Below are 72089 nucleotides of genomic sequence, written 5' to 3'. Positions count from 1 at the left end.
ATGCATTTTATTTGAGCAGTACAATTAATGTGTCTGCATGCATATTAATATACGCCAATAGGCTGGCTTGGCCTTTCAGGATACAGCATATTCCCATAATATTCTAACTATATACAATATAGGCCACCAATGACATTCCAAAATCACCTGAAAGAAAAGCTCAAAAGTCTCCTGAGGTCAAACTGAGAAGCAGGATGGGGCATCACAGGACACAAGCGGTGGAATCGACCTTAACACGAGCAAAATTGCAAACATAATACGCAGTATTTATTATTTTAATCATTTATTTATTTACTTTATTTTTTTGTATTCATGTTTGTATTTGTTTGTTTGTTTGTTGGTTTTTGTATTTATTAACAGGAGCGTGCTCATTAATTGTGCAACAGGTGTAGACAGAATGGGAACCACCACAATGAAAATAAGACTATCACGGAAAACACATTATGTTTGTGACCTTATTTAAACCCTCTGAATGTCCAATTCATGGAACATTAAAGATTGGATTATATAATGCCCCAAACGTGTTATTTGTGTAGTCTCCCATTATTATTATTATATGTTTCATCTGTAGGAAAAAGTCCTACACTACAACAACGTTTTTTATTTATGTTGTAGCCCGTATAGCCTACTAGCCCTATAAAGTTGTCATCCGTAACTCGTAATGGGCCTTCGGTTTCCCTTTTACTAAGGCAGGCTAAAAGCCTCGCAAATCCCATTTCACAACCTTTTGATGTTTGTGTCAATTTGAACAAGACATGTGAGCAAATGGACAACCGCTCCGCCGCTGGTCTCCCAGGAAGAGAAGCGGGGCGGCGCAGGTACGGGGCAGTCAGAACTGGCTTGTGTTTGGGACCATTATTTGGAGTAACAACCATTAAGGGGCCTTGATACTGTGCAACGCAGCAGGGTTCTCGACATCCGCGCTGGAAACGGCACGGCTCGGGTCCGCCGCTTATCAGGCTGTCAATAAAACGAGATGGGATACGGCGGCTGTGACCAGGTGCTCCCTTTCCCCTTCCCACACAGACACGCTCTTCAGAACCCGATCAGGCGGAAACGCAAATCTGTCCAGCCGGTTTTCCCTCTACCGTCACCACGCATCCAACAACTCTCTCTCTCTCTCTCTCTCTCTCTCTCTCTCTCTCTCTCTCTCTCTCTCTCTCTCTCTCTCTCTCTCTCTCTCTCTCTCTCTCTCTCTCCGTACATGTGACAGTGGCTGTCTCTCTAATATACAGTGACAGTGTCACACTGTGTGTGTGTGTGTGTGTGTGTGTGCGTGCGTGCGTGCGTGTGTGTCTTTAAGTCTTTTAAGTTTTGAAAAACAATCGTATATGTTAAATGTATATATGCATGTGTCTGAGCTCAAATTGATCCTTTTATCTTTTTATAGATGTGATTTGCTTGTTAAATTACAATACGATCTCCCTATATAGAATATGCTGTAAATATAGGGAACATATTAGCTATTATTTATTTTCCAAAACGGAACCCTTAAGCTTTCGAGGGAATGTCAATCCCTTGCTCACTCAGACTGATCAAATTTAAAACAAATTCTGTAATGATCGACCTCCCCTCTCTAGCCATGCAGAACATTATGCTGCTATAGCCTCATGTCTGCGTCATGGCGGGCTGATTGTTTGCTGCTGGAGCACACTGTCTGCGACCCGACCACGGACCACGGTTACTGGACAGCAGACACAGCCTGCCTGCCTGCACGCGGGTATGGGCTGGTCAAACGCCCACTGGTTTGATCCATTTGGATTAATAGGACGCAAGGAGGTAAGTGAGTCTGAATATCAACAAGCTAACATGGCTATTGTTTCATATATATCACTATATATTCTTGAAATGAAACGTTTATTCTCAGTTAAAACTATTTCGCCTATAGACATCATTATTCAAAGAAAGGCCTTGATTTGGCAAAAGGTGTGGTGCAGCTGAAATCATTGGGCCCATAGTCAAATGGGCATATGAGCTCAACCTTTCGATTGATCAGGCATATTATTATATATCACTTCAGTTTTAGACATAGTTTCCAAACTAAAGAGTATAATTAACCCCACACCATTATCTCGCTCTCTCGCTCCCTCTCTCATGTCTCTCTCCCCCTGTGTGAAATGTTTTAATAAGCCATACACGCTCTGACTGTGTGCTGTTTGATTTGTTTTCTCCCCATGCCATGCTGCCCGGCCCTGGATCGAGACATTAGCCGAATTCCCCCGGGGTGATTGGATGCAATTTGTCCGGAGTAGACAGGCACCGTCCTGGATGTTAGGAATTCACTTTGGCTCAACGTGACAAGGCTCACTTCGATCTATTGCATCTGAAAGTGCAGCAAGCGTAAAGATGCCATTAAGTGTCCTTATTCTTATTCTTTTTCTTTTCTTTTTGCAAGATAATTAGATCTTCAATTTGTTCAAAAAACAATATTCACAACCATTCAATTTGTCACACCTCTAATCTAGAGGCCTCTATAATGATCTGATTGCGCGTGGTCTAACTATACTGCAGTGCACGGGAGAGAACACGAGGGGATAATATGCTCCAAAGCTGTGACCCTTAAAATTAGATTAAAGATTGACAGTGGGTTGGATTAAAAAAAAAACGCAAGATTGACACCTGCCAAGCAGACTTTCCTGTGATTGATTCAGATGCCCCGTGCTGGCAACAATAATGCTGCTGTTTGCGCAGGGCTGAGTATACGCGCGCATTCATTTATCACTCACTTGCCAGGAGTCGTGGCTGCTGTAGTCAGTGTCCGTGTCGCGCTGTGAGCTGACAGGGGAAAATAGGAGCTAACGAGCTTGTCAGATATACTGACAAGACAAATGAGAGCTCGTCACTCCCCCTGCATGCGTTTAATAACGTTTTAATGGAAACGTATTGCACCGTTCAAAATAAAGTGTTAATAATAATACGGTGGACTTCTATGCGCGAGCTATATAGTGGACGCGGCGACGCAGTTAATTGCGCACGGCGAGGTACAATTACGCATCAGTTAAAGTGGTGTTGTTGGATTCAGCACCACCGAGAGCAACTGGCAGACCACCTCGAACTTGAACTTTCTCAATCTTGTCCCCCCCCCCCCCCCTTTTCCAGTGGTATATTCCCAGAAGTTGAACACATTTTGCAGAAGCGTCCCCTTCATACAAATTGTGCTGAAGAAAGAAAACACTATAGTCTATAGGCCGTGTCAGGCACTATAGGCTCTAATCATCATATATCAATCATCATATACATTATCTCATTCCGGCCAATCACAATTGTCGTCCTTGCACTTTTGTTTTCAATGTTTGTCTTTACGTAATGTTTGTGTTTACACAAACACTCAAAACTGCATGCATGGCCATTATCGCCCCTCAAAAAACACTCGGACAAGTTGGTCAGAAGAACAGAAGAATTTGTTCATTAAGAAAGTAATTATCAGGGTCGATTCTATAAAGTGGGTTAAATCAACATAATCCACATGATTTAGCTATACGTGGATATACATTGTTTTACCATTATTCTGTTTCACATACCGAGTAATGTGTTTTATTACATGTGTGCGTTCTGCCTTGTGAATTCGGCTGTTTTCCAGAAACTTTCTGCTAGAGTCAAGCAGCTGCCTTGAGTCAGCAAATCAGCAGTGATACAGTAACAGGAGAATAGATGGGTCACATCAGAAATCGTCCGTGCACATTAAAAGCATCAATGTTTATTTCACTCTGAGAGTGTACAACATTACAAATACAACCAAATTGACCATTATTGGACCAACTGGTACTGTATACCTACCTGCAGACAATGTAGGTCAAATTTTCCGTTGATAAAGCAATTTTAGTTTTTATGTGGCCTTCAGAACAAAACGTTGAAAATGCTATAATGAAAAAGTTTCCTTCATACATAGGATACTATAGTATAATATTGTCTATGCAGGATTCTGGAAACCCGTGAACAGATCTGAGGGTGTGCATTCTTCTGTGCAACAATTGCATGGGGTTATGTGATGCATGCCTTTGTTAGCTTCGCATATAAAACTAAGTATAGGCCTATAGCAGGTGTGTTGCAACTTGCACATCCCTTTCTCTATTTATAAATATCGTGCTTGTTCCATATTGTTTGCTCCCTATAGTTGACGGCACCTTAACTTTGTGTTTGTCTTATTTATTATATTATTTGTAATAAAACGTGCTAAAAATTCTATACTAAAAGTGTTTATTTGGCTCGTAATCATGTAGGGAACTTATTTTGGCGCAGGCTAGCAACTTTGTCAAATGATACAAGTCCCTATACCACAGGTTCTTTGAATACATGCAGTGATGCTAGCAGCACCTCCTCAACCACCCCAAAGAACTGTTGCAGAAGTTTGGTATAGGCTATAGCATATACCACGGTCCACGACGCAAAATTATAGGCCTATATGTCAAAATCAATCTTATATGATTTTGTGTCCAATGTGCCCAATACAACAGCGCCAGAGAATTCAACGTTGTCTCTAGGCCTGAACTATTGTCATTTGTCAAACTTTTTCATGTCAAGGAAGGACCCCCAAATTAATATTATATATTTGGCTGCGCGGACCCCATCTGGAAATATGTTGTACCAGGGTCAGGGGCCTCTATCTATAGGCCTATACACAGAATATTTGTTGTTAAGATGTGTAAATGATAGTGTTTGGGTGAAATCATGTTTAATTTTAGACATATGCCTATACCCGCGTTATTCTCACACTCCTGATCATTTCTATCCTGGTGTGGACTGAGGGAGGGGGCGGGAAGTTCGGGTAAAAAATAGCCATCATTTCACTAATGACATCACCTGCCCTGACGCTGCTCTCCGCCAGGGTGGGTGAGCACTGAGCAGGGAGGACCAAAGCACCTGCTCAGCAGCAACATCGGATACACTAGGTAATTACAGCCTTCTTCTTCAGAGTTCATTTAAGAATAAAGTGCTTTCTATTCTAACCGTTAATGTGGAGATAGATTTGAAAGAAAGATATGATCAATAAACTAAGTCTTTGAAATAATGCATGGACAAATAACTGATCTTAAGCTTATAGGCCTAAGCCTGATTGAGCCTTATTTAAGCAGCATAAGTAGGCTACTATATAGTCTATAACGTTTTTTTTTTTTTTTTTTTCTTTTTTTTTTACGCGTCGCATATTCTTTTCGGCAAAAGACACCGTGCTGGAGAAACCATAAATGCGGCTCAAGCGCATGACGTATTTGCATTAAGTTCATATACATAATAGCCGGGCACCACGGAATATGCAACGCCGAATGTGACAAACTCAACACAGATCTCAGTAAATGGATGCAGTAGCAACTCTGTATATATAAGTGAACTCACAGAGATACATATAACCCGGGCTGTGTGTAAAACAACACACTAAATCAGGCAATAACGACGGCAAACCGTCTGGAAAATGGACACATATAGGCTAGTGCAGCAAGAATTCACTTAGTTTCCTCCCTCCCTCCCTCCCTCCCTCCATCTCTCTCTCTGTCTGGAATCTGGATGGATGACAAATTCTATCCTGGAGTAAATATTTTTGAGGATAATTGAACTGATTGTTATTTTGCAAGTTCCTCCGTCTTGAATATAAAAGGGACGGTGATTTTCAGACCAAAGATATATTCATAAATAATGTGACGAATCTTAAAATATGCTAATGTATAGCTTAATTCACGATGCATTATTGATATGGTTAGTTAAAAAGAAAGAAAGAAAGAAAGAGAGAAAGAAAGAAAGAAAGAAAGAAAGAAAGACATCATGTTCTTGAGACATAATATGAGTCGGATGGAGATCCAGGCCTTCAGTCAAACGTCATGAAGGAGGTCCTTTCTGACCTCCGGCTGCACTTTCACCTGGCAAACCCCGCATAGAAGGGAAAGAAACAGTCATGACTATTTCTCAAAAAGTCAACAGACAAGAAAAGAAACCAACGTTTTGATTTGGTTATAGATAATTAGCATTGTTATAGAAGCCATCTGGCGATTTATTTTTGGGAGGAAGAATTGTCTAAAGAATCTCATAATCTATTAAAGAAGCAGATCATGCAGGACAAGTTCTCTGTGGAATATTGGATAATATTTCAGAAGATGATTTGAGGCAATTCAGGCAACCCAATAATCCCTGTTATTATCACCCCTATAACAGACCACATTTCTGTCGCACAACAAAACAAGTATAAGCATACTCTATACTGTCTCTAGGCCTACTATTAAAATACAAAATGTCAGTCCTATATATATATATACTTCTCAGAGATATGTAAAACATGAAACGTTTCTAAATCTAATCACAAACGACTCGTTATCAGACATGATGTGTAATTAACAGAGCCATGCATTCCCTCCGCGTGCTGTGCTGCTTTGATATGAGCGGGCAGCATAGCCTATACAGACAACAGCGGTGAGTGGAGGATAAAGTCTTTATTATTGCTTGAATCCCATCTGGTAAGAGTCTTGCCCAAGATCCCCCCTCCCCTCTCAATCGAGGTTTTAATTAAAGACGGTTGAGGGCCATTGAGAACATGAAGGGCAGTAATTAAGACTAACATTGGACCCTATAACAGATGCAAACCCTCCTGCGTTGCTGAAAAAGGCACCTCAAATGAGGCCGCCATGCACTAAATCAAGACGCATATTAGGCTGATAGTGTGTCTGTCTTCCTCAGGCCTATGGGTTAATCTGTCGCCCTGAGAATAGAGGCACATTCCCACTCAGCGAGGGAAGTCGAGAGAATTTGGTTTCGTGTGTGTGTGTGTGTCATGCTTGTTTTCATATTTCTTTGACATCTATTGATTTGAGGACATCTGTACGATTTTGTCGCAAGAAAGAGCCCCGGTCAACCTGAATTAGCGTGATGCGTGCGCACTAGTCCGACATCTAAGGACTCGGAGTGAGACTTGACAAGGGACACAATTATACAGACTACACACGCGCGCGCCCGCGCGAGTTACAATGCGGGGACAATTAATTTTAAATGAACGTTGACACGTTAAAACCATTATCGGTATAGCAAGGATTTATTTGCGCACGTAAATATCCTAGAAAGGTATCCCGTCTTGTTCTTTGAATTTATAATTGAAGCATATTTGAAAACAGCTTATGTTTAATGTATAGGCCAACTCATATCAATAAACTTCAATTTCAAAAGAAGCATTTCCGTGAAACAAATCAAGCACAACATGGCAATAACTCAAAATTGCTTAATAGCTTTATAATATAGCCTACTTATAGACTTACAGACAGTGCATGTCTATAGCTGTTCCAGGTATAGGCATTGGCCGAAAGACATGAGACAACACAAACAAAACGTGTTTTTGTGTTGTCTTGTGTATAGCTATAATCATTTTAATTATATAACAAATGACAATAGATTCTAAGTGGCCGGTGTGGCAGCTATATGAATATATTGCCATCCAATTCAGCAATAGCCATGCACTGCACAAGCTCGCGCGTGCACACACACACGCACGCACGCACGCACACGCACGCACACACACACACACACACACACACACACACACACACACACACACACACACACACACACACACACACACACACACACACACACGCACGCGGCACACACACGTTCTGTAAGTTTTCCGTGGATGTTTGGGTGCCCATCATGCACTTCAGATGCGCAGGCAGATGGGCAGGTAGACCTAGGCCTATATTTGCCAAAATCTCCCGCAAAGTTTCATGCACGCCCGCCTATAGGCTACCCCGCGGGAGAGCGCGCGTGCACAACGCCATGTGCCACTTATGGCTTTTCAACCTCGACACCTCGCTTAATTCTTATATAGGCTATAACTTTATCTGCACCTAAAACGAATCACTCGTTTCTTTTGGATGGAGAGCTGCATTGTATCAAACATGGATGGAGAGCTGCATTGTATCAAACATGGATGGAGAGCTCAGAGCTGCATTGTCAAACATGGATGGAGAGCTGCATTGCATGTGATTTGTCTTAATGGTGCATTTGGAGTTGAGGATCCTCTTCGCTGCTTAATTGAAATGAGGACTCCCCACTTGCGAGCGCGCGCATGCATGCACGTGACGCACGCACTCATGACACCGGCGTAGCCTACACGTGTTCACGGGCATTCTTGCAATTGATAAGCGATCAAGGAGGACCAGCCCAGGTCTGTAGTATCGATTAGCCTATACCGGTATAGTTTATGAATCAAAGCTTAAACACCCCAAAATGTAAGTAGCCTAGGAGTAGGCTAAAGTAGGCTAGAGTAAGCTAAAGTTGTTTTGTAAAAGCATGGCTATATCGAAATGTGGACTATATCGAAATGTGGACTGGATTATGAATATGATTAATACATGTCCCACAGCCGCTGTTTGGAACAACTAGACCCGTTTGGACACTGGCCTACTTGGAATGATGCAAGTTGGAAATGCATGTCCCACCAGGTATTATGTCTCTAATGTCTGTGTTCCTTTTATGCCCAGTTCTTTGTCAGGCATGCCCAAATATTGTCACATACTTGTGATGTACCGTGTACGTATAGGCTACAAAGACTTGGTGCATTTATAGATAGATACACTGTAGAGTCAGGAGTGATAACTGATAAGTGAACTCTGAAATGGTAAAAAATGAACGGGTTAAACTGTGTGGATATTTCACTTCACCGTGTATCCTGCATGTCATCGCCACTTGTAGATCTTTTGTGCCCCCTAGCGTCAGATAGAGATAGCAAAGCTTTTGAAAACCACACCATCTAATTCATTAGGCTATGCCTATAGTAGCCTATATGCTCATGTCACGATGTGCCAAATCCATATCGAAAGATGACCTCTTAAAACAAATATATACAAATATATGTAATGTTTATTTCTAGTTGTCTCTGCAGACTATAGGTTATATTTATGTCGTCCTATTGATGTTTTAGGCTATTATCGTTAGGCCTATGCTTGATGCTTATAGTATAATAACTCAAGTTGCTGGGTTAACATCATAAGATAAAATGACATTCAAACTGTGTTCATACATTCATACTGTCTGTCAGGACTCGGCTATAGTTCATTGCTTTGAGTGCCACTGTCAGTATGAAATTATGTAATTATTCAATTACGAAAAGGATAGCCTATACTTCACACAATAATTTCTAAATAGTAGTCTATAACAACTGTTCCTGATCAGTGATCACCAATGAGTCTTCATTTTGGTAATATTGGAAAATATAGGTCTCATATCTTAAGACTTATATTCTATAAAGAGCATGCCTTAGCGAATTATATAAAGCCTTGATTAGCCCATAGGGTGCATGTATTTCCTAACCTCACAGGAAGCCAGGGGTTAGTTTTAACCTGCCACGGGTTAGTTTTAACCTGCTACGCATGTTGGGAGCCACATGTTCGTTTTAACATGCCACAGGTTAGTTTTAACCTGCCACACATGTCGGGAGCCACAGGTTAGTTTGAACCTGCCACGGGTTAGTTTGAACCTGCCACGGGTTAGTTTGAACCTGCCACTCATGTCGGGAGCCACAGGTTAGTTCTAACCTGCCACGTGTTAGTTTTAACCTGCCACACATGTTGGGAGCCACATGTTAGTTCTAACCTGCCACAGGTTAGTTTTAATCTGCCACACATGTTGGGAGCCACATGTTAGTTCTAACCTGCCACGTGTTAGTTTTAACCTGCCACACATGTTGGGAGCCACATGTTAGTTCTAACCTGCCACAGGTTAGTTTTAATCTGCCACACATGTTGGGAGCCACATGTTAGTTCTAACCTGCCACGCATGTCGGGAGCCACGGGGTAAGTTATAACTGGCCACGGGTTAGTCGGGAGAGTTATAACTGGCCACACATGTCGGGAGCCACAATGTTGTCGGGCTTTGCCTGTCCGTGTCGGAGTAGTATGTCTAACCAACGTATACACCCCAGCCTGGAGTCCTCCTATACCATATATAGGCTAATAATTAGGCTGCTATAGCAGTGGCCGCGTGGCTGATTAAATACGGTGTGTTTTCTATGCTAGAATGTGGAAGGTTGACAAAGAGGCATCATCATTGCCTTTGTGTCAAGCTATTTCCTTGAGCACTGACTATAAAATCATTCATAAATACAAATAAAATAAAAATATATTGATTAATTGGATTGGGTTAGGGTTAATTGAAGCATCCACAATAGTTGGCAGTACATATGCATACATTGTGTTATATTGTATCGCTGTATAGGCCTATTTGTGTCTTGCAGTATTGCTAACTAAATGTTTCTCTATTTCTCTCCATCACTCTCTCTCCGACATCTAGCATTTACTTGACAATTTCTGCCTTTGAGTGCATGCTTTAAGTGGAGTGTTTAAAAAAAAATCTACACCTAAGATAGAGACGGACCAGGACAATTTAACAGGCAATTTAACTGAGCGTGCATGTGTTACTGAAGCTGTCTGAGAGTTTACTCCCTGCCAGAATGGCATGGCATGATGGATGCAGGCAGTCTGGGCATGGTGAAAACGCACGCACGAACGCACGCACGCACGCACGCACACACACGCACACACGCACACATGCACGCACGCACGCGCGTACGCACGCACTCACGCACGCACGCACGCACGCACGCACGCACACACACACACACACACACACACACACACACACACACACACACACACCCTCAAACACACGCACACACACACACACACACACACACACACACGCACGAGGAAGAACCCAATCCTATTCAATACACATGCACTACACAGATCCACAGCCTGTACCCATGCCATATTTTCCCAATACGAACGCATATGGAGCCGTCGGTGGCCAACCCCCTTCCATTAAGTCAACATCTTGTGCTGGCGGTTGGAACAGTGTGGGGCTGGAGTCAGGTCGTCCAAAAGCGTCAGTAAGAGGAGGCAGAGGCGTTTGTCATCCTCCTCTCTGGGCACCGTCCTCCTGGAAGAGAGAGAGAGAGAGAGAGAGAGGGGGACAGGACAGGACGGGGACGGGGGACGGGGGGGTGACGGGACGGAGGGTGGCTGAGCTGCGGAGCATCTGGCTCTGGATGCTCCAGCTGCAGGGATAGGAGGGGACAGGAGCTGCACTGCAGAGCCCAGGGAGAGAGAGACTCGTTCTGCAGCCAAAACCACCACAACACCACCTCTATCTGCATGCAGCGTGGCGGAAGTAGGGTGTCAGTTCTCAGCTATAGGCTATACATGGAGATGTTGTAGATGTCATGCCGCGGAGAGGTATAGCAGGACACATTGAGATGGCATCCAGAGGAAATGAACAGTTTTAGAAATGAAATGGCATGTATAATTAAGTACAAACATTTCGTTGAATGCCATATTTCCCTTTAGACTCGTCTCTGTCTGTCTGCCTGTCTGTCTGCCTGCCTGCCTGCCTGCCTGCCTGCTTGCCTTTCCCTCCAGAAGTTTGCCACAGAGGACCTGTTTTGGGGGACAGGGTTCTGGAATACAGATGTTATACAGTAGCTTGCCCATTGCAGCTGGTGTTGGGACATTGTTGTGGAGATACAGTATACTTGGTAAATTTCCTTACTCCAGGTACAGAATGCTGATCTTTGTTCACCTATTCTAGTCTGATGATCTTCTGTATAGCTTTTCCTGGGATATATTGTACCAGAGCTTTGAAGTGTCTGTCTGCTGTATGTATAGTCTTGCTTTCAGCACCATGAGTGAGGACAGAATATACTGCTTGATAGATAAACTCTAGGCTCTAGAAAACTCTAGGCTTCCACCATGAGATTATTCTGTGTTTCTGCCCTGGTGAACTAGAGCTTGCCAAGATATAAGAATTGATCCACATTCTCCAGAATAGCCATAGCAGTATCGGAGATGCCTCCAACACAGCCTAAAATGCTGGTATCAGTATCGATACCAGAATTTATGTCTAATAAGTTCTGTACCAATCTGATGTCTTCTTGCACATTTTTGGCAAATGTTCCCCCCACAATAGGCATGGGTGGGTTCAAGTTGTTAAGGCCGTCAAGATCTCGGCTCCCACCTGAGCATCTGACCATGAGGACGTGGCTTGGACTGCTCTTTGTCTATGCTGTCCCCCTCAAGCATATATACTGCCATGAGTGGCAGTAGCTAGAGACAGCATCGCTCTTGGGTTTCTCTCTACCACAGAAAGTAGGTGATCCCTGGGGAACGCACGCACGCATGCACGCACACACACACGCACACACACACACACACACACACACACACACACACACACACACACACACACACACACACACACACACACACACACACACACACACACACACACACACACACACACACACACATTTAGTTGGGATCTGGACAAGCCCCTTTCCATCTGATGTCATTCTCGTGGCAAGGACAGAGTCAGCTCCCACAGAACAGACACCCTGGCAGCAAATAGGCTGAGCACAGTGTACATTAAAACATATGCATGCATTGGTGTGTGTGGTTTGCACAAACACTCCACAGTGCAGGGAAGGTGCACTGTAATGCCAGCTGACAAAGATGCAGAGGAAAATGTCACCCAAATGATGACCCACAAATCAGAGGCCACAGTCACACGCAGTCACAGCCTAGAGACAACATTTAGCATCCTTCCTCAACCCACAAATGTTGATTAGCCAGTGGTGGATATTTAGCACCAGAGCCAGTCACCTTTGAGGAGCACTTTGTCACATATGTATTGATGATTCAAGGCCCAGGGATGGCATTTAGCATTAGTACTTAATGGTACTGGTCAGGTCAGGCTGATTGAGGAGAAGATTAAATGAAATGTTTTGAGGGGGGAACAAGAGTGAAAATCCTCAGAGGGGGAATATATCCTACCCTTGTGTTAATGCGTGACCTTTGCTGAGGAAAGATCTAGGGGTCTAAGTAGGAGCCCCTTCATCAATCTGAGACGTCCTCAGGGATCCCATTATGTCTCTGTAATTTTGTCTCCGACTGCATGGGAGAGGTCCTGCAGAGTGCAACAGCACAAATGCTCTTCTAATCTCGGCCAGCCAGGTGCAAGTACGTTTCCTGTCAAGAATATATTCCTCTTTTGTGTTTGTTTGTTTGTTTGTTTGTTTGTTTGCAAGGTCTACTGTGCAGGCATTGTTTTCCAGGAATCTCTATAATAATGTATCCAATATAGTCAAGGGATGGACTGTGGATATATATACGGTTCATAGTGGACATGGTTCATAACTGTACCCGCTCCACAATCACACCAACATACATACTACAAATGTAAGAGTCTGTAAATACAAGCCAAAAACAAACAAATCCTTTTTCACTCCAAGTTATTATGCAATGCAGTCTCTTACAGCGTCTTGAAGACACTGCAGTGGTTAGCTAGCCTGGCGTTGGCCGACACGTAGCGTGGAATCACTCACTCCTCCGATACGGGGAGGAAGCGAGAGTGAATCTGCCCGTTATCAGTATGGCCAAAGCCAGGCTATAGTGGTTAGCCAGGGAAACCAATTAAATTAGCAGCACAGATCAAGCATCTGTTTGATGTCACTGACGCTGTGTCATGGGTGCTGACATATGCAATTGTGTTGATCAGCTCTGGGTGCGCGTCTCTATAATGTGATGAATGTCACACTCCCCAAAACACAGAACACAAAATGAACGCTCTTTCCTAAAACTATAGACCATTAATGCCAATCATTTTCTCGGGCTGAGAAAGGCTGGAGAGGGCCAGCAGCGCATGCAACACAGACCCCACAGTCCAGCCCCCAGACAGTCCACCGCTAATAACCACAGCTAATCTTCTTTTCATGGTCTTCATTACGAGCTGTCAGAACATAAATTGAGAGTAAATTGCCATGTTTATTAACACAGTACTAAAACAGCAACCTTAACTGTTCTGCCCCTTCATGCAAATGTTAATGGTTAACAATGACCAGGAAAATAAATTAAAAATCTGTGTAAAATGATACTGCAGCACACGCATGCACACGCACGCACGCACGCACGCACGCACGCACGCACGCACGCACGCACGCACGCACGCACGCACGCACGCACGCACGCACGCACGCACGCACGCACGCACACACACACACACACACACACACACACACCCCCCTTCCTATACAGTACATACATACACACACACACACACACACACACACACACATGCACAGATCTTCACCGGCACCGCCACAATATAATATGCCTCCTCAAACATTATGTCCTCTGTTGATGTCCCCCATTGAGAACCTATTCAGACAGACACTTGCTTGCCACATATTTTCAGCTTGAGTAACGATGGTTTGGGCTATGCTCCACGGAGCACCACATTGACAGGGTTCTGAGTCCGAGACTTTCTGCGGCCTTTGCCATATAACACAGTAATTACTAGATCAAATCTGCTCAAATTGAGGCAACGCTGTTCTGTGATCCCTCCTATACTAATCAGCATGTTGAGGTATGGCTGTGGGACTATAAATTGCTGACTTAATTAAAACCAGGACCTCTCTGTCATCTAATTACAGGGAGAAAAGGTTATTGCTTCAATGCAATTTTCCAAATATGATTCCTTCACAGTTATTAAAGGCCCAGGCGTCCTTTATTGTTTCAGATTTTTCAATATGGAAATGGCCCCGGTGACAGACGTAATGACTCGGGGAAAACGCTTCATCTCGATAGCGGCCTGGCACGGCCATTTGTCTGAGATAAGTGGAGCGGACAGGAACGAGGAAATGTCATGGGAGGCATCCCATGATTGCCTCCACTTTACAGTTGTCATTAAACAGAGCAAAGGTTTCTTTTCTCCTGCGCGGCAGCAATGAGAAGTGTATTAATCTATCTAGAATGGTAGGGGCGGTGAGTTATTATAACTATGAAAATGCACACAGGAGGGAGGGAAATGTGGAGGGTAATCACAATGTGAGGGACTCCATATTGTCTGTTCAGTCAAACCAGGAGGGAGCCTAAACATCAACGAGATCAGTCATAGAAAAGAGGACGGCATACAGTCTCCGGCCTACACATGTGTCACGCGTGACGTTTCAGTCTGCGCCATTTTGAATTGTGGCTAAACGGTCAGTTGAAACCAATGGGAACCAGTGCAGAAGTCGTCAAAGTTTTTGGTCGTTAGTTTCATTAAACTGTTGTTTTATCCACTTTTCAGACTTTATATTTTGCTGACTACTTCGCGCCAAGCGTGTTAGCTTGGTATAAACAAAAGTTGGCGCCCCGAAATACCCGTATGTTCCTTTTCGTGGCTGGGGAACAAGGAAAAAGTCCGTTATGTTGCAGTTCTCGACACTACAATACTTGACCATAGTGTTGGTGTAGGATGATGAAAAAACAATAAAATGTAGGTTCCGTCTATGTCAGTGAGATGTAATGAGGCAGTCAAGATAACACTGGGTTTCTTTACCACAAAACAAAAAGATCTACAGCATCTATGAGTTCAGGAGGCATTACAACGTGGTGTGAGCTGGTATAGATCAAATTTACAAATCTACCGAGTTGCACAATGTCAGCCTGTTATTTGCAGGTTAAATGTTTGACTAATTACTTCAATATGACCAAAGTGATTAGGCTTTGTAAGACACATAATGGCTGAATCGACAAAAGTAGAAAAGGTGATTAAACATATACTGTCGTTGTAGTCACAATGGGACTATGGATCAAGTACCAGTAAAATGCAGTGCACCCTGATGGATGAGGTTACATTTCAAAACGAGTAAAAGTTAATTCACGCCGAAAAGACCACAAAATTAATTTCCCACTTACGGTCAATGAATCAGTACCAGATATCCGATCTTATTCTCATCAACTTCAACATAATTGTCACATCACAGGTTTACAGGTGTAAAGTGGGTGAAAATCATTGCAAGCATCGATTATTTACAGTTCCCAACTTAAGGAAGGGGAATAATTATAGAGATAGAAAGAACGTCAGATATGTAAAATATTTCTAATATGAGCAGAGTGAAATATATATACATATGGTGATTAATGATACAAAATTAGGCACTGGAATGGGGCAGGTGAAATAGCAAGCAGATATAATAACAGTCAGATACCTGTTAGCTATCCAATTTGAGCATTGTGGCACATAAGGCCTTATCCACTTTTCACGGTCAGCTCAGCTGCTGCAGTCCTCGCTTCAGACCATGATTTCCATCCTGCTTGGCATGAGAAAGAAATAAATTCTTTCTCATGCCTGCAGGTGGTTTTTAAATTGGTCTTCCTTTTCTTCCTTTTCCTTCTGGTGCCCACATGTGACATGTCAATGCTATATGTTGCAGTCGTTGTTGTGGTCCTGCCGTAATGTGTCCAATGATCATCTTCCATCTATGCAGCTTCACTTCCTCACTCAGCGGCTTCATCTCACCTCTTTCTAGCAGCTTTTCAGTAATGACGTGATCTTGCCTTATGGAACAAATAAACTGCCTTGTTGTCTCCTGTGTTCATTGTCTCCACCAGGCCGAAGGCATGGGGAGAGAGTATGTTTTGCACTCCATCCGTCCGTCCGTGTGTCCGTCCGTCTGTGGACAGCTAATCTCCGGCACAGTTGGCTTGATCGCAGCCATACTCTGCACACACACTCCCTTCATACCACAGCTGAACCTCTGCCCCAAGGTGTTCACATTGGCCTCTTGTAGCGCCACCAGGAGGCCACTTTGTGCAAACAATCTTTTGGACAGTACACCTACAGATTTTGTTCAAAGATCACGCAAATTGGTACGCAGTCTCTATAGAGCCATTCAACGAAACAGGTCCTTCAGATCTTTCAGACTCCATCCTGATTGGCTATAAAATTGGCTTTCAAAGTTCATGAACACATCGTGTGATTTCCGTAGAAATTGTGCACGCACATTCCCACTAGGCAGAGGAAGAAATGCCACTTGAACATTTTCAACTCAGCCTCAAGGTGGCGCTATAACTGGCCGATTAGTGTTTTTACCTCTAACTGCACGGATCTGTGTAAAACTTTGTATGCACACTCCCTAGAGGCCAAGGAAAAACCTTGGAAAAACCCCACCACACATCTAAAATGCACTTTTTGGCCAGAAAGGGATTTTTCTTCAACTTTAAAATTCTTGTCAATGAGATTTTCTCTTGGCAATATCGGTAGAGGGTGCAGTGGAGTAAAAATCCCTTTCTTTGAAAAAAAATCATTTTATACGTGTGGTGGGGTGTTCAGAGTGCGTCCAATAGCAGAAGCCGCCTTTGTATTGGTGAGTAGGTAAAACATTATTTATATTTACACTACAGACGAGAGGCTGGTCTGCATTTATGCGAGCACCAGAAGTTGACAGTCACATAGCTCTAAGTGCGACGGCATTAGAGCTATGGACCAGAGCTAAGTGCATGGACCCTTACGGGTCTGTAACTCTAACAATGGACCTATTAAATGCAAATTGGGGGTCCTTGCAAAGAAAAAGGTTGAGAATCACCGCTTCAACAACAATCGGTCTCAATCAACTATCGGTAGAGGGTGCAGTGGAGTAAAAATCCCTTTCTGGGAAGAAAAATCACTTTATACGTGTGGTGGGGTGTTCAGAGTGCGTCCAATAACAGAAGCCGCCTTTGTATTGGTGATTAGGTAAAACATTATTTATATTTACACTACAGACGAGAGGCTGGTCTGCATTTATGCGAGCACCAGAAGTCGACAGTCACATAGCTCTAAGTGCGACGGCATTAGAGCTATGGACCAGAGCTAAGTGCATGGACCCTTACGGGTCTGTAACTCTAACAATGGACCTATTAAATGCAAATTGGGGGTCCTTGCAAAGAAAAAGGTTGAGAATCACCACTTCAACAACAACAACAAAATGCCTGGGATGTATCAGAAGTTACGGTTTTAAATGATGGGCAAATAACAACAGGACATGGCAGGAAGAGGCTACTACAACAGGACTGTACAATCCAGGACACTAATGCCCTGTGTCTCCCAGCATAGGGTTTTCATAATCACATTAACCAAATGCCTTCTGCAGTGTGTGTAATCACATGGTTAACTGAACATCCCTGTAGCTGCGGCCCCCTCCCTCCCCTTCCCTTCCCTTTCCTCTGTGAAATATTCATGATGAAAGGCCCATCCACAATCCAGTTATTCTCTTAATGCCTAGAGTTGTTCATCCATGCTACTATTGTTTGGGATTAATTATACTATAATGTCCTGAGTACCTTTTCCCAAATATACATGTATACACTTCACAAAGTGGGACTATACTGATCCAAAGCGAACAAAATGTTAAATTCCATACCTGGATTTAAATTTGCCTACTTTACTTATGCTAAAGAAGAAGAAGGAAAAAAGAAAGAAAAAAAGTGATAATTGACAGATAAAGTATTTCAATTTGTGAGCTTGAAATTCAAGTTGATCATGTGATGCGTCTCAAAACTCAAATTAAACAAGCCTGCAATTTTAACATATCTCAAACTTTACCGTCAAACAAAAAATGTACAGTCAGTAATAATAAAGAGATTTGTGTCCCACTGGGAAAACATATTTATATTTCCTCATCTCCGCACAACACACTGATTCAAATTGACTGGGCAGGGCTAATTTAAATACATTAACTATTCATTAATTGAATAAAAAGGCCAGTTAGCCCCAGGGTCATTTTATAATCATAAACTGGGGTGTACAGTTTATGCAAAACAGCAAAGTGCCATGTGCTGGCTTATTATGCTAATGACAAAATGCATGTTTTTTCCCGGCCATCCAGGGTGATTAGGCATGACAGTGTTGCAAGTTGTTTCCAGGGTACAGACTCTCCAATGCTACTGCATGTTGAGATGAGGTATATCTGGATAATGGACTCTTATAGACCCTTCAGTTGAGATATGATTGCTCTTCTCTCACACTGCCTCTATCTCACACACAGCACTGTTCAAATTCTCTGTCTTTTGGCCTAATTATGTTGCGGTCTTGTCTTGGTCTCAAACAATGGTCTGACATTTCAAAATGTTTGAAACAAAATCACCTTCTATTTAAGCCTGCTTGCAAGTATATGCAATAAACAACAAAAAGAGAGTATAGGCAACTTACTGTGGGGATAATTCTGTGCTGTGGCTTAAAACATACAGTACAGTACATTCTCTGTCCTGGTGTGTTTTGTATTGCCTTTACAAACGTGTAATGCTATACAGCCTACAGTCTAAAGAGAATATTCATTAGCAGTTTATCCTACCATCATGACGCCATGAGGCCATTTTGAGGGCACGCATCCGCCTGGGTGACAGCAGACTGCTGGGCGAGCGCTGGCACTTTGGCATGGGGGGTCAGGTCGACAACATATGTAATGAATTCTGAAATTAAATTAATTAAATCCATATATGGAGCGTGTAGTGTACAGGGTTTGATGAGGTCATATGCAATGTCAGAACAGGTTTGTGTTTACACAAACACTCATAATTGTCAATTTTTGTGTTAGGACAACATATTTGGGTTCACACACACTAAGGGAAGTTGTATTTATACAAGCAGTTTCGGGAGAAGAGACCTCCTTCTGCTTGACCTTAACCACTCCTCCCTCATTATCAACAACTCCTCCCTCCTTATCAAACTCACCTGCCTTACATTATCACCCGGCCAATCCCTGGTGCAAACACCACAGTATAAATACACCTGCGATCTCAAAACCAAGTTGTTTGTTCTGCTCCACGACAGACCAAACATGGGTTGTGAGTACTGCACTTGTAGATCGGCTATTTTCACTATTCTTCAAAATCGCCATCCTCCTCCACCCCAACCTCCTCCTTCCGCCTCTATTCTCTAGGAATCCAGGGTGGGCAGTGACGGAGCAGAGACGACCAACAGCTCATTCCGAGTAGAGCAGAGATGAGCATCAGCTCCAGAGACTATACGCCCCCACCCTGAGTCTCGCCCTACCTTTGGTTCCTCACTCCACTCCATGCATTCATCTCATTCTGTTTCAATAAACTGTTAATCTTGAGCGAAGGTGTGGTCTCTTACTAGTGAAAAGCTGGACATAGGAAAGATGTCATGATAAGACATTAGGAGAGCTGAATCAAGATCAAATCAAGATTTGGCCTTTATCTCTTGGACAGCAGGTCACTAAAATTGATTTTTCCCGGCATACCTTGGATCATGACACAACTCCCCATAGAGTATAGGCCATGTCATGCCCAATGTCTGCCATTTAGCATTTTCTTCAAAACTATGATTTTTTTTTACTCCTACTCCTACAGATCTATCCAACACTCACATTGTTCCACATTTTCTCTGGAGTCATTCATCACATACAGATTTGTGATGGCTTGCAAAGTTTGCAGGTGTTTATGTCCCCATACTAATAATTCAAGAGCACTTTAGGCAATTGGATATTCTAGCTTGATATTTTACTTTTTGATCGACCTTTGAGATAACTTTTAGTGCTAGATAGTTTATTGTCTAATTTGCAGCCTACCGGTATGTAAGTAACTTCTATAGGCTGTATAACTCTGTAGTTTATTAGGATATCAGGAATCAACGTTTCGACCCCTCTGGGTCTTCATCAGGAATGGATATACAACAAAGTAGGAGTTTCGTTGCTGTCGGGAGGAAACCTCATAACTCCATTTTGAGGTTTTTGAATAAATCAGTGCTATTGAACACCCTTTACGTCTGTGTGTTGTTTTGAAAATATTGAACAAATGGAAAGTAGTAAAAAGTGCTTTGGACAAAACCTCTTAACTCCGTTGGATCTGCTAAAACAACTAACTCCACCACCTCCCCCTCTCATGGAAGTAATTGAAAATATATAAAGTCACAACTTTGATGAGGCAGTATTGCTTTGTTTTAAAAATATAGGCCTGGGCCATGGCTCAGTGGTCCAGGTTCCACTCCCGATCCCAACGCCCCCCCCCCCCCCCCCCCCATCTCACTCCCCATTTCCTGTCCGCCTACTGTCTGTCCCTCATTTCCTGAAAAATGAACATTTTGGAGTTATGAGGTTTCCTCCCGGCAGCAGAGCTATACAGGTTGACAAGCTGTCTTTGCAATGAAGGTAATCAGAGTAGTCAAATGACCCCCCTCCCCCCACATCTACTGACAAATAAGATAACATACAACGTTTGTAGAGCATAGTCAAGTATCCAGTCCAGGGTGGGCTGAAACAATGGTGCAGGAAAATAAATAATTAACTGCGAACCAATAAATATCAGAATAGCAAAGAAACAACTAAGCCTACAAATGATAACCATCAAATCAATAATACAGATAAGGTACAGCAATTGCAGTACAGATTAAAGGACATGGCATAAGGACAAAACTGCATAAACCTTTTGTCCAAACCTCACACACCATGTTCCACATTATCTCTGGAGTCACATGCATCATACAGATTTGTGATATTCCATATTGCTTGGCTTGTACAGTTTGTGGGAGGGATCTATTTTGCAATAAATGCCAAAAATCATCAGATGAATCCCACATTTTAATCACATATATTGAGGTGCTTCTGCACAGCAAAACCGGGCAAAGGAAAACCTTGCAACTAAATTGTGTTATGGAACATAACCTACTGTGAAGCTGTTCACATAAAGTTTACCTACTGCTACTACAGGAAAAACATGCACATGTACATAATGTTACTATTTTATTTTCTACTCTTTTAAATGCTCTTTCATGAACTCTTATTCTATCCCTTTGTTTACTGTGCTTGCTTGCTTGTTTTGTTGTTTTGAATATATGCTATATATATGCTGCTGCATTGTCTGTAAGGAAGCCAAACAAAAAAAAAATTTTACTCTCATGTAGGCTACCTGTACACAAGACGTAATAATAAAGTACAACTTTGAACAACAGCAATTTCACATATCTATTAGAGGGCACCAAACATGTGCTACAGAATTCACCATATTAGTCTAGGCTCGGCCGGGAGGCGAACCCAGGACCTATAAATGGCGCGAACATTACCAATCGGCTGCAACGCAGCAGTGCATAGCCTACAGTCGCCCCTGCACCTGCAACAACCAGGAGCTATAGGCTCGACTGACTGGAGGGACCTCCACAACCAGGCAGGTAACGTGCTGTCGACTATACCCGGAATAGGTCTGTAACGCAGTGGAACGACAGAGGAACCTATTCACACCGCTGCCACCAATGTGGCCTCGGCCTGGGAGGCGAACCCGGGACCTATGTATCCCAAAAGGCATATACCAGTCGGCTAAAGTCAATATCAGTCACTATCATCACTTATCAGTCAATCATTGGAATACGCTCAGGCCTCCAACTGAGTTGGTCTTTATCTCAACGAGACGAAAACTGAATACGTAAATATATGCAAATCCAACAATAACCACATTATAAAAACACTTAACAACACTCCTCTGAAACGGGTTGATGACTACAAGTATTTGGGTTCATATATATCTTCTTCCCAAAAGGACTTTCAAACTAGGAAGGGTATGGCCTGGTCAGCCTGCAATGTCATGCATATAGGATCTGGTCATCCCAGCTTAGTAAGATGTTAAAAGTAAAAAATATATACAACCGTTGAGCCGATTCTACTCTATGGCTACGAGATATGGACACTTTCAAATAAACTAGAGAAACGGTTGGATGGCATATACACCCGCCTTCTAATGAGAGCGCAAAATCTGTCTTGGAAGAGCCACCCATCGACTAATATAATATACGGCAACCTTCCCCGTGTTTCTTCTTCACTAGTCCAATTCAGGATAACACTGTTTGCCGGCCACTGCTACAGAGCTGACAATGAGGTTATATCTTCCCTTCTTCTCTGGAGTCCTGCCTCAAAGTAGACCAGAGGTAGAAAACTGTCGTTCACTGGGTTCACTGGGACACAATGTATCAGTAAGCAGGAACTGGGGGTGGCAATGAAGGACCGGGAAGTCTGGCGTGGCATTGTGAAATCCATGATCTCGACTGCGGTTGAAAAATGATGATGATAGATCTCCATATGTGGAGCTGACCTGTTCTGACATTCCATGTGTTGATCTGACCTCCTCAAACCCTGTACATTCAATACACTGCCATCCTTAGATCTCCATATATGGAGCTGACCTGTTCTGACATTCCTTATGTTGATCTGACCTCATCAAACCCAAGACACGCTCCATATAAGGCCAGTACATAATTCATTCCATTTGTTGATCTGACCCCCCATCATGCCAATTAAGCGCCAGCAGTCTGCCGTCACCCAGGCCGGCAGGCAGATGCGTGCCCTCAGGGCGTCTTACTGGTATTAGTGTGAAATGGCCTGGGCATAGTTGAAATTAAACATCCAGTGCATAATTGATTTCAGATCTTGAATGAGCATCATTTCATTCAGATGTGTAGTGTTTTATGATAGATATAGATTATGCAGAGGCCTTCTGTGTTGGTTATGGACAACCGTGGGTCCGACCGACTCGACACCGGGCACTGCACTCCCTGTGATGGTCATGGTGGTGGTGGGGCTAACAGTTCTCTAGTTACGTGGATTACAGACGTACGTACAGACGTACACAGAGACTAGATTATTATTATTCTTACATGTCAGAATCGATAAAATACATCTACGAGAGTAAATCTTACTCTCGTAGTGTCAGTGTGCATTTTGTGCACAGTCACAATATTTCATTTTCGCAGGCATCATCTCCCTGACTGGCACTGCTCCAGCCTGCAGCATGCACTGTCTGCAACCATAGTCTGCAACTCATCTTGCAACGTGGCGCCGGAGGTCCTCTCGTGTGTTACCGACAGCGGATGGACCAATGTCATAGGTACTCTCAACAAAAGAGGCGGGGGTTGTCTGAAATCAGCAATGTGATTGGCTCTGCGTGAGGGGGCAGCGTGACCACGTATTACGTGGTTGCGTAATATTCTCAGCAAACCCCACACGCAATATTGCCGAAAACCCGCTGCAGTGTAGTTGACAAGTTGTTCTTCAGTGTTGTAGGCTAACTACCGTAAATGCTCACATACAGTGCTGAGCTTTTGCTGCTGGATGCTCTGCCGGTGTTGCACTCCTTTGGTAAAGGCAGAGATAGACATTAGTGTGGAGGAGGGACCCACGGTCGAACTACCTGCACTTTTGCAGTTTACAGATTCTGTGTGTTCCATAGTAGTAGTGCCATCATCAAGCTCAGAAACAGCTGACTTGACCTCAGGCAAACCCAACCTTTATTTCTACTCTGATGATGATGGATGTGTGTAGTAGGTACGTGGTGTGCGCTCTGCTTCTTTGTGCCGTTATTGCCGTAACACTAGTGCACGGTAAGCCAACGTTAAGAAAGGAAAGGGTCCACCATATCCCCGATCCAGAAGTGAGCAGGCAGCAGCAGCAACCCCACGAAGACAATAGGAGCTACCAGTACGACCATGAGGCCTTTCTGGGCAAAGATGATTCCAAGACATTCGATCAGCTCACCCCCGAGGAGAGCAAGGACAGGCTTGGGTAAGGAATTGGCTCAGATTATAAAGCTCTCATCTGGATCAGAGAATTCTTCATGCTGTTGTATGATCGTTTTGGACCAGAGAATATTCTCTGTCTGCATGCAAGGAATTATAAATGCCAGACATTTCAAAGTCAAGACATTCAAAGCCAATTAGGGCTATATTGGGCCGAGGACATGTGTGTAGTTAATGTTTCTTTCTGTAAAACTGCTGCGTGTAGGCCTAGTTATCTAGATTCGGTCCATTAACATTTCAACAAGTGGTACTAACTTGAGAAACATTGCGTGTTAGAAAATCTTAATGAAATAACGGAGCATTATCTATCATGCCTAAAGGAAGTAAGAGTCGTCGGTGATATTCGCACACATTCCAATGGTTATAATTGCCTAATGCCTAGGCTAGCTCTTAATTATAGATGGCACATTAACATTTTGAATGGTGTCAAAGTTGCAGTCAAGTCAAAGCATATATACAGCTGCAGTGCTAGCTATCATCACATACTGTAATGTATTGTACGGGTCCACTGTCTGTCTGTACATGGAAACTTGTGAAGTAGCTCAGCTACAGCTCTGGTCCATAGCCTTACTGCTTTGATTTTGCCATGCAGGGCAGAATCAAAGCAGTAAGGCTATGGACCAGAGCTACTCGGCTACCATGTTGGCTACTACAACTCTGAGAACACTTGGCATCATGCAACACACGAGTTCAGTTGGCTGAATGGGCGTAGTCCGTGTTGTGTTGGCGCTTTACTTGCCACAGAATTCCCTTTCCTGTCATGATCCATAAGAGGGAGGATCTATTCTAAGTATGTATGCAACATCACAACGTGGCAACTGAGAGAGAGCATACACTTGTGCCCACTTCACAATTACAGGTGCTCTCTCACTGCTGGCTGGGTGTCATAATATATTATACGCCATGACATCTGTATTTGGATTATATCTATCTGTATTTAAATAAATTATAATTTAATGTTGCTGCATGTGCATTCTCTTTACCTCACACAGTAAGATCGTGGACCGGATAGACGGTGATGCCGACGGTCACATCACCGCCATTGAACTGAAGGCTTGGATAAAAAGGGTTCAGAAGCGTTATGTATATGAGAATGTAGCCAAGGTGTGGACCGATTATGACCTGAACAAAGACAACCACATCTCGTGGGATGAGTACAAGCAAGCCACCTATGGCTACTACCTTTGTAAGAATCAAGTTCTCTATTCAGATTTGGGCAACACATTTTGAGTTTACTATTAGTGTTCTGGGATCACTGATTTTTCTTTCCATCTTGGCAGCCAATCCAGATGAGTTTGACGATGCGACCGACCAGTTCAGCTTCAAGAAGATGCTCCCTCGCGACGAGCGGCGTTTCAAGACGGCAGATCTGAACAGGGATCTGTTTGCCGACAGAGAGGAGTTCACAGCATTCCTCCACCCTGAGGAGTTTGACCACATGAAAGATATCGTGATTTTGGTACGTCCTCTCCACACTGCCATAGGAACATGATGTGTGATTAGACAGTTAAACCAGAGGGTGCATATCAGACTGGAATACAAAACAACTCGCCCCTTTACCAACTCGCCCCGGGTGTACAGCTGGCGGAACAGCGCGGCCTGGTATTCATAAAGTAATCTAAGTAAATGATGCTTAAACGGTTACCCTAACCTATTATTATATGTTATTCCTAACCTTAACCTCAGTAAAACTATGCCTAAACCTAACCCTATTCCTAAACTTAACCCCAGTAAAACTATGCCTAACCCTAAGGGGAGGGGGGGAGAGAGTGGAGTTGCACCACTCAGTTCACACGGGTGTGATTTTTGTACTTCGCCCAGCAGATATGGGAGTTTTTTGTCATTAGTCATGTTTTCAAAATCTCTGTGGGTGATTGTAATCTGTGTGAAGTATGTGTCTCTGATGGCACTACATGGTTCTCTTTACTTATGTGACTATTTACACTGTCGTTTGTTTACCAGGGTTCATGCTTACTCTTATCTCGCTCTGGATAAGAGCATCTGCTGAATGCCTAAAATGTAGAAGTATGATCCAATCAGTTCGCTTGCCTTTTCTATTCAATTTGTTCAGGTTGAGGGCTCCTCAACCATTTTGATACATTTGCTACATTTGGATATAACTTCATAATGAAGAATCTTTAACTCTGCCTGCAAATTACTATCTAGTGGGATAGTCTGACTATTCCACTTAAGACTTCAATTTCGTGTTGCAAGTAATGCACTGTCTCTGGGTCCATAAAAAAATGATGACCCATTTGACAGAGTTAATTATTAATTAGTTCTTTTTTAGTGTTTTAGTGTTACCAAAGTCATGCTCAAGTAGTGGTATCTTCAGTGATTAATTGTGATGTCTCAGTCTGACTAAAACAAATGTAGTCTTTACCAATATAATAGACAAAATGTCTAAAATGTTCCAAGACAGTTAGTTCGGCTGCTATTGTTTTTTTAACACAGTTTCATGGTTAACCACATGAACAATCCTTTAAGCTATAAATCAATTAAATTCCACTTAATCTGATGGCTCAAAAGTCCAGTGGTATGAAGACTCATAGCTATACTGCCTGGAGGCTCCTGGAGCCCAGAGTTTCTATTTCATTACTGTCATTGAAGGTTACACTGCTGTTGACCCTTGCATCCACATTTTATGATATCAATACTTCCTATTTGTGTGCAGGAAACCCTGGAGGATATTGATAAGAATGGTGATGGACATGTGGACGAGGATGAGTATATTGGTAAGTCGTTCATCTGTAAGGCTCATCTACATTTAATAACTACAACAAAATCCAGAGTGTTCATTTGATTTTGAGGGCTCTAGTTTGTGGGAGGTATACCTGGCACAATAGGCCTTTCGGTAAGCGCCACCCTCCTCCCGCCCCTCCCCCGGTACTGTTGCTAAGTAGGACACTCTTGCTGCTCCTACACTGAGGACCGTTTTTCTGAAGAGGAATAGAAGTATTAACATCAAGAACATCCATACTATAATAACGCCATGGTGAAACGTTGCTGATGAGCATCTTGCAACAGTGCTTCATAGGTACCCAGAACATTTGGGGCATTTTCTTTCGAACTGCTCGAAAATAATAATTATCTGTGATACAATACTGTGAATATCACTGTCTTATCCGAGGCTAATGCTAACAGTCAGAGACAAACTGTTTCACTCATTCACCCTCCCTGCTACTAAATCATACTATTACCGTCAACTTTTACTAAACAATGGTTAAATCAGTCGTCCAAGCACACCTACAGCACTGTAGGTGTGCTTTGTAGCAGAAAATCAGAAAATCATCAATTTTATTTGGCACATCACTTTCAGCTGTAAACTAGTGACCGCCGCCTCCTCCACCTCCACATTGTAAACACTGACATGTGCATGTGCGCACACACGGGAAAACTAATAAAAGAAAATGCCCCAAACATTCTGGGTACCTATGAAGCACTGTTACAGGACGCCCAACAGCAACGTTTCACCATGGCATTATTATAGTATGGATGTTCTTGATGTTAATACTTTTATTCCTCTTCAGTAACACAGTCCTCAGTGTAGGAGCAGTGTCCTACTTAGCAACAGTAACGGGAGGGGGCTTACCGAAAGGTCTATTGGCCTATAACAACAGTGCAGTGTTAAGTTCCACAAGCCACATTCAAGACAGATTCAGCTCAAACAAGGGGTTAAATTAATTTCGCTCCTATGTCACTAAAATGTGGAACGCCCTACAAACAGCCGTTATGAAATGCGAATCCCTAAAGACTCCTTCAAAACCGCTCTCAATGAGAACTTGCAGGTGTCTGCAATTTGAAACTGGCCCCTGTAAAAAAAAATCCCCCCACCTCTTTATTTTTATACCGTACAGTGTATATTTGTATGTCTTTTAATAAAATGAATGACCTTTACAAGTCTTAGGGCTTTATCCTCTTAGCGGATTTTGTATTGACCTGTACTTTCCTTGAACTGTACCCATTCTGCAAACTGTTAAACTGTATGGCAAAGTCAATCAAACAATCAAACAGGACAGGTGCTTAAAGATGGGGTGCCGTGATTAGTTTCCACCCTAAAACATGATCATCAGGTATTATTGTATACGGAGGAAGAATTTTTTCATTAAAGTGTACATTATTTGTTAAAATGTTGTTTTTATGTGGACACTTCCACCAGTTCATTAAGTATGCCTGGTTTGCCTCGTGGGTAGTGATGGGTGTTGATTCACCTGAACTGAAGCCGCACCCACAGCTGTATGATAAAGGTGGAGGGGTTAGGGGAGGAGATGATATTGTGATGTCACTATATCACTGTTTTTTTTTTCTTTCATTGGCACGTTTGACTGTCAAGGTTTCAGGAAGAAACCCTAAATACAAAAGGAAGACATTATTGCACATAAAACAACCACACCAAGTGGTCTAATGAAGTACTGTCACCTCATAAACGCGTGAAAAACTGGAAAAAATACAAAAATAAGTATTGTGAGGCAAACGTACAACAACCCTCACTGTAGTTCCCTGGTTTTTCAGCACCCCCCCCCCCCCCCCCCAACATCCCAGAGGAATAGATTCTGCCCTGTGTTCTTTAGTGTCCTAATTACAGAATCAAAGCCGTGCTTGTTGGAAGCTCTGGGAAACTTCTGTGAGCCTGCACGTGACATAAACCCACTCACTCCATTCCCCAGTCCAGATAGAGTGGTGCTGCATGGTTGTGTCTTTTCAGACCCACAGAACTTTGTTTAATCTCTTTCTGGTGCGTCTGGTCATCTCTACTCTGCATCCCCTGATTACAAGACATAAGCAGTGATCATCACGGCTGTACGCATGCCTGGCTTTTTGTGTGCCACATGCTGAATAGTTATGTCTATTGGGTCTCTTCCAAGGTTATGGCTTAGAATGTTTCATTCTTTTTTGGTAGTGTTTTAATGCAGGTTTTCAAGTTTTTTATTTTTTGAAAAGGTTTATTTATTTATTGCACAATGTAACCCTGCTTCCTCCAATGTTATATTCCTCTGTGGTTTCAGCTGACATGTTCTCCCACGAGGACGGCGGTCCAGAGCCAGATTGGGTCAAGACTGAGAGGGACCAGTTCTCAGACTTCCGGGACTTGAACAAGGACGGGAAGATGGATCAAGAGGAGATCCGCCAGTGGATTCTACCTCAGGACTACGACCATGCCCAGGCCGAGGCCAGACATCTAGTGTACGAGTCGGACCAGGACAAGGTACAAATATGTCTGTTTTCATGGACTTATGGCGTCTTTTATATATGAATAATACTGTAACTATAATAATAATAATAAAACTTTATTTGTATAGCACTATTAGTACCTTTCATGACATGAAATGCAGCTCAAAGTGCTTTACAGAACAATGGAGAATAAAAGAAAAGCAAGGAAACGACAAAAAACAAGCAGTAATGCAATACAGTGAGGACATGAATAACAAAAAATTAAAATAAAATAAAAGATAAATTAAAAGCAATGTTGTAGAAGTGGGTCTTGAGCTGAGCTTTAAAAATGTCTACAGAAGCTGCCTGACGAAGGTACAGTGGGAGCTTGTTCCATGCCGACGGCCCGTAGAAGCAAAAAGCTGCTTCCCCGTATTTCTTAGTTGCCATTTTTTTAGGCAAAGCGAGCAGGCCAGCAGTGGAAGACCTTAGGGGGCGGTTTGGGACATATTTAGGCAGGCAGTCATGTAGGTAGGAAGGTGCGAGACCATTGAGAGCTTTATAGACAAGTAAAAGAATTTTAAAATCAATCCTAAAAACAACCGTAAGCCTGTGCAGTGATGCCAAAACTGGAGTAATATGTTCTCTCATCTTAGTTCTAGTTAAAACTCTGGCTGCTGCATTTTGGACAAGTTGTAATCTGTCAGTTGTTTTCTTAGGCAGTCCTGAAAAAAGTGAATTGCAGTAATCAAGCCGAGAAAAAACAAAGGCGTGGATTAGCGTTTTTGCATCGTCCAAGGACACATAGGCTCTGATTCGTGCAATATTTCTAAGGTGAAAAAAGGCAATCTTGGTAACATGATTAATGTGTGAATTAAAATTCAATTCAGAATCAATAATAACCCCCAGGTTCTTTACTGTACTGTTACTTTCTACAGTCAGGTTGCCAAGTCTGCTTAATTTTGATTCTTTCTGTTCACTAGAACCGATTATGAGAACTTCTGTCTTATCCTCATTTAGCTTGAGGAAGTTCTCACTCATCCAACATTTGATGCTAGACAGACGGGTAACCACAGAAAGATATACCGGTAGTTGGGTATCATCAGCATAGAAATGAAAATTGACTCCGTGATTGGCAATGAGTTCGCCCAATGGCAGTATGTACAAGGAGAAAAGCAGAGGGCCAAGAATCGAGCCCTGTGGAATACCAGAACTGATGTCGTGTTTGTCTGAGTCAAACTCGGCTAGATTGACAAAGTAACTTCTATTTGATAGGTAGGAGGAAAACCAGGACAGGGCCGTACCAGACAGGCCTATCCAGTGCTCCAGACGCTGTATTAAAATTGAATGATCAATCGTGTCAAATGCAGCCGTTAGATCTAGAAGTAAGAGAACGGATACATGTTTCTTGTCAGCAGACACCCTAAGATCATTCATTACTTTTACAAGTGCTGTTTCTGTACTGTGACCTTTCCTAAAGCCAGATTGGAATTTGTTGTGCACATTATTGTTCTGTAGAAACACATCCAATTGATGAAAGATGCATTTTTCTAAAACCTTGCCCAGAAAGGGTAGATTTGTAATGGGTCGATAGTTACCCAAAACAGAGGGATCAAGATTGTGTTTCTTGAGAAGGGGCTTAACTACAGCAGTCTTCATTGAGTCTGGGAAGACGCCTGATTGTAGCGAGCCGTTTACAATTTTTAGGATATCTCCAATCACACTGTCTAAGACCTCTTTGAGAAAGGTGGTGGGAATTGTATCCAATGAACAGGAGGATGATGTCATCTGTGATATGGTTTTGCGGAGTTCGTCTTCATCAATTGCGCAGAATGATAATAGGCTCCCCCTGGAGAGATCTACCCTGGGACCATTAGCTGCTGTTTGAAGGTTTGCGCTAGCAGCAGCACCATTCATAATATCAGCTCTAATGTTAAAAATGTTGTTGTCAAAAAAGCATGCAAACTCATTACACTTAGCTTTAGAGGCCGGGAATGACTGCTTGTAGGACTGGGGGGGGTTTAAAAGTCGTTCAATGGTAGAGAATAGGACTCTGGCATTCTTCTTGTTCTCATTAATAATGCCAGAAAAATATGCCTGCCTTGCTAGACGCAAGGCTTTGTTATAGGCGACTGTTGACTTTTTAAGAATCTCTAGGTGGATGGTGAGTTTGTTTTTTCTCCAAGCTTGTGTCCTGGATGTCCCGAACACGTTTTTCTATCAGATTCCGATCATTTTATTTTGAGTATCTGCCGATTTTCTTCCCCCCCTGATCTGATGTATAGAATACTCTTATGCCATATCACAATAGTACAATATCCAGTCTAATATCATGATATTGATACTAGGGATGTCCTGATCATGTTTTTTAGCTCCGAATCTGATCATTGAAAATGACGTGATTACGACAACCCTAGCATTAACCCATTAATACAATCAGATAGGACTTTTCTGTTTGGATGAATGGACTGTCAATGGGAAGTTGCACCTACTGTAGTTAGCACCTTGTTGGAAAAATGGCCGCGGTCTGAATATCGTCAATATAGAGCTATTTAACCCTTAAAAAAATGTGTCTCTGTCTTCTCAAGTTTACTGATCCAGTGCTGTGTGTCTGTCTGTCTTTTCAGGATCAGATGCTTACCAAGCAAGAGATCTTGGAGAACTGGAACATGTTTGTGGGAAGTCAGGCTACCAACTATGGAGAGGACCTTACCAGGAACCACGATGAGCTCTGAGCTTGCAACAAGTGTGTGTGGTGTGTATGCGTGAGAGATGAGGGTTATTAAAAAAAAGCTGCGTCTCCAAAGACAAAATCCCAGACTCTTCTGGCCCCCTGCCACCACTGCAAACGCCTCTTAATCCATTCCGTCCTTTCCTCAATGTAGTTGGACAGAGAAGCTTGGAGAAAAAGATACCTTGTAACTGACACCAGGAGGGAGGAGGACTGGTCTTACCACTGACACTAAGGTTCCATCTTAGGATATATACTGTATATTTGCCTGGTTCTGTTTCTGACATTCAGGAATAAAACCAGACTCAGAGGAGTTGTTTTAAAGACCATCGATGGTGCCTTCCAGCCATATTGCTGGGCTTAGCTGCCTCATAGATATGTGTAGAAGATAGTTGAACCTTATATATATATTATTACAAGCAAGAATGTAAGGTTGATGGGCAGCAGGAACATGTCTTTTTTTTTATGGTGAAGCTAAATGTGAAAGCACAGCTCGGAACACTTTGTGATTGATTTATTTATTTAGTGAGTCTGGGAGTGATACAGTCGTCAAATGAAGACTGGTAAAATGCAAACATTAGAAATGCTGCCTTTCATCTAATATATTGTCTTCATTAAATGTTTGTACTGCAGACACAAATTGTGTTTTTTTTTGTTTACACTTTCCTGCCAAATCTTTTCATGTTGAGATACTCCTGGTTAAATGTTTTAAGAACTGTTACAAATGTGTCTGGTTCTGCACGTATTGATCCTTCAGTATAGCCTGATTATCGCCTTATTTTTTTGGTTTAGGTTTTTGTGTATTTATTGGTAGACTTTCGATGTTAATTTGTTGTTGAGCCTTTTTACTGTTTTACAATTGGGTTTTGCCCTCCTGTACCCATCTAAATGATCTAAGGGATGAATGAGCTTTGGAAGTGGAATATTGGCTTAAATTACAAAAACTTGTACTTGTCATTGTATTTACAGTTAGTTTACATTTGAATATTGAAACACAATTTTGAAATTACACTTGTGTGTGTCTTTCATTTTAAATGCCTGGCATTTTTACTTTGCTCTTAAACTATCATCTCTGTGAAATTACAGGGAATCCCACAAAAGTTTTTTGAGATATTTTCCAACTGTACTCAAGCAATGAACTTCTATATATCTCTGCAGGTACACTACTAAGCAGACGCCTATTTTACATGAATTAACATGCATATATGCAGTATTTCCTTAGTTTTGCAAACATGTATTGCAAATCCTGCATTTATTTCTCACTTCTCAGCTTGTTTCAGAGATGTGTTCCACATATGCTCTCCCTCTGTCTATACAGTACATGGGAACTAGACTAGTCTTCATTCACGGGGACAGAATCCCAGTGATTCAATTTCAAACTAAGAGCCCATACTTTTGCACTTTTACGCCCATCAAATTTAGCCCGTATCTCTCTGTTCCTTACTCTTCCAAATTCTCACTGTTTTTTTTCTCACTCTCATGACCTCACTTGCCATTTGGTTCCATTTTGAATCATGAGCTTAACTGAACAAGTCCTAACTTGTGCTGTGTCTACATGTGTGTACTGTACACAAATGTGTGCTTCCATAAAGCTGCAGATCATGCAGACAAGGGCATAGAAAAGCCAACTGCCAGACTGTTGATTGGGGATACCCTGATGTTTGTAGATTTGTCTATTTAAGATTTTGACTCGATTAGCATTAACAACTACGGAATATGGGGACACTGTTAACACTGTTTAGTGACTAATTGCGGCACGGACACATACACACAATAGAGATGGGGTTTAGCTGACTTGCTGTTGCTCCTGGCTGTTGCAGTAAAACACTCATGTAACTGAGAAAGCGTCCTAGCCAGTCATCCTGTCCCCTCGGCCTGCTCATGTGGAACATGTGGATATATGTGTGCCAGTTAGCAAGACAAGTCAAGCGGGACCAACACGATAAAGCTCATTAGGAACAAGGGACAGTGGATGTATGTGTGTGTGTGTGTGTGTGTGGGCTGTGATGATGTTTGTAATGTAGGACCTTCTTCAAGCAGTTCAACATGGCTAGTAGGTCACATCTACTCTCAGTCAAGGACTATGTTATGGAAGGCAGAAATGTCCATAGGGCTGTTCACTGAATAGGTTTGGTGCTGAAAAGGAATTCTTGCTATTTCTTTTCATAATGAGCAAGGCTGGCTGACACGCAATCCATACAGGATTACAGAAACGAGTAAACAATTTGCGGGCCCCACTTGCATGGTGTCATACATGAATAGAGTTTCCCTTACACATTCATCTTTGCATGTCTGGTTAAAAAAAGCCCCGATGCTGAGGAAATGTCCAAGTAGAGGTGTTGTCTGCAGATGTATTTGAAGTTCTGGTTCCTCTTGGGTCCTGACAAAAGCTATTAGTCTTTCTAATGCTCCATTGCTTTGTGTAATCATTGGGGTCAATCCAGACTTATACATTTGACTAATTTGGATTTATAAAATACAAAAGTAGCTCAATATGCTTTCCCACGCAACATTAATTGTGTCATGTGTCAGGGTGCATCTGTGTGTACAGCTGTGGGCGTAGGTGGATGTGTATTAGAAGTGTACAAAAAATGTGAAAGGAAACCAAATGTATCCATTTGCATGATGTACATTGTACAACACAGACACACGCACCACTCCTTTCCGTGGCCTGCCTTGCGGTCATGTTTAACAGTGCTGCCCCTCCTGTTCATGAGAAGTTCCTTGAGTGTGACTGTGTGTGTGTGTGTGTGTGTGTGTGTGTGTGTACAGTAATGCCTTCAGACGGCTTTCATATGAGTGTCTATGCACATCAACCAATCTCCACTGATAATAATGAGCCCGCTGGGTGAGAATAGGGGGGGGGGGGGGGGTCATCAAATCTAGCATATTAATGTCCAAGACCATCAGTTCCCCATACAGTACATTACTCACTTAGTCTTGTCCACTTAAGCAGTGGTGGTGAGCAACTGAACATCTCAATTTATTTTAATGAAATAAAATATTCAGAAGGAAGTAGTAAGTACCATGCTAGTAATTAACAGACATGACTAGGGCCTAGTAATAAATATATATGCTGCAGAGGCTTATTTGTTTTTGTGATTAAAATGCAATATTGTTTAAAAAAATGTATCTCACTTGTGTGAGTCCAAATACCGGTAACTATTTTTAGCCCTGCTATAGTATAGGCCTATGGGAATTTAAGAATGGATTAGCCATCTGTCCAAGAGTTTGGTCCAGAACACGATACTACTGGTTGGATTGTCATGGAATTGGCTGAATCATACCAAAGATTGTCTATAGCCGTAGCCTATACGAAGATGTCCGAACTTCATTGGAGCCACTATGAGGCGCAATCGACAACAAATATGGCATGCACAGACATAGAGGGGCAGGTGCTCAAGTGAAAAAAGTGCAGAACCGGCCGGTTGCCTTAATAGTTAGCTATAGCTCTAATGCGTTGCATTTAGACGCATTAGACTAGAGCTATGGATCAGAGCTACTTAATAGCGTGAGATTTATAGATTTTGGGGCATAAATAATATTAGAAGCTTTTTATCAAGAATTGATCAATGTCACCATGGTCCACATACTGTACAGTGTATCTTTTTTTCAAAAGGCCACATTGTTGTCCAGAGGGCAAAGGGCAGCACCACCACCTAGTGTCTATCTGTGCACCTACAAATGCAGGTCTCCAATTAAGTAGCCAAAGGTCGCTTATAAGCAGACATGGCAACGGAGCACACACACAAGGAGCCCCAGTAGCCTACCTTCCCACCGAAACAGGTCATTATAGAGCGGCGCAGTCCCTCCCCCTTTCAGAACAACGAACGGCCCAGGAAATGAAATGCAATGCATTCTGACCATAGGATTTTCTTTAAGTATTTATTTAAAGACGGTTACGCCGCGGACAAAGCCACCTCGGATCGTGACAAATCATGACAATGAACACAATATTTTGGGCCGATCAAATCATTAGAAAGAAGAAAATAAAGGCAGGAGACATTAGACAACACTATATTTGTTTTGTTTTTCTTCTTATAAATTATTTGATCGGCCCAAAACATTGTGTTCATTGTGTTCATTGTCATGATTTGTCATGATCCGAGTTGGCTTTGTCCGCGGCGTAACCGTCTTTAAATAAATACTTAAAGAAAATCCTATGGTCAGAATGCACTGCATTTCATTTCCTGGGCCGTTCGTTGTTCTGAAAGGGGGAGGGACTGCGCCGCTCTATAGGGTGACCTATTTCTCTAACTGACACCCATAAACCACTCAGTTCAGAAAAGGTCTGATTTGTTTTGGTTGTTTTGATATAACACAAATATATCTCTTAGGCCTACAGCAGTATTTAGCTTTTGGGGAATAAAATAGATGTTGAAAAAGGTGTTTGCTTTGAGTAATGTTGGTGTCTGTCGTCGTGTCCGTTGCGTAGGAACCTTTGTAACAGGTACTGCGTGATACAGGAACCTTAATGGTTGCGCCACTATTTACATTTGAGACTGATTTGAGCTGGAGACTTGGAGAGCGTGTTGGCAATTGCAAACTCATTTAATAAACTATTGGCCCGGTTCGATAAATTCACGGGGAAATGAGGGAAGACACTTTCTCCCAAATATAGGTAAGGAAGACATACATTATCGTTTATTAATTGCTGCTGCTTCTGCCGCCGTGCAGAAATGGGGTGTTAAAATGTGACTGAGTGCGTCAAGTGTGTCGTCGAAAAAGTAGGTCTTTGATACGTGAATAAAAAATGTCTACAGAATGCCAGTGAGCCAGTCTGGTGTAGTGTAAGATTAGGCTATTCCAGGCCCATTGGCCAGTTGAAGCAGTAAGCGCTGCTTCACCCTTTTTATAAGATGCCATTTTTGAGTGGTGCAAGGCTTGCACCACTGTTCCTTGGAGTGGCAGCTTGCACTGCAAGCTGCCACTCCAAGGAACAGCAATGTCCGTCCCTGTGTCCGGACCGGGTGTCCCTGTGTGTATGTGTGTATGTATGTATATTTAGGGTACCAACAGGTGCCAAAGTGGCGCTGTTGAGCTAGAAACAGAGAGAAAGAGAGAGAGAGAGATGCACTGTTGCAGTGTTGACTGCTAATTACAATGTGGAGCATGCGTGCATGGGAGGGAGAATAACACTCTTACTTGTGAGAGAGAGAGTGTTGTCTGCTAATTCCCCCACACAACTCTTGATCATTTCGGATGTGGGGCGGCTCACCGGAACCAGGCTGGCACCCTGCATGGGCGCATTCCTGTGGGTCTGTTAGTTCCTGGGACCCCCGGGGACCACAGTCCCACACACAGAGGGGGACTTGCACCGCTCAGTTCACACTGGTGTGATTTTATCTTTTGGCACAGAGCAGGCCAGCAGTGGCGGACCTAAGTTGACGTAATGAATGGAACACTGTCCATGCGCTATGTGCTAAATAACAATTTTGTACGCTATTGTGTGAAAAAAATACACCCCACCCCCCAACTCAGCCCCCTTGCTATAAATGCCTTCGACAATTTGACCCCTCATTCTGAATTCACTTCCCACTTTTCCACATTCAGAAATAAACTGAACTGAACATTCAGTGCGCCCCCCCACACTTGTACAGTTACTGAGAAATTGTCTTTATTATGTAAATGTCAAGTAGCCTATATGATCATCCTGTGTTCAGTGTACACTTGTATTGATTGATTGATTGAAATATTTATTAACAGTTTGTAGAATTTACAGTACATTTTAAGCACAAACTCAATACAAAAGACTGTCAACTGTGAGTGGACGACCCAATTAAGCATTACACTTGTTTACAACAGGGTCCACATTGTTCAATTCATCAAAACATTTAGAGACATACAAATAGACACTTCTATGTAGCTAAAGAACAGAACAGGAATTCATCATATAGGAAGCAAAAAGGGAAAAGATACATATACAGTGAGGGGAAATGGGGTGGGGGGGGGGGATTCAGTTTTTACAGAGGCCAGTTTCGAATTGCAGCCATCCGTAGGTGCCCTTTGAGAGCGGTTTTGAAGGAGTCAAGGGATTCACATGTCTTAATGACTGTTGGTAGGGCGTTCCACATTTTGGTGGCATAGGAGCGAAAATAATTTAGTCCCTTGTTTGTGCCGAATCTGGGTTGTACATGGTTTGTTGCACTCCCTCTGGTGTTGTGGGTGTGGACTTCGCTTACATTAAGGAAGTATTTAGACAGGTACATGGGTATCTTGGTGGTGTATCGAATCTTGTGGACCAGACCCATTGCAAGATGCTGTACTCTGTCGTCGACCCTAAGCCATCCCAGCCTGTCAAAGTGGGCAGGGGTGAGGTGGGTTCGGGGGGTGAGGCCAATTAGGAGCCTGACCAGTTTGGTATACCGGTATGTGCAGTATGTGCGTGTCATGTGGATTGCATGTTTGTATTTTTTTGACGACAAAGCTTGAAGTAAGCCATCAATCTTTCATATGTCATCTGGTTACTGTACACAGAGTAGTGAAGCTGATTCTCTCTCTCTGCTCTCTCTCTCTCTCTCTCTCTCTCTCTCTCTCTCCCTCCTCCTCATATAGGATAGGACTGTACTCCCCCTAGTGGTGGTGGTCAGAACAATAGGCCACCTTTCAACAACTGCACTTCTGCTCATCCGTCATGATGAGTTTTTATGTGCCCATCAAGGCAGTGTAGATAGGATATCGGCCATTAATGACTACACAATTAGAGAAGAGGCTTTAAAGAGCAATACGTTTCAATTTAGAAGCCATAAACCTAGTGAGTTGATAATTAATTCTAACTGCCTCTGGGGAAATGGTGGTCCTTTGCTTTGGACTGGGGGTCAGAGAGACTCAAATCAGTCTCAAACAGCTTTTACATGGCTGAGTCTCCGCTTTAGTCTCCCACTCATTCTGCCTTATCTTATACGTTTTATGCACAAAGAAAACTTCCAAGTTTTAATTAAAAGACCGGATGCCGAGGACAAAGTGACCCAGACTAAGTTGTTTTGTAGTTGGTGCAAGTAAAATGACAGAGACACTGCTGTCCCAGGGAGACAGATGTCCCTTGGAACACAGTGTTTGATCTCGCTCCATTCGCCCATGCTTCCCTCACTCTCTTCTTGCTCCCATCTTTTCTCCCCCATCCATCCATGCCCGAGCATCTGGATGCCTTTGGGATCGAGGGGAGGGGAGAGGAGGTCTTGTTCCATGATCCCCTCCTCATCTCCCTAGCTGTACACCCATCCCTCCACCCCCCCCCACCCCCCAGCCATCCATCCCCCGGAGAGGCCTTTGGTCCTGTGATCCCAAATCTCACATGATGGAGACTCATCTAATCCTGTTAGAACACGGAATCTTCCATTGCAGTCGAGAGTGGAGAGGAAACAGCAGGAGGCAGAAAGGAGATGGAGGTGACAGGATGGATGGACGGACAGACAGACAGACAGACAGACAGAAAGATGAATGGCTGGATAATAAGAAGGGAACATTTCAAAAGCAAGGAAAAGGGTGTGTGTGTGTGTGTGTGTGTGTAAGGCTGTCCCCAAACATTCAAGGTTCGAATGTTCGCTCGTTAGGGTTGGCACTCGAATCTTAATTAATGGGTTTGAACCATTCAGTTTTTTTTTTTTTTTTTTTGTTATAAAAATAAAAATAATAATTATTTTTCCTTTTTTATTAACTCGAAAATATATCTCGGCGAGAATGTGATATGAGCATGTCAAAAAAAGTAAGTTTCTAGTGCATTCCTGTCAGAAGTTATGTCTATCTCTGCTGTCCCTCTCCAAAATCCCCTGTGCACATTGATTTGGTGATGGGCCTGCAGCCAATAGTCCAGGCAATCTAGCCCATTTTAGACCCAAAAATCAGACTAATTAAAATAGTTTTTTTTTCAACAGATATCATTTCTATGAGGTGTCTAGAATAACATACTAAAAGTCCTAAGAAATCCTAGATGCGGAAATATGTTTAATTCTCATCAATTCAAGATGTGTGCTAATACCTCGAGAAAACTAAACACCCTAATGGGCTTTTTTTTTTTCTTTTGTCCTATCACAATGAAACTTTCCACAATGAATCTTAACATGAAAACTAAACTTTTTTGTATTACAAGTTTCTCTGAAAATTAATTTGAATATGCAAATTAGCTTAATATATATTGAATATGCCCACATTTGCATATCACGAAAATTACTTTCCCCCAAAATGTATAATATTTACATTGTTGTTTGTTAATGATATCAAACACACTGATCAGACTTTCATGAACCATTTCATCGAAATATTGTGACTTCATAGAATAACACCATTCTGTATGTATGACAAATGCATAAATCCGTCAAATCTTCCTCCAACCATCCTACTGCTAATGGTTGATGGCAATGCTGCTTTTGGACTGGCCTCTAACCTGAAACCTGCCGGGCTTGGTTGTACCTACCGGGGGCATAACCCCCACCGGTATAGTCCTCAGGGTCACAGAGGCACACAAGCCTCCCCACCACGACAAGGTAGCAACAACAGGGGAGGTTCCCCTGCTAACGTGGCCCAGGAAAGAGAAGTCTGGAACTCTCTGCAACCCGACTTCGGATGAGCGGATGAAGATGAATGGATGGATGAATTTGCAACACATTAAAGGGATTGTGACATTAAAAATAAATGAATTGATGTCACATGTGAAACCTTTAAGGAGTAGGAAACACACAACATAATTGTAGCGACAGAGCTGTGTGATGGAGTCTACCTGGAGGAGACAGAGCTGTGTGATGGAGTCTACCTGGAGGTGACAGAGCTGTGTGATGGAGTCTACCTGGAGGAGACAGAGCTGTGTGATGGAGTCTACCTGGAGGTGACAGAGCTGTGTGATGGAGTCTACCTGGAGGAGACAGAGCTGTGTGATGGAGTCTACCTGGAGGTGACAGAGGTGTGTGATAGAGTCTACCTGGAGGTGGGAGAGGTGTGATGGAGTCTACCTGGAGGTGGGAGAGCTGTGTGATGGAGTCTACCTGGAGGAGACAGAGCTGTGTGATGGAGTCTACCTGGAGGTGGGAGATGTGTGATGGAGTCTACCTGGAGGTGGGAGATGTGTGATGGAGTCTACCTGGAGGAGACAGAGCTGTGTGATCGAGTCTACCTGGAGGAGACAGAGCTGTGTGATGGAGTCTACCTGGAGGTGACAGAGCTGTGTGATGGAGTCTACCTGGAGGTGACAGAGCTGTGTGATGGAGTCTACCTGGAGGAGACAGAGCTGTGTGATGGAGTCTACCTGGAGGAGACAGAGCTGTGTGATGGAGTCTACATGGAGGTGACAGAGCTGTGTGATGGAGTCTACCTTGAGGTGACAGAGCTGTGTGATGGAGTCTACCTGGAGGAGACAGAGCTGTGTGATGGAGTCTACCTGGAGGTGGGAGATGTGTGATGGAGTCTACCTGGAGGTGGGAGAGCTGTGTGATGGAGTCTACCTGGAGGAGACAGAGCTGTGTGATGGAGTCTACCTGGAGGTGACAGAGCTGTGTGATGGAGTCTACCTGGAGGTGGGAAAGCTGTGTGATGGAGTCTACCTGGAGGTGGGAGAGCTGTGTGATGGAGTCTACCTGGAGGAGACAGAGCTGTGTGATGGAGTCTACCTGGAGGTGGGAGAGCTGTGTGATGGAGTCTACCTGGAGGTGACAGATCTGTGTGATGGAGTCTACCTGGAGGTGGGAGAGCTGTGTGATGGAGTCTACCTGGAGGTGACAGAGCTGTGTGATGGAGTCTACCTGGAGGTGACAGAGCTGTGTGATGGAGTCTACCTGGAGGTGGGAGAGCTGTGTGATGGAGTCTACCTGGAGGTGGGATAGCTGTGTGATGGAGTCTACCTGGAGGTGACAGTGCTGTGTGATGGAGTCTACCTGGACCTGGAGGTGACAGAGCTGTGTGATGAAGTCTACCTGGAGGTGGGAGAGCTGTGTGGAGTCTACCTGGAGGTGACAGAGCTGTGTGATGGAGTCTACCTGGAGGTGGGAGAGCTGTGTGATGGAGTCTACCTGGAGGAGACAGAGCTGTGTGATGGGGTCTACCTGGAGGTGACAGAGCTGTGTGATGGAGTCTACCTGGAGGTGGGATAGCTGTGTGATGGAGTCTATAGGTGACAGAGCTGTGTGATCGAGTCTACCTGGACCTGGAGGTGACAGAGCTGTGTGATGAAGTCTACCTGGAGGTGGGAGAGCTGTGTGATGGAGTCTACCTGGAGGTGGGAGAGCTGTGTGATGGAGTCTACCTGGAGGTGGGAGAGGTGTGATGGAGTCTACCTGGAGGTGGGAGAGCTGTGTGATGGAGTCTACCTGGAGGAGACAGAGCTGTGTGATGGAGTCTACCTGGAGGTGGGAGATGTGTGATGGAGTCTACCTGGAGGAGACAGAGCTGTGTGATCGAGTCTACCTGGAGGAGACAGAGCTGTGTGATGGAGTCTACCTGGAGGTGACAGAGCTGTGTGATGGAGTCTACCTGGAGGTGGGAGAGCTGTGTGATGGAGTCTACCTGGAGGTGGGAGATGTGTGATGGAGTCTACCTGGAGGTGGGAGATGTGTGATGGAGTCTACCTGGAGGTGACAGAGCTGTGTGATGGAGTCTACCTGGAGGTGACAGAGCTGTGTGATGGAGTCTACCTGGAGGTGGGAGAGCTGTGTGATGGAGTCTACCTGGAGGAGACAGAGCTGTGTGATGGAGTCTACCTGGAGGTGGGAGATGTGTGATGGAGTCTACCTGGAGGAGACAGAGCTGTGTGATGGAGTCTACCTGGAGGTGACAGAGCTGTGTGATGGAGTCTACCTGGAGGAGACAGAGCTGTGTGATGGAGTCTACCTGGAGGTGGGAGATGTGTGATGGAGTCTACCTGGAGGTGGGAGATGTGTGATGGAGTCTACCTGGAGGTGACAGAGCTGTGTGATGGAGTCTACCTGGAGGTGGGAGAGCTGTGTGATGGAGTCTACCTGGAGGAGACAGAGCTGTGTGATGGAGTCTACCTGGAGGTGGGAGATGTGTGATGGAGTCTACCTGGAGGAGACAGAGCTGTGTGATGGAGTCTACCTGGAGGTGACAGAGCTGTGTGATGGAGTCTACCTGGAGGAGACAGAGCTGTGTGATGGAGTCTACCTGGAGGTGGGAGATGTGTGATGGAGTCTACCTGGAGGTGGGAGAGCTGTGTGATGGAGTCTACCTGGAGGAGACAGAGCTGTGTGATGGAGTCTACCTGGAGGTGACAGAGCTGTGTGATGGAGTCTACCTGGAGGTGGGAAAGCTGTGTGATGGAGTCTACCTGGAGGTGGGAGAGCTGTGTGATGGAGTCTACCTGGAGGAGACAGAGCTGTGTGATGGAGTCTACCTGGAGGTGGGAGAGCTGTGTGATGGAGTCTACCTGGAGGTGACAGATCTGTGTGATGGAGTCTACCTGGAGGTGGGAGAGCTGTGTGATGGAGTCTACCTGGAGGTGACAGAGCTGTGTGATGGAGTCTACCTGGAGGTGACAGAGCTGTGTGATGGAGTCTACCTGGAGGTGGGAGAGCTGTGTGATGGAGTCTACCTGGAGGTGGGATAGCTGTGTGATGGAGTCTACCTGGAGGTGACAGTGCTGTGTGATGGAGTCTACCTGGACCTGGAGGTGACAGAGCTGTGTGATGAAGTCTACCTGGAGGTGGGAGAGCTGTGTGGAGTCTACCTGGAGGTGACAGAGCTGTGTGATGGAGTCTACCTGGAGGTGGGAGAGCTGTGTGATGGAGTCTACCTGGAGGAGACAGAGCTGTGTGATGGGGTCTACCTGGAGGTGACAGAGCTGTGTGATGGAGTCTACCTGGAGGTGGGATAGCTGTGTGATGGAGTCTATAGGTGACAGAGCTGTGTGATCGAGTCTACCTGGACCTGGAGGTGACAGAGCTGTGTGATGAAGTCTACCTGGAGGTGGGAGAGCTGTGTGATGGAGTCTACCTGGAGGTGGGAGAGCTGTGTGATGGAGTCTACCTGGAGGTGACAGAGCTGTGTGATGGAGTCTACCTGGAGGTGACAGAGCTGTGTGATGGAGTCTACCTGGAGGTGGGAGAGCTGTGTGATGGAGTCTACCTGGAGGTGACAGAGCTGTGTGATGGAGTCTACCTGGAGGTGACAGAGCTGTGTGATGGAGTCTACCTGGAGGTGACAGAGCTGTGTGATGGAGTCTACCTGGAGGTGGGAGAGCTGTGTGATGGAGTCTACCTGGAGGTGACAGAGCTGTGTGATGGAGTCTACCTGGAGGTGACAGAGCTGTGTGATGGAGTCTACCTGGAGGTGACAGAGCTGTGTGATGGAGTCTACCTGGAGGTGACAGAGCTGTGTGATCGAGTCTACCTGGAGGTGACAGAGCTGTGTGATTGAGTCTACCTGGAGGTGACAGAGCTGTGTGATGGAGTCTACCTGGAGGTGACAGAGCTGTGTGATGGAGTCTACCTGGAGGTGGGAGAGCTGTGTGATGGAGTCTACCTGGAGGTGGGAGATGTGTGATGGAGTCTACCTGGAGGTGACAGAGCTGTGTGATGGAGTCTACCTGGAGGTGGGAGAGCTGTGTGATGGAGTCTACCTGGAGGTGGGAGAGCTGTGTGATGGAGTCTACCTGGAGGTGGGAGATGTGTGATGGAGTCTACCTGGAGGTGGGAGATGGCCTGCAACAGCTTCAGGCGCGTCTGCAGAGTACAGGAACAAGAAGACTGGGATGGACTGAGACACTGCTGCAGCCAGGGGATGTCCTCCCAGAGGTAGGTCACCTGGCCTCTGTGACCCTGAGGACTATACCGGTGGGGGTTATGCCCCCGGTAGGTACAACCAAGCCCAGCAGGTTTCAGGTTAGAGGCCAGTCCAAAAGCAGCATTGCCATCAACCATTAGCAGTAGGATGGTTGGAGGAAGATTTGACAGATTTATGCATTTGTCATACATAAATTTGTCATACATATGAATGGTGTTTTTGATGTTATTCTATGAAGTCACAATATTTCGATGAAATGGTTCATGAAAGTCTGATCATTAACAAACAACAATGTAAATATTATACATTTTGGGGAAAAGTAATTTTCGTGATATGCAAATGTGGGCATATTCAATATATATTAAGCTAATTTCCATATTCAAATAAAGTTTCAGAGAAACTTGTAATACAAAAAAGTTTAGTTTTCATGTTAAGATTCATTGTGGAAAGTTTCATTGTGATAGGACAAAAGAAAAAATAATGCCCATTAGGGTGTTTAGTTTTCTCGAGGTATTAGCACACATCTTGAATTGATGAGAATTAAACATATTTCCGCATCTAGGATTTCTTAGGACTTTTAGTATGTTGTTCTAGACACCTCATAGAGATGATCTATGGTGAAAGAAATTCTATTTTAATTAGTCTGTCTGGAAATGCTACTTTGCCTGGACTAATCAGCAACACACACACATACACACACCAGCACGATCGCAAAACGGTGTTCTCCTCTCTCTCTCTCTCTGCGCTGTGTTGCGGTTGCGCTGCCCTCGACAGAACCGAAAGTGCTATACTCCTCCAGTACAGCAGTGCAGAACCGAGAGAGTGACACATTCTTTTGGCTCTAAACTGCACAGCTTTTAGCTTTTTTGATGGGATTTGCGTATCGATTTACACACACACACACACACACACACACACACACACACACACACACACACACACACACACACACACACACACACACACACGCACAGAAAATAATTTGTCTGTGTGTGTGTGTGTGTGTGTGTGTGTGTGTGTTGGGAGAGACGAGAGAGAGCGGGGGAGACGAGCTGTGCGCTCTGATCGAGACAGTTATTTTTTTAATTAATTAGAAACAAATGGTCCGAATGTTCACTCGGAAATTCCTGCCGAAGTTCGAGTCCTAAAATAAGGCTAGGGTACAGCCTTTGTGTGTGTGTGTGTGTGTGTGTGTGTGTGTGTGTGTGTGTGTGAGACGCATGGCATTTCCTGACTGTTTTGTGACAGCCTGACTTTTCTTTGTTTTTCAGAAAATCATAAAATAATCACTATTAAAGCCTGCATACAATAACACCTTTCTTGGAGATTCTGTATTTGTTCGAGGTCAGAATGAGATCAATGACAGTTTGAGTAGAATCACACACTCTTGTGGGTTTGGTAATTAGCTGACTGACACTATGCAGATCACAGAACCTACTGGATGACTTAAACACAGGTGCTTCCTTACGTTGCATGTCTGTATTGTAGTCGCCAATCAGGATTTTTCTCTACACATTCCTCCCCAGCTAGAATAGTTTTTTAATAGTGTGTGTGTGTGAGCGTGTGCGTGTGTGTGCACGCGCGTGTGCGTGTGTGTTGCCGTGTTCGTGCATGTGCATGTTTTTCTCTGACTGTGTATCCTCGTGGGACCTTTCCCGGCTGCTGCTCCCTCTCTGACAGTCTCTTCCTCTCAAGGTGTTTTCCCTCTCGACTCGCCGTGCATGTCTTTCCGTGTCTGCTCTGTGTGTGTGTGTGTGTGTGTGTATAAAGTTTACCCTCCAGCCAGGCCCCATCTGAGCTCCAGGCCCCTCAAGGGCTCTGCTCTCCCAAAGCTCCCTCCCTCCCGTACACCGGAGCCCCTCCAGCTCCCACCCTGCGATACCACGGGGGAATACCCCCCCAAGAACCCCCAGGCACCTCAGACGGACGGGGAGCAGCAGCTCTGCACAAGAGAGAGTGAGCCTGGGGGTTATCTGTGAACACATACAACATACAAGAATAGTTATAATGCTTCGCTAAACACTGGGACAATCCTTAATATAGCGCCTCCTGTTGGTGTGGCATTGTTTTTACGCACGCACGCACGTGCACACACACACACACACACACACACACACACACACACACACACACACACACACACACACACACACACACACACACACACACACACACACACACACACACACCGCACACACGCAGGCCTCCTCCTTGTGAGCCTTGGGGGTTCCTCTCTGGGGCCCTAACCTTGTTAACAATCCCTTGGGGCTCATGGAAGCCCCTGTGATTGTGCTCTGTATACGTGTTTATTGACCCCGCCAGCTCTGAGAAGCTAAATTGGGGTAATATTTGTTGCAAAGAATCACAGCGAGAGACGTATAATTATGCTGATGTTGAATGCACCTGGGACCACGCGGGATGATTGGCATGTTGAAAAGCTTGGATTGTTCCTGTCAGAGACACAATGGAACAGCAAGGAGGGGAACAAAAGCTCACTGAGGTCTCCGATAGGGAGTCGGGGACTGCCCATAAGTCCAACATCCCGTTAGTCCGACCTATACACGTGTGGCCTGGCTATGTGTCTACGTGGCCGGTTAAGACTGAGGTTAGGGTTAGCGACCTACGTGGCCGGTTAAGACTGAGGTTAGGGTTAGCAACCTACATGGCCGGTTAAGACTGAGGTTAGCGACCTACGTTAAGACCTACGATAAGACTGAGGTTAGCGACCTACGTGGCCGGTTAAGACTGAGGTTAGGGTTAGCAACCTACGTGGCTGGTTAAGACTGAGGTTAGGGTTAGCGACTTACATGGCCGGTTAAGACTGAGGTTAGGGTTAGTGACCTACGTGGCTGGTTAAGACTGAGGTTATGGTTAGTGACCTACGTGGCCGGTTAAGACTGAGGTTAGGGTTAGCGACCTACGTGGCCGGTTAACACTGAGGTTAGGGTTAGGGTTTGGGATAGTGTTAGTAATCGGTCAGAGTAACAGGAGGTCGGAACAATGACATGTTACCGTCTCCGATGTGCATGGTTCCACATGCGCTCTCAAGAGGGGAAGTGGAGGTGGGTTAGGCCTGCTGTCTTACAGATGTCTTGGGCTGTGAGTTACCAGGTGTATGTCACCTGAGATTACCCACGCCTAAACCCTTCATGGCGAACAGCCAGCATTACAGCTGAGGGGGCATCTGGTGTGTGTTTGTGTGTGTGTGTGTGTGGTGAGAGCATGCGCCATGCAGGTGAATTTGTGTGTGTGGCGCGCGTGCGGGCGTGCATCTGATGTAATTGGTGAGAGCATGCGCCATGCAGGTGAATTTATGTATTTGTGTGTTTCCGCTGCCGAGCCAGCAGAGGCAGAATCAGAGATTTGACTTGCTTCGGCCATTCTCCTGAATATATATCTAAGTCCTCTATAATATTTGAATCTCGGCCCGGACGGTTAGCTTGACCGTCTGGGCTCCTAGGCTGCTGAGACAGCTTGACGGCGTGCCGCGGGTTCGACACCCGATTCCGACCCTTTGCCGTGCATGTCTTCCCCCCATCACTCTCCCCATTTCCTGTCAGTCTACTTTCATCCCATATCAATAAAGGCAGAAAAAGCCAAAACAATATCTTTAAATATATATATATATATATTTTTAAATCTCATGCTAAATAATTGGCGCCTTCAAGTGAAGCACTCAAACGTGAGTTTGTGTTCGTGTTCACGTAAAATGATTTCTGTGAGGGGTGGTTCGTGAGGCCAGATTCTTATCCTTTTTAAATTTACAGCATATTGGATCACCAGGGCCTAGCCTCAATCAAACTACCAAAGTAAGGAATCTAGATTAGGTGGATCAATGCAAGGTTGAGGTCAGCGTCTCTTTGAGTGCGTGTGATAATGATAACGATAATGAATGAGGACATTTAAGGCACGGGGCTGCTCACGCTCTTGCGGTCTCTAGTTAAGAGTGTACTGAAGTGAGCAAAATGTTCAACTCCAACTGTCCCTCTGATCTCTCTCCACTTCCCCGGTGCCCCCGCAGAGATAGACCAAAGAGAAGCACTCCTTAATCAAAGTGCATTGGATTAGCGAGGAGCGGCCGGGAAAACAGAACATCACAGAGATATCTCCTCGCACCCATCAGACGGATTGGAAAACAAGTCGAATCACAGGAACCACCACTTCAAATGATTGATCCGTGACCCCGAAATAAAAGGATGGCATTTTAATCTTTCTGTTCTTCTTGTTTGGCATGTATCAAGGTCTGCTGTGTGTGTGTGTGTGTGTGTGTGGATGTGAATCAAGCGTTGCAGGTGTGCATGCGCTATGTCTGCATGTATGTCAGGCAGCGTGGGTGCATGTGTATGTATGCGTCGCAGAGGTGCACTCTGGTTTCCATGTACCGTAAGACCATATATGCGGCCTCTAAATATACTGTGCCTGTGCGTGCTTGTTTAGATTGCTTTTCTAGATATATGGCGTCATTAGCCCACGGAGCCATGTGCAACGTCCCCCAGAGAGCCAAAGCAAAGTCATATTTTATTAATACACCTGCTGTGTGGCTGTATCACTCTCTTATAGACCTGCACACAAGCTGACACACAACTCCGTCCACATCATGCATATTTAATAACCTGGGTGTACTCAGCAGCAACTTTTACTGTTTTTGTGTGTATGTGTTTTCAAACATTAGTGTGTTTATGATGGGGCAGGAACGGCTCAGGAGGTAGAGCCGCTGCCTGGGGAACTGAAAGGATCCTGCAGGTTCCATCACCCACTTTGTGTCAAAGTGCCCTTGAGCAAGACACTGACTGCATGGACCCCTATAACTGCTCCCAATTTGCAGGGTGCATGCGTTTGCTGTCAGTGTGTGAATGGGTGAATGTAATGCAATGTAAAGTGCTTGAATAAATGCAGTACAAAGGCATTATTAATGCAGCCCATGTACTACTACGGCCACTCTGTATAGGCTTGTTTAAAATGACAATTATTCATCAGATCAGATTCAGGAGTTTCCGTCCGCCGTGGTCTGAAAACCCACCTTTTCAGAATCCATTTCAGCCCGTAGCACTTGCCCTAGCCTCGACGACCTTGCAGACAGGCGTGTGTGCAATGGCTCGACTTATGTAAATAATAGCAATTTATCTAGACATAGCACTATAGTGTATACGCATAGTTTCATTTAGATATTATTATATATTCCACTGTTAGAGCTTACGTATGATTCTTGATGACTATTTTTTATAGAAGAGCATCTTCTAAATGCTTAAATTGTAAGAGTATACAACAATCGGTGATGCTATAGGAATTAATTTTTGTGCCTATATACTCAGAGAGGAATGGCGACATCAACAAAATAGAAATATTTGTAGGCTACGTCATATTTTGTCAGGTTATAAAAACAGTAGTGTAGGTCTACGGACATCGTTAAAAGTGATTGTCTTATGATATGCAGTGAACATTATCTGAACATATTACATAAATATACAAATATCCTGAAGGTAAAAAAAACCCCACATTATGTGGTGGGTCAGAAATAGGCTCTATAGCTCATATTAAGGGGCATATAGGCTACTGTACATCTTATGTAAGAGCTTATTGTCTGAAATTATGTTTTTCATCCAGTGCCTGTCGCCCTCAAAAAGGTTAATACTGCCATCATGTGGCTCGGGGAAGTAAACATTCAGTATCTAAATCAAGTTGCATTTATTCATTGTGCGCATGTGAGTGTGTGCGTGCAAGCATGCATGTGCATGTCATGTGTGTGCATTGGGGGCCCAGGCTATGCACTAGGGGGGCTGATAGTGAAGTATAGTGCCAGTGCTGACACTAAAGTATGTGTCTTTTCTAATGAGATGTATTGGCCTCCAGATGTTCCTAGTTATGGAGATGTGTGTCGGAGATTTAGGAGTGTGAGACCTCAGACCTGCACCCTGTCAGAGTCACAGAGGGGTGCTGTTTTACTGTCTGGCCCCATCCCAGAGGTGGCCTCTTAACCTGTAGGTATAACACCAATAGCTCCATTCACACATACGCACACATGCACATGCACATGCACACGCACGCGCGCGCACACACACACACACACACACACACACACACACACACACACACACACACACACACACACACACACACACACACACACACACACACACACACACACACACACACACACACACACATAACACACACACACACACACACACACCAATTTCACATGACTCATACCTCGTGACAATTTTGTGTATTAACATTTAATGCATAAAATGTAACAAGTTTAAAAACAGGTGGGTTGCACACATCCAGTCCCTCGCTGGTGCTGCTGGACAATAGGTAGATACAGTTTAAAAGATATAGGGCTCCATTTTCGTCACCGCTAAACCCCTTATCCCTAAACTTCTTTACCTTTTCTTTTTTTTTTTAACTATTTGGCATACTGTATATAACATTTTTGAATAGTTAAAATGGTCAGTCTACATTTACAAGCTCATAACGTGTCAATGTAGATTGGCTAGTTGAACTATTCAAAAATGTTTTTCAAAACTGTAAAAAAAAGGCAAAGTTTAGGGATAAGGGGTTTAGCGGTGACAAAAATGGAGCCCATTGTCTGCACACAGCTCAGCTCCACAGTGTGTGTGTGTGTGTGTGTGTGTATGTGTATATATATAATTATATATATATATATATATAATTATATATATATATATATATATATATATATGCACGGTTGGCCTTCTTCAGGTGAATTCCCCTTGAAACTGCTGCAATGTTCTTTTTCTTTTATTTCTTTATAAATTAAAGGACAATCAACCAAGGGTTCAGGTAAAAGATGAGTGTTAAACATTTCTCATTTGCGGCATTCATTTGTTTTAACGATTTTGACAGGGGCATTCGTACAAGTGGCTAAATATGTTCTTATTGTCTTTCTTTTTTTACAAACCTTTACAGTGATTTTTTTTAAATATTATTAAAAAGGGGGAGGTGACAAACAGACTGTTGAGATTATGACACACAGTATAGAACCCCCCTAGTAGTCAGTTGTTCGTTCAGACACACAGAAAACAACTACTGTGGCCAGATGTAATTTCCTGGGGTCTAGTAGGACTACAGTAAATAATAATAAAGAAATTGCCGTAATTTTATTTACAAAAATGACATATTTAGCCACTTGTTCGAATGCCCCCACCGCCCTGTCAAAATTAGCTAAAATGTTAAAACGAGAAAAAAACAGCAGCAAATGAAACAAAATTTACGCTCATCTTTTACTTTCTCTAACAACCTAAAACATGAACCTTGGTTGAATAAACAAAAACAAAGTTGTCCTTTAAGTACTGTGTAGCAGAGCTGTGTGTGTGTGCGTACTTCTATCTTTTAAACGATGTAATATACAAAAATACAAATGGAATGTTTAAAAAGGCAAGCAAATATATCACATATATATACAAAGCAATAATGTGAATACGATGCATCATCCTGCAGGAATGAATACAAAACGTTTACATTACATTCCCCACAGCAATGATTCTTTGTGTTCCACTTATTGAAGAATAGGTGGCAGTGCCGTCCACCCATTTCCTAAATCCAGTTTATATGGTCCAGCACATTTTCATAGTGATGTCACACAGAATCCCACGAAAATACAATACGTCAGTGCAAGTGTGTTCAAATATCACAAATACCGTATTAATTAACCACATGAACCCTATCGTACCTATTTCGGGCATGTCATCACTCATCATCATCACAGGCGAACATTTCGGCAAAAATGCAAATAGGTGAACATTTGGTGAAAATAGCACATCTACAAGCTCACAACACATCCGCAATCCGAACTTGTGGATCGGTAATTTTCATTTTACATACAACAAAGTATAGAGTTTACATGGTTAACAATTTGCTCGTCTCACAGCAAGATTGTTTAACTTAATTGGCTCAGAGTGACTGCATACTAAAAGGGAAATGGTCTCCATCTTTTATCTAAATCCAAACAATCGCAACAACAGCAAGTGCTAATTGAGCTGTGTCTTGAAGACCCGGGAACCAGTGCTGTTGTTTGGTAGCCAGTGGTGGAAAGTAACTAAGTACATTTACTCAAGTACTGGCATTTGTATATTTTACTTGAGTATTTTCGATTTCCAATACTTTTACTTTCACTTCTACTCCAGTACATCACATAGGCAAATATTGTAGCCTACTTTTACTCTTTGAAAACCTTAATTACTAGTTACTTTATTAGGTACTTTGACTATTATTACAAAACATAGCCTATATTAACCACTCAGCCCTATACATTTCGGCCATTTGAAAATAGCTGATCTACAAGCTCACAATGCACATCTGCTATTTTCAAAACATTTGTTTAGATTTCAAAACTTGAAATGGGACATTCTGCACAACGAGTACTTTTAAATTAAGGTACATTTTGATGCCAATGTAAGTATACATTTTGAATTCCAGACTTTTACTATGGTGACGCGAGGTTGGGTCCCCCTGCCTGCAGCTCAGATGGCGGCCTGTATCTTGGTCAGGTTCCTCTGGTGCATGCTGTGGTGGCGCATCAGCTCATCGGAACGAGCAAACTTCTTCAGACAGTTGGACCAGCGGCAGGTGAAGGGCCTCTCGCCTGACCAGGAGGTCGATAGACAGGAGAAATAGCATTAAGTCATTGCTTTTGAGCGTTCAGCATCTGGGTGGGTGGGCGATATGGTGATAAATGTCTCCACGATATGCTTTTTCCAGAGATATCGTATATATTGCTATAAAATGAATTCACATTCCATGCCGTTCTGTACCTCAATTTATAGTTCTGTGGAATGATGGTTTTGTTTGGCAAAAATAACGTGCGTTTTGGTCTAAAAACACTAAATGGTCTGTTACACCTTTTATATTTTTGTTTTTGTTACCTTAGGTGGTTGTGCTGTTAACACTTTTTATGTCCCGGCGAGGTATAATGGTCCATTACTACCTCACGCTAATAAGTCTGATCTCTCTTTAGAAGTGTTAATATTTAGACACAATAGCAAGTTTTGTCGGCCCGTTAACAAGGAAGTGAATGGCTGCGCGCACGCGCAAAACATGCCCGGGAGAGCTGAGCGAGGCGTTGCCGATAGCAACGGCCGCTGTCAAAAAATGGATTTTAGCGTTTTATACCATTAAAAAATAACCATAAAAACCAACATGAAAAATAATCATAATATTGTGTATCGTGATTCTGCTTGAAAAAACATCTTGATATCATTTTTTTCCCTTTTTTCCCATATCGCCCACCCCTACCTAGTTCAGCATCTTCAACTCTCAAAAACAGCAAACTGTATACTTAGATAGCCTAGTGGTGGTGACAAAAACTACTGTCTCAGACAAACTTAAAGTTATTCAGTTCATGTTGACGATATGAAACAAAATAGTGGGAAGAAGTAGAAAATGAAGGTAAACTCACTTGTTTTACCTGTATGAGTCCGAGTGTGAGTCTTAAGGTGGTCTGACCGTGAAAACTTTCTCTGACACGTCTCACACTGAAAAGGCTTCACTCCTGTATACACACACACACACACACACACACACACACACACACACACACACACACACACACACACACACACACACACACACACACACACACACACACACACACACACACACACACACACACACAGGCAGAGGTGTTTTGTTTGTCATAGAGTTGAGAAACAAGACGTGGGTGGAGTAAAGGGTCAGAAGTTTAAACAACGAGATCACGTGATGACACACTCTGCAATGTGTCATTTCAAACACGTCTGAGTGACTAATAATATGAGACAGCAGCACAAATGTAGGGCTGATTACTTTTTGGATTCGTCGATAATCATTTTATAATCGTTTTAAATTTTTATCAATGAATCGATCATTCTAATTAATTGTTTATCATCAACTAAATCGATTAGTTTGATTAACCACTATTTCTTTGTTGTGTACATGTTCAATGGTGTTGTATTAAAAATAGCGAAAGTATCTACAAGCTCATAACCCAACGCCTTGTGAACTTGGAATGTATTTTTTTCAAAAATCGAATATTTTATAAATAATAGATTAAATCGATTAGTTGAATTAACTGTCTAAAGGTGACATGGTGAGAGTAGGTTAGGTAGGTTGGTTGATCACAGCATATAAAAACAGTACCTGTGTGTCTGCGCTGGTGTCTCTTTAACTGGTCTGATCTGGAGAATCTGCGTCCACAATCCGTGAAGTCACACTGGTAGGGTTTCTCTCCTGAAACAACATCATCATCACCACAGACAATGGTGGATAAAGTACTTGATTGTTTTACTTAGTAAAAGTATCAATACTGCAATATAAAACTACTCCAATACAAGTAAAAGTCCGGAATTCAAAAGTACAAAAGTGTTGGTATCAAAATGTACTTAAAAGTACCAAAATAGAAAGTAATCATTGTGCAGTATTGTGTATTTTCAAATGGCTGAAATGTATAGGGCTGAAGTGGTTAATGTATAGTGTAATAATAAATGTGCAAAGTAAATGAGCGCCTGTCACAGACATGCGCAAAACAAGTTCAGTCAGGAAACTCAGTGCAGTTGCTGCCGGCCGTTCATTGGGACTCTGCGCCTCAGCATCACATTCTTATTCACATGATTCACTTCATCCAATCACACTCATTACAGCTTCATACCGGCTATTTAAACGAAGTTTGCACTGCTCATCCTGCTTGCTTGCTTGCTGCTGCACACACTGATACTGCTGCGCTGCTGTCTGCTTAAAGTTTTGCTGCTCACCCTCCGCCACCCCAGCTACCACCTGTCGTTTTGGATCTGCTGATTAGGTACGGGGGATTCGGAGTCCCTATGGTTGGGACTGATGTGCTTGATCAGAGTACCTAAAAAGCAGATCCAATCACCTAACAACGCCATGAAATAAAAATTATTAGCAGACTAGCAGTAGAATAAGATATTACGTAAATGTCACCTGTGTGTTTGCGACCGTGCATCTGTAGATGGGACAGTTTGAAGTATCTCTTACTGCAGCCGGGATAGGCGCACACAAAAGGACGCTTCTCGTTGGTCTCTGATGATGACCTCATCACTGGGGGAGGAGCAATACCAGGTACACGACGAACATCCTGAAAGAAGGCAACACATGAGGCCTGGGCTGGGAAATTGTGTGTGCGTGTGTGTGTGTGTTTGTGTGTGTGTGTGTGTGTGTGTGTGTGTGTGCAATGCATGCGTGGTTGTGTGCTTGTGCATGTGTAACTCAAACCTGAAGTCCTCTGAAGACGCCATGTGTGTGTATGTGGTACTGGGCGCTGCAGCTGAGAACCATGGGGGCGGTGGGGTCATTGTCATAGCCTGTCCCATGACTGCTATATGGGTGGAAAGAAAAGATGGTTCATTTCAAAGTCTTTATATGGTGGGACTTTATACACTCTATATGTGCTCTTATCCTCTTCCTCACTGCCCTTCTGACCCTCTCCAGAGTCCATACACTCGGGGTCTCGCAACCCCCGCTCTGCCCCCCCTCCCCACCGGCCCACCCCAATACAAATTGACCACTACAATAACCTTAATAATAATAATAGAGGAAATACATCATAAATAAATACTGAAACCAGATATAATAATCATCAATGAAAGTTTATGCATGTACTATGTGTACTATGTAATTAATTCATCCCCCCCAAAATAATTTGACGACCCCGATGGGTCGCGACCCCCAGGTTGGGAACCCATTTGTGGGGGTCACGGTCACGGACCAATCTTCTTCAAGGGCAAAGGAAAACGCTTGAACCTTGAATGATGCGTTTTATAGATCAGCTTTTTTATCTTGACATTTTTGGGAAAACCTTTTAGAATTTAGTACTGTATATGGGGGCGATGGTACAAAATATTTTCAGATGGGAGTAGTCCGCATGCAGCCTCACAGATATTACTTTGGGGGTCCCATATTCTATTTTCATATTTTCACATGAAAATGTTTGAGACCCACTGCTGTAGGCCTAGTGTGAGCTCAGCTTTTGGTAGAAAATAACTTTCTCAAAACCCACCTTTTCAGACTCACATTCCTATACCTACAAATCCCATATATTCTTCCTTCTGTGTGTGTGTGTGTGTGTGTGTGTGTGTGTGTGTGTGTGTGTGTGTGTGTGTGTGTGTTATCTGGTAATCAGAAGGTTTGCCCACCCTGTTTATGTGTCAAAGCACTTCCACAATTAAATGAACCCCCCATACTCCCCAGCACTGTATTAATAGAGCCCCTTGCTTCTAATAATTAGGGTGGGTTTGCAAAGGAGCAAAGGACTCATTTCATGTACTGTAGGCTTATTTGACTCTGAGAGTGTATACTATAATGGAACCAAATTAACCTGTTGGTCCATTTGGTTCCATTTGTACACAGATTCACACTGAGTCAGTTTGATTCAAACTTTTCCTGAATATGATTGCCTGGTCCCCGCTGCATGACCATGATTCACATTGGCCTTGATTCTTCCACACGCAAGTACACTTCATTCAACTGTATTCAATGCTTGCACATTGCAACGATCCGTATCCGAGTACACTTCATTCAACTGTATTCAATGCTTGCACATTGCAACGATCCGTATCCAAGTACACTTCACTTCGGTCCCGAGACTACCTCCATACGGTTAGGTGATCCGCTCCCGGGAACGGTACGCAGCATTCACACTACCACAACATCTGCCAAGTGGTCCCGAGTGCACATCCGGGACCATAGTGTTAATCTGCCCTCTGAGTTACAGACCCTGATAAGGGTCCAATTGGTTCACAACTATCTATCATTTAGCTGCAGGGGACCCCATGGAACTCCCTAAAGGACCCCTGGGGGTCCTTTTCTCAAGGGTGTGTGTGTGTATGTATTGTGGGGAAAAGAAGACCTTGGTCAGTATACATGGATGGATGGGGCAGTAGGGGAAAGGACAGTAACAAATATTATACCCCACAACTATTTTCTGATTCCACTCCCAAATGTGTCCAACCAGAACATCACTTCACTTGATCAATATATACACACACCACACACTTTGAACAGTCACAGACTTCTTTCCGGAGTGGTCCTTCGGTCTAAAGGCCTGGTCTACGGTACATTGATTGGTGTGTGAGACAGAACTCACCTTTTCATGGAAGATGCAAGCGGGTTCACTGGATTCCATGCTACACACTCCAGCTGAGATGCCATTTGGTACAGGCTGTCACTACAACATACAAACACAATGGTGCTGTGAGCTATATCGTTATCGGGATTGATACACCAGAAGTGTCTTAGTATGGTGTTGAACCACCATGAACACTTTGTATTACCATGAAACGTTTCAGTGAGCCTTGGCATATAGTGCGCAACCCTTTGAAACTACTGGAGAGATGGAACACATTCTAACAATATCATTCATTTGGTGTTTTTGATGATGAACCCACATTGGTGTTGAATTGGCCTGAAATCCGGTGACTTCAAAACAGACGCAGCATGTTCATACTATCTGCAAATCATTCCGTGAACCCTTCTTGTGCCATGAGGCAAGGATTCACAAGACATTGTCGTCCTGCAAGTTCGCCCCTCCCGTTAGTAATGCAGGAGCATCATCTAGACCGTGTGCGGTGGGAGAGCTGGCGAAAACTCCTGGGAACTCATCAGATTATCCTGGAAGAGACCATGCACTCCCATCGGGATAGAAATGCTGTAGGAGGCTAAAGTTCAGGTCACTCAGAATAACTTTGGGGACAAGTTGACCCCTAAACCATGCCAGGAAAATACCCCCCACAGCATAACAACATAACATCAGCATGACTGGACCCCCTCACTGTCCGGGTCAAGAATTCAGGCATGTACCATTCTATTGGTGGACTACGCCACTGCAAAACAAACAAAAAACAGTTTGACATATATTAGATATAATGTGTGCGTGTGTTTATTTGATTGATTGAGCTTGCGTGGCCAATGAGGAGATGGCATTGAGGGGAAATCCAAATGGTTGTCCTATTAACACCGTGTCTGCCCACCCCACTCCTCTGCACAGAAAAGTGGGCTGTGTGCCATTCTTCAACGTGGTGGATCACTCTCTCACACCACACACACACACACACACACACACACACACACACACACACACACACACACACACAATGTGTTGAATGTACAGCAGACAGGGTTGAGTGGATCCGTGCCTAGCACACCACGGCCCAGTGTGTGTATGACATCACTCTGTCCTCAGTATCATTAGGAGTAGGAGGGAACCAACCCGCCGCTTCGGGGGAATTCTGGAACGCTTTTCCTCCAGAAGTCCTTGATGGGGAGCGCTCTAATCAGCCATGACCTATGTCCTATGAAACTATGGTAAACTCACTGAGAGACTTACTGACATCTCACACATATACTGTGTGTGCCTGTGCGTGTGTGTGTGTGTGTGTGTGTGTGTGTGTGTGCACGCGTGTGTGTGTGTGTGTGTGTGTGTGTGTGTGTGCTTGAGGGTTTCCAGTACATCCCATGCCTTCTAATAGCAGAACAGTCTTATCCCATGCATTGCACACCCCCCTCTTATCAACTGCTGTTCCGGTATTTTGGTTTCACAGGTTCCCCCTCTCCGAAAAAAAAAGACAAGAAAAGTGCTGTGGCATTCGGGGAATGTAGTCCCGATTTCATGATGTTTTGATGATTAAACAAAAAATAAGTTCAGAGAGAGTCGCCCCCCTTGTCTGTTTTCTGGTTAACCTATAGGCTACCTTATTTCCGTTATATGTCATTTGTAACAATTACTCCCCCCCCCCCCCCCCCCCCCCCCCCCTCAGCTATTTCTTCTCCTTTGCTTTAGTCTCTCTCCTTCTCCTCTGGGTGGATTCTGCCAGATCGGCAGTAGATCACCCTGTGTTTGTTTTGGCCTGCTGAGCACCAGTGGGCAGCACTTAACCTCGGAACAGATCAGACTTCACGATCCAGACTGTGCAGCTGAGCCAGAGCCAGACGCAAGGCTTAACGTAGGATCACCAGAGCGTGTTTACGGCTTTAAAATAACCTACACAGAGGAACCGAGTGAACACGTTGCATGTGGTGTTTGTGGAAAGAATCTTAGTATTAGAGTATTGATTTGATTGACGAGAAGGGGAAAAAAGTTGCATAACGTGGGAGTGGGATAGGCTACGTATGCTGGCTAATAGCACTGGAATATGAAAAGAGTGATGTTAGCAACAGCCAACAAACAAGTGTTGTTGGGCTCAGACACAGACACAGACACGGACTGCCATGCAGACCACTTGGCAGTGTCGATTTTGTCGACTAACACTATGACGAATAATTTTCGTCGACTACCTTTTTTCACTGACGAAAACTAAATGAAAACTAAGCTATGGTCAGGTGACTAAATTTATTGACAATTTCGTCAACAAATAAAAACTAGACTAAAATGTTAGGAAGGGACTAGTGCACAAGAAATCCAGTATAAGTCATTTTACACTTGTTGCATGCTGAAAATAGATGATCTACATTCTACGAGCTCAAGCGTGACGCGTTGTGAGCTTGTAGATTGGCTATTTTCAGCAAGTGAAGTCATTACGACGGCATCAAGGCCGGCCCGACAAAATACATTTTAGTCGACTAAATCAACTGTAGATTTAGTTGACTAAAACTAGACTAAAGGCTCATTCATAGTCTGGATTTCCGGTGGTGAGGTGACCAGAGTAAAAACAGAGAGAAGGGCTGGGGCGGTGGCGGTGGTTTGCTCTTCACCGCGGCTCGTGACGTCATGTTGTAGTTCGGTGGTCACCTCACCACCGACAATCCAGACTATGAATAATGCTTAACACTAAAACATTCCAGGTGGCTAAAATATGACGAAAACTAAATGAAGTTTTATTCCAAAGACTATGACTAAACTAAAATAGAATATTTGCTTCCAAAAACAACACTGCCAATTTGGTCCAGGTTGTTTTGGTGAGGCCGAGAGGGGTTTGGCTAAAGGAACCTGTTTGGAACAGGAATAAAAATAATGGCCGCTGGTTCCGTGAAAGTACCGCGGTTCCAAGAATCTAGAACGGAAACCAGTTCTAGAACCAAAGTTATTTGGGTGGCTTCAGATTTACAGACCTGTAAAAGAGTCCATTTGAAGCCCCCTCAAGGAACCCTTGAGGACCACATCCACATTATGTATAAATGGGTTTACAATTCTCCACATTCAGAGTTCAGACACACATTTTGAATGTTATGGTTGTTTTTTAAATACCCTTAGAAGTGGGGTCCGGGAACCCCCAGCGGTCCTTGAGGGAGTTCCAGGGGGTCCCCAGATAAATTATAATAAATGGACCCTTATGGGTCTGTAACTCAGAGAGTGTACAAATGAAAGGGTCCATTTGGTTCCATTTGTACACTCTCAGAGTTAAATTAACTTAGATTTGACAATATAAATAGGGGTCTCAGAGATAGAAATGCCATTAAATGGGGGTCCGTAGTCCGTAGCCTATAATGCATGTCAAACTGGGGGCCCTCAAAATTAAACGGGTTGAGAATCACTACTAGAGCCGTAAAGAATCTTCTCTTATGAGCCGAGGGTCCCTGGCATAATTATCTTTTCATATGGGGGTTCGCGGGCTAATTAGTGTCAATTTTGGGGGTCCTTGGCATGAAAAAGTTTGGGAACCACTGCCTTAGATGACACAATGTTATATAGCAGCTTGCAGCATTTGATTGATTGAAGTATTTATTAACAGTTTGCAGAATTACAGTACATTCCAAGCACAACTCCGATACAAAAACTGTTAACTGTGAGTGGACGACACCATAAAGCATTACACCTGTTTACAAGAGGGCCCACCATTTTCAATTCATCATAACATTTACATGCACTTTACAGCCAAAAACAGGAAATCGTCATAAAGGAGGTAAAAAGGGGGAAAAACATATACAGTGAGGGGAAAAATGGGTGGGTGGGGGATTCAGGTTTTACGGAGGCCAGTTTAGAATTGAGAGCGGTTTCCAAAGAGTCATGGGATTTGCATGTCTTAACCCATTTTGGGCGGGATTCGGGAACCCCTTTTGGTGTTTTAAGCATTATGTTATACTTTAACTATTGAAAAATAGCAGATCTACAAGCTCAATGTAGGTCTGCTATGTTTGAAAAATCGTGAAATATATATTCTTTCAGAGGCAACGTTTTTCTGGGGGGGGGGGCAAATACATATAATCTTGGGGGTCTTTGACATGAAAATGTTTGAGAACGACTGACATAGAAACATGGGTTTTTCAGAAAACTGTCAGGATTTAGAAGACATTTGTAGAATTGTTCCCAGGTCTAATGACAGTTGGTAGGGCGTTCCACATTTTTTTGGCATAGGAGCGACATTGATTTTAATTTAGTCCCTTGTTTGTGCCGAATGTGGGTTGCACATGGTTTGTTGAACTCCCTAAAGCAGCGTATTCAGTATATACCTGTTGTAGTTCCTTAGAAGCAGAGCTTGGCTGCTCGGACAGGACTCTGAAGGGTTGTGGCAGCCGAACATAGGAGGGGGGGCTGGATACTGTTGGTCAGCTGAGGAGAAAAGTGACACAGTTCAATCAAATAAACAATGTCATGGCCCAAAACATATCTGACATATAAGGAAAGGAGGAAGTCTGCACACCATTTTGAATGCTCCCAAAATAATGTATTATACCAAAGCGGTAAAGAAAGCACGCGCAAACACACGCATGCTCAGAGTAAAAGAAAACACATTTCCTTTCAGTTATCCAAACATCGCTTCCATTTTCAGGGAAGCAATTCATTGTAAAGATATAACAGGCAGGCATACTTATAGACACTCTCTCAGGCCGAGCACTGTGCAAACGGACACAGACGTTTCAGAGAAGAGCACAAGGCAATCAGAAACGGTGCTCCTTTTCAGGTTCAAGTATTCTATCGGTCCCCAGACAATATGGTGACATTTCAAACAGTCTCGCATAAAGCTGCTTCCTCCAGTTATCACTCACAAAGCCCTTAGCCATATGGGGGAGAGAGATAGACAGAGACAGAGACAGAGAGAGACAGAGAGAGAGACAGAGAGAGACAGAGAGAGAGAGACGGGGTGGGGGGGGGGGAGAGAGAGAGAGGGAGAGAGGGTAAGAGGGTGCGGGAGAGAGACAGAGACAGAGAGAGAGTGGGGGGAGAGGGAGAGAGAGGGTGGGGGAGAGAGAGAGGGTGGGGGAGAGGGAGAGAGAGGGTGGGGGGAGAGGGAGAGAGAGGGTGGGGGAGAGAGAGAGAGGGTGGGGGGAGAGGGAGAGAGAGGGTGGGGGAGAGAGAGAGAGAGGGTGGGGGGAGGGAGAGAGAGTATATAGCAATTTCAATATTGTTCTGATATGATAAATGATAGTTTCATAATAACTTGGTTGATGCATCATCAGGGAGGGTTATTTTATCTTATGAGTCAATGTGGTGACCAGCACTTCCACAGAATACTGTATGATACACCCAGCAGTGGTTCTCAACCAGTGGTCCCCGGACCACCAGTGGTCCTTGATTTGTAGAATCTGGTGTCACAGGTCTAAATGGGTTAAGGACAACAACATATTCAAAGTCTTGGGTCTGAGAGTCTAAATCTCATCAAATGCTGGTCCGTGGCTTTCATGCAGAATAAATAATGGACCTTTGATGTGAAAAGGGTTGAAAAGCGTGTACTGGCATTATAGACAGCAAAGCGTGCAGGAGATGCTTACCCATGTTGCTCAGCGGTGGTGACATGGTGTCCTCATGTTTGAAGGACATGCTGCTCAGCTGTGGGCTGTGGTGAGACGGAGTGTGGCCATAACTGGGGGTGGTATCCAAACCCACAGCTCCATAGCCTGGGGAATGAATGAATGTATTAGTGAATTAATTTCATTGCATTTTAGTCATATTTTAGCCATCTCAAATGCTTTAGTGTTAGTCTAGTTTTAGTCGACTAAATGTCATGAGATTTTAGTCTACTAAATCTACAGTTGATTTTGTCGACTAAAATGTGTTTTGGCAGGCCTTCATGGCGTATTCATATATGCCTGATTTTACACTTGGTTGCACTCTGACAATAGCAGATCTACACACTCACAATGCGTCGCGCTGTGATGCGTTGTGAGCTTGTGGATCGGCTATATTGTCAGAGTGCAACCAAAAATAAAATGACTTCTCTTTTAGTTCTCTTGTCCACTATAGTGTCCCTCCCTAACATTTTAATAACATTATTTGTTGAGTCATAGTTTTAGTCATCATCATAGCTTAGTTTTTTTATTTCGTTTTTATTCCGTCGACGAACATTTTTAGTCATAGTTTTAGATCGCCAAAATCAACACTTTAATCCATTCTAGGCGGGAACCCCTTTTGGTGTTAGCTATCGAAAAATAGCAGATCTACAAGCTCATAGCGCGCTACGAGCTTGTAGGTCTGCTATTTTTGAAAAATTGAAGAGCGACTGACACAGGAACTTTTTTTTCAGAAAACTGTCTGATCTCAGGTCAAAATGGGTTAATGAATGAATGAATGAATGTATGAATACGAGCGCAGGCAATTATAGGCCCATTATATTGTGAAGAAAGCGTGTGTGATTTAATGCCCCATACATTTCTGAGGCAGACTAAAGCTTCCTCTCCTTCTATCTAGGCCTCCTCGTCCTTGGCAGGGCTGCAACTCTGAGCACTTTATCAATCCACTAAATCCTCTTTCACTGGAACAAATTGTTTCTTTCTTCTCTCTTTGGCCACGGGGGATTTCATATTTATGATATAGTGGAAAATAAAATGTGGCTACGCTGCAATAGAGATATTTTTTTAAATGGGTGCTCAGCACTGCGAAACCAATTTGAGGACTAACAAATGTGATACAATTAAAACTATTGGGAGTACAAAACTACAAATGAATTGTCGATTTAAAGAAAAGTGTTATTATTTACAGTATTATAACAATAGCAATGATGATTACGGTGTAACACAATGTAGTTACTATACAATTAAACCTATATTACTACACTGAATTCAAGACGATTTTAAGAATATCAGTAGTTTTATTAGTAATACCAGTTCATATATGACCCGGCCGGTGTCCGCCCTGAGACTGCAGTCGGGGTTCAATCCTCAGACAAGAAAATATTATAAAAAGAAGATGGTATACACTGTCTTGCCTTCCTGCTTGTCACTCAGCATCACGGGTTGGACTGAGGGTACGCCCCTAAATCCAACCAAATACTAGCGTCATGTCCAGGGGGTCAGTGTAAGTGAGTAAGTAAGCCGAGCCTTGAGCCATGAGGCCCATAGGGCAGCAGCCCATGTGCTGTTTCTGTAGAGTGAGGCAGCTTGATGTACAAGTACACCCTCTGGACATGACGCTATGTCGCAGGAACAGTTACCCCCAATCCAACCCTTGATGCTGAGCTGAGTGCCAAGCAGGGTAGGGAGGCACTGGGTCCCATTTCTCAGAGTCTTTGGTACATATATGACCCGGCCGGGGATCAAACCCCAACCTCCCAGTCTCAGGGCGGACACTGAGCTGGTCAGTGTACTTGTACATCATGTCCAGGGGCTCAGTGTACTAGTACATCAAGCTGCCTCCCGATATGAAAAGACCTACATGCCGCAAGGCTCAGGAACTGTTGGTTCGCGAATCCCAAGTATAGCGTTGATTTGAATTTTGATTCACTTTTAGTCAGTCTTTTGCATACAATTGGATTTCGTTTTGTTAGTCATCTGAAATGTTTTAGTGTTAGTCTAGTTTTAGTCTAGTAAATATTGTACGATTTTGGTCGACTAAATCTACAGTTGATTCAGTCGACTAAAATATATTTTGGCAGGCCTTGATGGCTGATTTTAAACTTGGTTGTGTGCTGAAAATAGCTGATTTACAAGCTCACAAGAGCTTGTAGATCTTTTAGTTCTGCTGGATCTCTGCCACTCTCTCTCGAACATTTTAGTCTAGTTTTTATTTGTTGACGAAATTGTCAATAGATTTAGTCTTCGTTTTAGTCATCGTAGCTTGATTTTGATTTAGTCTTCAACAATTTCCGTAATAGTTTTAGTCGACAAAATTAACACTATTCCCAAGGCAACTTAATTGTAATATTGTAGGCTATTTGTAATTAATCTCAATTTAAAAGTCACTTATTTGACAATATACAAACACAGGCACACAGACAAACCATAGAGGTCACCAGGCTTTCCACCTCGGAGGAAAGCCTGTTCTCTGTTACAAAATTGCTGTGTGAACCGGTCTGGAACGGATGATATCGTTACATCATGTTGTAGTATTGTTTTGTAGTAGTCATCAGGCAGGAACAATCATCCGGGACTTCCTTTTCCCTCAAACCGGAAGAATAACAATAAAAGCTCTCGTAGCCTGTAGCTTTTATTGAGAAGAATCGGTTTGAGGTGAAAGGAAGTTCCGGATGATTGTTGACTACAAAACAATACTACAACATGACGTAGCGATATCATCCGCTCCCGACCGGATCATAAACCTGAAATGGAATGCTGCCCAGGCTACATAAACACTAGTCATCCATATTTAATGTGTGTGGAACCCCAAAACTTCAAGCAGGCACCTCAGTCTGGCAATAAATACTGACACAGTGACACCACACACAATGTATGTAGACAACCCCTCAGCCGGGAAGTGTGTGTGTGTGTGTGTGTGTGTGTGTGTGTGTGTGTGTAGTAGAATTAGAGAAATATACATTTATTGTGAGGATAACTTTCCTGGTCCTCACTCGAGAAATGCTAGTTCTAAGGGGTTAGTGTTTTCCCTAATTTATACTTAGCTGATGTACAAGCACACAAACGCATCGCACAATAACGCGGTTTTGAGTTTGTAGATCTGCCATTTCTCTGCTATATTTTCAATGACGTCCCAAAATGTGGATGTCTTCCTACTGCATACATAATAATATAGCACTACTGCATGATGGTGTCCGTGTGCACGCATGTGCGTGCGTGCGCGCATGTGCGTGCGCGTTTGCGCGTGTGTTCGGAAGCCTAGCTGGGCAAGATGCCTTCATGTGTATCCTTATAGGTGCCCATGTGAACCGTCAACCCTGTTGTATTTGTTTCCCTGTAAAATGTATCAAATACAGAACTAATATGTGGGTGTGGGTGTGGTGGGGGTTATTGGAAAGTTTCTGAGAAGTGTGAGCTGTCTCTTCTCTTCCTTAAATCCCTGGCGCAGCCTGCACAACACAGTGCATACAGCCTGCACAACACAGTGCATACAGCCTGCACAACACAGTGCATACAGCCTGCACAACACAGTGCATACAGCCTGCACAACACAGTGCATACAGCCTGCACAACACAGTGCATACAGCCTGCACAACACAGTGCATACAGCCTGCACAACACAGTGCATACAGCCTGCACAACACCGCATGCTACCACTTCATCAACATCTACTCTCCACTGCGTGGGTAAACAAGACTCCTCTGAAAGTCTTACATGTCAGCAGTCACTTCCTAGACCCAGCCCTCTGAGTAATACACACACGACACATCCAAATCCTCAGTGTTCCTTTAACCCATTTAAGACTGAGACCAGATTCTACAAAATGTCTTCTAATCTAAATCATGACAGTTTTCTGAAAATCCTGTTCAGTGGTTCTCAAACTATTTCATGTCAAGGACCCCGATTTTTTTTATTATGTAGGTTATTTGGCCGTCGACCCCCATCTGATGTGAGTGCGCAAATGGACACTTTTACTGGTACGTTTTGTTACATTTTGTAAACTCGATCTCGGAGATCATGCATGGATAAATAATGAACGCAGGATTTTACTGTGTAAAGGAGAACACACGTTGAGCTACATCAGCTTTATAATATTAGTTTGAGTTTTTCCTCTATTATATGTCACAGAAGATACAATCATATCAATGACACAGGAAACGGAGAAATTAAATTTGAATTAAGATTAATAACGTCTTATTTCCTCTGGGTCGTTTTTGTGAGGTCAAGACTAGACCCCTCTTGGGTAAAGAATAAAAAATCCCCAAATACTAATGGAAGTAATAAAGCAAACTCATGACTTACTTACTTATCAACTTATCATTTTAACAACAACAAAATATGGCATTCTCCGAGACCTATGTTATAGTACATTCTCAATTTCTGTCCTGAAGATTTAAAGGCCATCATCTGGGTTTTTAATCATTTGTGTGTGTGTGCGTGCGTGTATGTGTGTGTGTGTGTGTGTGTGTGTGTGTATGTATGCGTTCATGTGTCCATTGTGTATTTATGGTTGAGAGTTAATTTTGTTTAAGGAATGGGACACTTTTCGTATATGTTCCTAAATATACTATATGGCGCGCGCGCACGCACGCACGCACGCACACACACACACACACACACACACACACACACACACACACACACACACACACACACACACACACACACACACACACACACACACACACACACACACACACACACACACACACACACACACACACACTTGCATTCACAAATTAGACACCATCAAGGACAATATCTTCATAAGCAACCATTGTTGTTCCTTCATCGTATTCTATGGCTCTCACGAATACAGATTATCAGCCAAGTTGAAATCAGTGGGCAGGTTTTTCCCACGCCCTGTATAGCTGCCATACCCAATCCATAACCATGACTGTTCTGTCCTAGGCAACATCGTCATCCTCTACACAAACACACAATATACGCAGTAGTATGTCAGTCGTACTGGAAGTCCACACAGTTGTGTGTGTGTGTGTGTGTGTGTGTGTATATATATATATATATATATATATTTGACTTTAAATTACTTTAAAATCTGAAACCTGAGGAGTTAATCGTGAGGGTAATCAAAATTGCTAACACTATAGATATATACATGTATGTATTGAAATTAAAATTAAATTAAATTAAATTAAATTCCAATATTCCCTTCAATAATCATGTACACTATAAAGTACAAAGGTGGGATACAAAAAAGGCCAAATTAACACTCACTGCCAGATTATCAGTTTGGAAAAAATGCTAAATGATCATGTACACTACAGTGTTTATGATATTTAATGATGCTTCAGTCGTAATGTTTCTGTGACAGTTTTCTCCATACTAGCATAACATTTATTTTCATTTAGTTGAATAGAAGGCCAAACGAAAAGAAGCAGTTTGAGGTCAAGCTGAGTAGCAGCAGTGGATGCAACACTGACTGGTCCATTTCTGACCCAATATACTGTAGTGGATGAACACTGACTGGTCCATTTCTGACCCAATATACTGTGGCACATACTGTAACATCTTGTTTAGTAACAACATGTAATAAACTCAAATGGGCATACATCATACATAATAGATACAGTACATACAGCACATACATTTAAAGATGCACACTGCTTAAAGTCAGATAAAGGGCCCTTGCGGTAATACGTAGATTTAATTTGTGATAGCATGATATAAGATCATTGTTGAATGAGCAGTGAGGATGCAGAGATGAGCGGATGCTTACCTTGGTTCCTGGCCGCCGGTGGACTAGTGTCCACACAGCCGGGGAGGTAGGTTCCGTTAGGGAACACCCGGGGTCCACCGGGGGCACTGCAGGGGCCTGTGCCCGTGAACTGACCGGAGAAGTGCACCGTGAAAGCCCCCAGACCGCAGTGTGGGTCCTCCAGGGGGTCTGTGCCCCAGCCCGGCTCCTGCTTGATGAGAGAGTGTGGATGATGATGATGATGCGACGGCAGAGAGCCGTAGGGAGAGCCGGCGGGGTGCAGGTCCAGGAGTTGGGACCACTGTGAGCCCGCTGCGCCGCCCACGGCCATGCTGCAGCCGCCGCCGCCCCCGCCCCCTGGCAAGGAGGGCACCGGAGGAGGCATCGGAGGTAAGAGGGTTAGGTCCCGAACGTCCGGCGACCCCATGGAGCCCAGGGCCCCGCCGCACGCCTCGGTCAGCATCTGAGAGAACGGATGGCCCGCAGTGGTTGCAGAGATCCTCCTAACACACTGAACCAACCAACCAACCAACCAGGAGGCCCAAAACTAAAAAGAAATTAAAATAAACAAAAATAAAAATAATCACACCCCTTTCAAAGCTTTGATTTATCAAGGCGTCTCCACAAAAGCGCAGCAGAATAAAAAAAATCTCTGTTCTCCGCGGCTTCACAACAAGACCACAACAAGAACAAACACCAGTGTCCATTAAGGAGCCATGTTTCTCTCTGTCCACTGAGCGGTCAGTCGGTCTGCAGTGGTGACTAGTGGTTAACTCTGGAGGCCAAAGTCTGCATGGACAATGTAAAGCTCAAGTGCAATGGGTGTTCTGTGTGTTGCTGCACCAAGTGGGATAGTGTGGGGGTAACGGTGCCTTGTCTCTCCTGAAGGCTCAAATACTGAGCCTTACTCACGGGGAGGTACGTGGGAGGAGCAAGGAGGACGTCTGGAAAAAGATGACTCCCTTTTCTCTTGTCCCCCAGCAGACATACTGTAAGACTGCAGCGCTCAGTAACTTCTGACTAATCACGGCCACGCATTTGTTTTTATACATATGTGTGTGTGTGTGTGTGTGTGTGTGTGTGTGTTTTAGAGGGACATTTTTAATTTAATTGAAATTAACCAGTTTGTAACCCAAATGTAAACGATAGCCCTGCCGTAAATGTCCCGATGGTTGGATACATTTTTCCACTGTTTCTTATCTGACGGACTGAGCTCCTGATAAAATGATGTGAGACTTCTGCCCATGTTTCTGTAAGAGAATGAACATTTTCAACGTTAAAAAATGAGACCTGCAACATCAAATACATTGGGCTCTGCATTGGGCCTTCAAGTACCGAAGTACGTCAGTGTCAATTAGACAATCACCAAACAAAAATATCTAAATATTTAGCATGAATTAATTCAAATGTATACAGCCTTGTATTGCCTCAACGTGAATTCATTTCATCACCCTTTCTTTCTCATCATGACGTCCCTGAAATAATCACTCTGAGACTCTGCAATCAATATTCCAGTATGGTAGTAACACTTTGGTAATAAAATAATAGTTTTTATTTATTCTATAATTAAAGATATACTGTTAATAAAGGCTAATACTATTGTAGGCTGCCAGAGGCTGCATGATGTTTAGTAACTTAGACAGCCTTGGCGTAGTGCCCGTGCGTGCGTGCGTGCGCATATGTGTGTTTAAGAAATAGAGGTTCTGACCTTAACTCAAACCTAGTGTGGAACTTCAGAGGAATGCAGTATCACAGAGAAGGTTTCAGCACAGCTGTTATGGCTCTTTGTATACCTATTTGGGGTTGAGTTGTACTCCTCTTAAATGCAACGATAGCAACAATATACTATTATATCATCACTGTCGGGAGGAAACCACCTAACTCCATTTTTGAGGTTTTTGATTTTGTTCTTTTCATAAATCAGCACTTCGGAAAAAACCTCTTAACTCCATTGGACCCTCAAATTGTCTGATAATGCACCTAACTCCACCCCCTCTCCCCCTCTTATGCAAATAATTGACAATATGTAAAGTCACAATACCAACTTTGATGAGACAGTATTGCATTTTCTTAAAAAATATATATGTTTTCTTCATTTCCTGAAAAACGAAAATCTTGCACGCACGCACACCTAAAATATTATTTAAATATTCCTACACACATACGTTATATATGATAATTGTACACATATACGTGACACACACACACGCACAGCACACAATTTTTGTAACCCTGTTACAAGCCTTGTAGCCTCGGAAACCCAGACGTTTTTATACAAGCCTTGTAACTGAGCTCATGCTTCCTTCAATGTATGAGGATTGAGCAGGCCGATTCTTTTCACCTGATAGTGACGTTTCCCCAGTAGGATGTAACGTGTGGAAGGAACACGTTATTCCAACCAGTTCCTAGTCGTTGACTATCATTGCGCCATTTGCGCGCGTTCACGTATGAAACATTCGTTCACGTGTCATGGGCCCAATAACATGAACGTGCGCAATGATAGTCAACAGGCTCGAGCTGCAATGACAAATTCGGCCACTATGTCCATTTCGCCTCAGGGTTTCCTCCGGGTGCCGTCTCTATTCATATATACTTTAAGGGGTATACGGGGAGAACATGCAAACTCCACCCAGAAAGGCCCTTTTGTCAACCCCACCTATAGGGTATTGGGTTGGCGCTGATGAGAGAGGAGGCCCCTGCAGTGCCCCTCACTGGAATCGAACCTGGGACCTTCCAGCTGTG

General features: G+C 43.5%; 2 protein-coding genes across 4 annotated transcripts; one reads left to right on the top strand and one right to left on the bottom strand.

Annotated features, from left to right (window-relative positions):
- Positions 1-23793: 23793 nt before the first annotated feature.
- Positions 23794-33229, top strand: rcn1 (reticulocalbin 1, EF-hand calcium binding domain). Of its 2 annotated transcripts, XM_083759432.1 has the most exons (7): positions 23794-24334; positions 25341-25534; positions 25629-25807; positions 27023-27083; positions 29355-29554; positions 32127-32254; positions 32385-33229. In XM_083759432.1, the coding sequence occupies exons 1-6, from the start codon at positions 24075-24077 to the stop codon at positions 32232-32234; spliced, it is 1002 nt and encodes a 333-aa protein (XP_083615558.1). In that variant the 5' UTR covers positions 23794-24074; the 3' UTR covers positions 32235-32254; positions 32385-33229. The 2 variants fall into 2 exon arrangements, with proteins under 2 accessions (XP_083615558.1, XP_083615557.1); XM_083759431.1 differs by having other exon boundaries at positions 32127-33229.
- A 20207-nt stretch (positions 33230-53436) lies between these two features.
- On the bottom strand, positions 53437-69810 carry wt1b (WT1 transcription factor b; the record flags this gene model as incomplete). 2 transcript variants are annotated; one of them, XM_083759143.1, is made up of 9 exons in its annotated part: positions 53437-53558; positions 54372-54464; positions 55091-55180; positions 55892-56045; positions 56183-56285; positions 58053-58133; positions 62351-62450; positions 63611-63736; positions 69369-69810. In XM_083759143.1, 9 exons carry the CDS (start codon positions 69808-69810, stop codon positions 53437-53439), a joined length of 1311 nt encoding a protein of 436 aa, XP_083615269.1. The 2 variants fall into 2 exon arrangements, with proteins under 2 accessions (XP_083615269.1, XP_083615270.1); XM_083759144.1 differs by having other exon boundaries at positions 56183-56282.
- Positions 69811-72089: the final 2279 nt, after the last annotated feature.

This window comes from Protomyctophum parallelum (assembly GCF_964188405.1).
Source record: "Protomyctophum parallelum genome assembly, chromosome: 2".
Taxonomy (NCBI): Eukaryota; Metazoa; Chordata; class Actinopteri; order Myctophiformes; family Myctophidae; genus Protomyctophum; species Protomyctophum parallelum.
The sequence above is the reverse complement of the archived record's forward strand: the minus strand, read 5'-3'. Positions and strand labels throughout refer to the sequence as shown.

Coding starts and splice junctions, on each gene's coding strand:
- rcn1 (XM_083759432.1), top strand. CDS start 24,075: ATGATGATGGATGTGTGTAGTAGGTACGTGGTGTGCGCTCTGCTTCTT. Junction 25,535..25,628: donor CACCTATGGCTACTACCTTT/GTAAGAATCAAG, acceptor CCATCTTGGCAG/CCAATCCAGATGAGTTTGAC. Junction 29,555..32,126: donor ACGAGTCGGACCAGGACAAG/GTACAAATATGT, acceptor CTGTCTTTTCAG/GATCAGATGCTTACCAAGCA.